Raw genomic sequence first — 70,447 nt, 5'->3', positions numbered from 1 at the left:
TCAAGTTTGTGTTTCCCGGGTGTCATTCAGCCCCTTCCACTGGGAGAAGGGGCTTCCTTGATGCAGTTATCCAAAACAGGATCAGCAGCCCAGGACCTTGCTTCATGCAAAGGAACACCCACCTCACCGGCAGGCAGGCAGCAGGCAACGTTTAGTTCCTAAAGCACCTGAAAAGGCCAGGATGTCCCCTGGAGTCCCTGGGCTGCTGAGCATTCCAGGCGATCCCTTTAACCCATTCCTGTGATGGTTAAGTAGCCAGAGATGTTTTCTAGGTTTTGCAGCTAGGCCCTACCTGGGGTACAGTTGGTTTTCTGCCTGATCGTCAGTCTCAGTCCTCAGGGGAGAGGTATGCTTTCTTTCTCCCCTCTTCCCTTCTTTTCTCTTTTCCTCCTGCCCTTCCCTCTGTGGTGAACAGGATCTTTTCCTTCCCTCCTGAACTTAGAATTGATCCAGCTTGACTTCCTCAGCTTTCTGTGGTTTCCTCCGCATCCATTAACTTGGAGGTCTGTTTGGATTTCAGCCAGGTCTAGTCCCTGCTGTGCTCTGGTCTCAAAGGGACATCGATGCTGTGAACAGTCTTTACTCTGGATCGCTGGAGATGGATTCAGCCCCCCCCCCTCTCTCTCTGTGTGTGTGTGTGTCAGAGACAGAGAGAGAGAGACTTGTGGATTGTGGCAAGGTTCTGTATAGAGAATTTGGTGTGCTCTTGCCCCTTAGAGCTGTAATAAATCTTTTCTAGAGGTGCACAGCCTGTGTGCTAGTTGGTTTTTGTCAACAGGACACAAACCTAGACTTTTTTGGGAGGAACCTTGACTAAGAAGATGCCTCCATCCTGATTGCCTGTGGGCAAGTCCATAGGGCATCTTCTTGACTAATGGTTGATGTGGGAGGGCCCAGCTGACAGGGGAGCCACCACCCCTGGGCAGGTGGTCCTAAGCTATAGAAGAAAGCCTGGAGCAAGGCATAAGGAGCAAGCCAGTGAGCAGCACTTTTCATGGCTTCTGCTTCAGGTTCCTACTTTGAGTTCCTGCCTTGACTTCCTTCAATGATGGACTGTGATCTGGAACTGAAGCTGAAATAAACACTTTCCTCCCCAAGTTGCTTTTGATTATGTTTTTTTATCATAGCAATAGAAATCCTTAGGATGGCCTACCTGACTACAGGAACCTTAAGATGGCACCCCGCATTATGTAGGTACATAAAACTGTATCCCCCAACCTAACATTATGTATGAAGATGGACTGTAGATTTCTAGAGGAAATTAAGAGTGAAACCGAGAGAGAAAGAAAGACATAGTTAGGAGAAGAAAGTGGGGAAAATTACATCATAGAGATATGAATGAACTTCCTAAGGTTTCAAAAGTTCAATTCCTATGGGAAAATGATCAATTAGTTTAATGAACTTGGATACATAAAATGAAAATATGTCCTACGAAGAACACTCACTGTGGCAACATTAATTGGCAGCAGGGAAGCAACAGGAGATAGTGTGAGACCTAAAGGCAACAAAGTATTAAGGTGACTCCAGAGCAGCGGTTCTCAACCTTCCTAATGCTGTTACCCCTGAGTACAGGTCCTCAGCTTATGCTGACCCCCAAACATAAAATTACTTTTGTTGCTTCTTCATAACTGTAATTTTGCTACTGTTATGGATTGTAATGTAAATATCTGTGTTTTCCAATGGTCTCAGGTGACTTCAGTGGAAGGGCCATTGGAACCCCAAAAGGTTAACGACCCACGAGTCAAGCACCACTACTTTAGACTACATACAAACTTCTTACAGAACAGTAAGAGAAAACCCTTAGTAACTGTGGTGGTTTGACTAAGAATGGCCGCCATCTTAGTCATCAAGGAGCGGCACCATTTGAAAAGGACGGGAGGTGTGGCCTTGTTGGAGTAGGTGCGGCCTTGATGGAGGGAGACTGTCACTGGGGGTGGGCTTTGAGGTTTCAAAAGCCCACACCAGGCCCAGTGTCTCTCTCTCTCAGCCTCAGTCCCACGCCTGCTGTACCTGCTGCCATGATCCCAGAAATGACAATAATGAACTAATCCTCTGAAACCGTGAGCAAACCCCCAGTTAAATGCTTTCTCTTGTAGAAGTTGTCCTGCTCATGGTGTCTTGCCGCAAGCCACAGGAAAACGTGATGGAACCCAGCTACTATCGCAAAAGCTACTACTTGGAAAAGTTAAGGACTTCTCCAAAGGTCAAGCCATGGCTTAAGAAGTCTTAGTGATATTTTAGCTTTTGTATATATATTAGTTGGTTCCTAAAATGATCTTCTTGTGTGCTTCTAAAAACTCCTAACAGTATATTTATCTAAAGCACCTATCAAGCATCCAAGGCCAACTGATCTCCCGAGTGTCTCTTCACAGCAATAGAATATTGACTAATTTAGTAACTTCAGTTGAAAAAAAAAAATGGTAAGGGGGTAGAGAGACGGATCAGTTATAGGTGGTTATAGTGCTTATTGATTTTGCAGGGGACTCAGGTTCAGCTCCTAAACATACATATGGTGGCTAACAACCATCTGTAACTCCAGTTTCAGAAGATCTGATACCCTCTCCTGACCTCTGCAGACTCCTGTACTTATGTGGTATACAGACATAAACTCAGGCACACACACATACACATAAAAAAAAAATGTGTTTTGTTTTTTTTTTAAAGAAAAGTGGGCAAACCACAAACAGGTAAATAGATGAGAAATCTAAGCTGCTAAGCCTAGGGAAAGACACTAAAGAATTAGAGAGACAGAAATAATACAGCATTTGCGTGTGTTGACTGGCCTCTGTTGGAAAGCTGGCTGACGCTAAGCTGTAAGGACTTAGTGTCTTGGACATCATGTGACGTCAGTCTTGCATCACTGAAGCCCCGACGGCTGTGGAGAGGATTAGGTGCATCCTTGTTGGAGTAGGTGAAAGGACCCTGGCTCTCCAGGGCGGAGCTCAGGCCTTCATGTGCCGCGCCTCTGCTGTAGCAATCCTCTCCACAGGAAATCCCCACAGAGATGTTCACGGCAACAAGTTTCTGTAGGGGGAGAAGTGATGGCAACCCGAACGTCTGCCAGCAGAGCGGAGTGGTATGTGGAGGTCAGACATTCTGAATGAGATGTTTACAGCGCGGCAGGATGTCAAAAACCGAGAAAGGATGAAAAAGGATGTATCACACAGGCACACAACCAATAATAATACACTTTTTGCCAACAAGAACACATGCAAACATCACTGTTTATTACCATAATGAAACAGCTACCTTTGGAGGAAGGAGAATGAAGGTCGGGCTATAGGTAAAGGAGAATACGTGAATGAATAAAGTAAGAAAATGGCTTTGTGCTAATAATTATATGCAAAAGACAGAAGAAGAAGAAGAAGAAGAAGAAGAAGAAGAAGAAGAAGAAGAAGAAGAAGAAGAGGAAGAGGAAGAGGAAGAGGAAGAGGAAGAGGAAGAGGAAGAGGAGGAGGAAGAGGAGGAGGAGGAGGAAGAGGAGAAGAAGAAGAAGAGGAAGAGGAAGAGGAGGAGGAGGAGGAGAAGACGATAATAATTATATGCAGAAGACAGAAGAAGAAGAAGAAGAAGAGGAGGAGGAGGAGGAGGAGGAGGAGAAGAAGAAGAAGAAGAAGAAGAGGAGGAGGAGGAGGAGGAGGAGCAGGAGGAGGAGGAGCAGGAGGAGGAGGAGGAGGAGGAGGAGAAGGAGGAGGAGGAGAAGAAGAAGAAGAAGAAGAAGAAGAAGAAGAAGAAGAAGAAGAAGAAGAAGAAGAAGAAGAAGAACTCAAACCTCTTCAGGTTCAGGCTATTGAAGACAATCACAAGACAAGGGAAGGGATGTGCACAAACTGTTAACAATGTTCCACATAAGCTCACAGCTGAGGGACACATAAGGCCAGGCAACGAGAGACTCTGGAAGTACAGTTAGGAGAGCCTGAGTTGGCTTGATGGGGAAGGCATTTGGCTACGTCAGCATGACCACTGAAGAACACACTTCTTCCCAGAGAGCTGTGGAAGGAGAAGCTCACTCCCAGAGCAGTCTGGGGACCTCTCAGTAGAGGTCTGTATCAGACCATGACAGTGGACTCCTAACACCATGCCAGAGAGGCCTGCTATGTGGACGGATAGTCAAGGAGGCAGGAAAGTGGGCTGGGTGGGCCTGGGTGGCCTGGCGATCACTAGTGGCTGCTTCTAGACCACTCTGTGTTGCACTGTGTTCTGCAGTGTGCTTGGGAAGCTCAACAGTGAATGAATAAAAAGAAGAAAAAAGGATCCAAGTTCAAGTAGGAAAGAGGTGGAGCACAGGGTTCGGGAGATCTGCCTTCTGCTTCCGGAAAATTAGAAATAGCTGTCCTTCCCAAGACAACTACAAAAGCTAGAGACAGCACACCCTCATTTTAGCCCTGAAAACTGGGGGTTTCTTTTTTAAAAGACACATAGGAGGAGGGCTGGGGTGAGTTGACAAGGGGAAGATGAAGAGACAAGGAACAGAAGGGACAAAAGCCGGTGACTGGATGAAGGTGACCAAACATCTTATGCACATGTAGGAAAGTGTCCTACTGAAGCCCATCATGTATAATGGACACATACTGAGAAGGATATTCTGTCTTGTTCTGTTCTGTTTTTTGAGACGGGGTCTCTCACAGAGCTCTGGAACTCACTATGTAGATCAGGCTGGCCTCAAGCTTACGGAGATCTGCTTGTCTCTGCCTCCTGAGTGCTGGGATTAAGGTGTGCAATGCCCAGCAACAATGACATTTTAAAAAGAGGAACAGGAGAATCGGGCAGAGAGGGGAACGTTACCGCGGTGTGATCATTCACAGCGGGGAGAAAGTTCACAGACCAAGCTGTGGTTCAGTTTCAGAGTGTCTGAGCCGTGTGAGAATAGACGCTCTTTGGAGGGGCTGCTAGAACCCAAGGGACAGATGTGTCTGCCATACAGCAAAGGGGACTCTTTGCCCTGGCCTGTGTCTGCACAGTGGGGTAGGGACTGACTCCAACGTTCTGCAGAACCTTCTCAAGCCCCATTCCAGGTAGTCTAGTGCCCTCAGCTGTTGGGAGAAGAAAATCCTCTTTCAAATTAGGTCTCAAAATAGTAATTCAAAATAAGCTGCTTGATGAGTCTTTATGCATGAGGTGCATAAATCATGTGAGAGAAACAAAAACAAAAACAAAAACTCAAACAAACAAACAGCCCCCCCCCAAAGAAAAACCCAAACAAGCAGAATGGACAGTATCGCATCCCGAGCATCTCAGCTGCTGTGCTTATCTGATACAGGCTAAGTAAAGTGATACTGACTGTGTCCATGGAGACAAAGGCTGAATTTACATTTTTATGTAAGGATATGGAAAATATGAAGGCAGCATTGGAGGTTTGTTTAAAAATGAGCTACCATCTGGCTCTGTTGGGCAATGGATAGTGAGTGCACTGGACTTCTAGTAAAAAAAAAAATGAGCTACCTACCTACCGGCAATCTTGTTGAAGAGAGGGAGGAAAGATTGTATGAGCCAGGGGGGTCAAGGTCATCATAAAGGAGCCCACAGAACCAACTAATCTGGGCTCATAGGAGTTCACAGCCTCTGGACTGACAGCTAGGGAGCCTGCATGGTACTGACCTAGGTCCTCTACATATGTGTAACAGTTGTGTAGCTTGGTCTGTTTGTGGGACTCCTAGCATTGGGATCAGGGCCTGTCCCTAACACTTGTACTGGCTTTTGGGGACCTATTTTCCATACTTGGTTGGCTCCCCCAGCCTTAATACAAAGGGAGGAGCTTAGTCCTACCTCAACATGATATGACATGCTTTGTTGAAACCTGCCCCTTTAGGAGGAGTGGATGGTGGGGGGAGGGGAGGAGCGGGAAGAGAGGAAGAGGAGAGGAAACTGAGGTCGGGATGTAAAATAAATTAAAAAATTTTAATTAAGCTGGGAGGTGGTGGCGCACGCCTTTAATCCCAGCACTCGGGAGGCAGAGCCAGGAGGATCTCTGTGAGTTCGAGGCCAGCCTGGGCTACAGAGCGAGTTCCAGGAAAAGGCGCAAAGCTACACAGAGAAACCTTGTCTCGAAAAACCAAAAAAAAAAAAAAAATTTTTTTAATTAATAAAAAAATGAACTACCTAGATATAGAACTATAAACAGTGCAGTAGCCAACTAAGAAGTCAATAGAAGGGTTAACAGTCAGCGAAAGGAACCATTCAGAACGCAGACCAGAGAGGCGTAAAGACCGCAAGTGCAGGATGTGAAGTTGATTGACAACTGTCACCCCATCAGTCGGCAGGGCTGACTCAGCGCCTGCGGATCTGCCCCCCGCAGTCTCCGGGGTGCGTGGGTGTGTGCGTGTGGAGGTGCTGGAAGAGTCCATGCGTCCGGGAGAAGAAAGGCTCCAGGGCCTTCTTCCCCGCACCCCAGTGGGCAGGTTCAGACCCGGGGGCTCCGCCCCATCTCTCGGTTCTGCGAAGCACACCTGTGCCCTCTAGCGGGAAGATTCGGAACTTCTCTGAGGTTCCGGACTGCGGCCGACAGACCAAGTCCCTGCTGTAGGGTCTGGGTGGTCCTCAACTTAGGGGATGCAGGGGGCATGCGGAGCGAGGCGGGGCTCACCCGGAGGAGTGGGCGTGCGTGGGTCAGCCTCGGCGGGGGATGCGGAGGTCCTCTGTCCTCTCCTCGGTCCTGTCCGTCTGTCTTCCCAGTCCCCTCCTTCCACACAGCCAGCTCCTAGGGACTTTTCATCCTCCTGGGCATGTGCGGGCCACAAAATTTCTAAGCAGTGACACCAGGAGCTTCACTTACTCTTCTGGAAATTCGCCTCTTCTAAGAAAGATGCGGAGTGCCCACAAAGATGTATGAGGAAATAATGGAAAGCGGAGTGTGGAGGGCACTGTAGTTAATATTTAAAACTGGTTCTAAGACCCGGACAGTTACTAAACCGGAAGGGTGGGGACCACGAGGTCAGATTCCCTTGTGTGTAGATGCGTGCCTCTCCTGCACGAGGCCCTGTGTTCCTCCCAAACTCTGGAAAACCTGCAAACAAAACCCACTTCCAAATCATCAGCCTCTGTCGGCCCTTCAAGATCCAGGAACAAAAGACAAAGTTGAGGCGTCGCAAGAGAGGAAGGGGAGGAAAATCCGATTTTAGAAACACACACACACACACACACACACACACACACACACACACACACACACCATAAATCATATTTTAAAGGTATAAATGTGCTTGAAGGCCTTCAGTGGCTTCTAGTCCTAGTGTAGAATTCTGCCTTCTCTCTCTGCCCACAGGCCCCTTTCCCACAGGGCCTCATCTAACTGCTGCCACAGCGGCTTTCTTGCTGTTCCTCAGTGCCTCCCACACACCTTCCTCTCTCTGGATGGCCGGATGTCATTGTCCTGCTGCCAGCCTTAGCCTGGGTATTTCCCCTTCAGAAGAGCCTTCCTGGCCAGCCCAGCTAGAGCTGGGCCTTTTGCCTGCTGCTCCTAATCTCCATTTGTTTATTTCCAGCTTAGTGCTTATTACGATCTTTAAATGCCTCACATATTTATTTGACTTTTATATTTGTCTTAGTAAGTTTTTTTTTAATTTGGGATGGGCTGTCACTGTGTACTCTAACCTGGTCTTGAACTCTTGATCCCCCTGCCTCAGCCTCCTGGGTGTTGGGGATATAGGTGCAACCATCTCTCCAGACTTTTTTGTTTTTCAGGTTCTTGTCGATAAACAGTCCCATCTTTTACAAGTGGAAGGTTTTTTTTTTTTTTCCTTCTCTTAATGCAACCGAGCTTTAAAAGAATGGTGACTAATGATGATCGTGGTATGCGTTCCTCACCGGTACTGGGTGTTTATAGAAATAATCTGAGAGCTTTGCAGTTTTAGTAAAATTTGTTCTTGACTTCTGGTGGACACTCTCTGTCACATCTCAGATTCCTTCCCTCGCTGAGCATGGTGGTACACACCTTAATTCCAGTACTTCAAGTGGAGGCGATAGGATCAGGCGTTCAAGGCCAACCTCAGCTGCTTAAAGAGTTTGAGGCCAGCCTGGGCTACATGAGACTGTCTCCTTAGATTATTTTACTTTTCCAATTTTTTCTAGCCTAACTGGTCTATTTAAATTCTCTGTCTTATTTGGTGTCAATTGTATATTTTTAGGAACAGTTTTCTCTAGATGTTCAATTTGGATGCCATGGAATTCTATGTCACACAGTCTTATAATTATTTCTTTCTTTTGTAACTGGCATTACACTGTTGTTCTGATTTCAAATATTGTTTGTATTTTATAACTTTCATTGTTTTCTTATGAGTTGCTTACTTATAATTATTAAAAACTAGCTTTGAGCTGGGCCTGGTGGTGCCAGCCTGTTCCCCCAGCCACTAGAAAGACTGAGCAGAGGACCCAAAGTGGACGTCTTTTCTGCTCTACAAGGCAAGCTTGAGGCCAGCCTGGACAACTTACTGAAGCCCACCTCAAAATTAAAAAATAAAAGTGAATAAACACTAAAAGAGGCTGGGATATAGCCTATATGTGCAAGGCTTTGGGTCAATCCCCACCAATGAAGGAAAAATAACCAACCCCATGATCCAGCAAGACTCATACATTTTCGGTGTACACCCTGAGACTGGAAACTCAGAGAGCTATTTGGATACCAGTGTTCATGGAGGCAAAGGTGGAGACAGTCCTCTCCCTGGTGTGAAGAGGAAACTCAGAGCCTCACGAGTGCTAGGTAAGTGCTTTGCCGCTAAGCTACATGGGGGACAAGCGTATGGGCTGGCTTAGTGACTTCACACACAGTACACGTGCTTGCCTGTGTCCCTCACCTGTGCACACCCCTCCCTGAGCAGCCCTGGACCCCACCTGCAAGCTGCTCGCACGTCTCTCTGAACAAAGGAATCTGTTTCTTCTCCCCTTGGCCACCATCAACTTAAACAGATTCTATCTAAATTGTACTCTCCTTATGCCCAGTAAGAGATCAGAAAGGCCAGTCTGTCCTGAACTGAACTTTCAGGGAGGGTTTCCTATTGATCTATATGCCTATGTATAATTTGGATGTGCACATGATTAAAAACAGATGCTTCTTGGGAAGGAACATAAACAGTAGAAAAATGATTATATGGCCTAATCTGTCAATCAAAGTAGAGAACCACTCAAACTGCTTCCCTTGGCAGCCAGCCCCTCTGTCCCCTGTCCTTTAGACCCCTACCAAGAGAAGTTGGGCAGTAACCTGGGGCCCTGGGGCCCTGGGGCCTCTTCACTCCTACGGCTGGCCGTCAATCTTGACAATCTATTCCTTTCTGTCCTATACTACTGCTTTGCTTTGGATGAAGTATTCTCGCTACTTTTCAACCTGTGTGTGCCTTTATTTTGTTTATTCAAGAACATGGAAACCCTTGGCCCAGACCCACAAGAACAATTAAAATCTGATCTATATTATGTATAGGTTTGCCTTCAAAATGTTGTGCTGAATGAAGTCAGCTGGACACAGTTGAACTATATATGTACAGGGTCTCACTCTGTAACTCTGGCTATCCTGGGACTCACTCTATAGATCAGACCTGCTTCTACCTCCCTAGTACTGGAATCAAGGAGTGTGCCACCACTCCCAGCTGAGGAACAAAGAATCTATGATAAATTTTCTGTGATTAGTGAAAACAAGGGTGGGGGGTTATGAAGAGCTGGGGAGAAAGAAATGGCAGTTAGTGTTTAATGGACATGAAATTTCAGTGGCTATGATGGAATTGCTATTTGTTTGCTTTTGAACAAGGCCTAACTAATACAGCCTTGGCTGGCCTTGAACTCATGATGTGGACTGCCTTCGCCTCCCAGCTGCTGTTATTGTGTCCACTGCCATGCTGGGTCTGTTTATTTTTTCAGGCAGAATCTCATTCTATAACCTAGCCTGGCCTCAGTTTACTGGGATTTCACATCCGCTGGGAAATTTGTTTTAGGGCAAAGCCACCTTGGAAAATGATGGGTGTCCAACAAACGGCCCAAGAGCTTTTATCCATTTGCAGAGAATCAAACTCCAGTAGATACAGGTCCAAATCCCAAACAAGAAGCATCGAGCCTTTAGAAGAAGATGTAAGGAACAAGAAATGGTATTTTAGGGGCTGGAGAGATGGCTCCGAGGTTAAGAGCACTGACTGCTCTTCCAAAGGTCCTGAGTTCAATTCCCAGCAACCACATGGTGGCTCACAACCATCTGTAATGAGATCTGGTGCCCTCTTCTGGCCTGCAGGCATACATGCTGTATACGTAATAAATAAATAAATCTTTAAAAAAAAAAAAAGAGAAAGAAATGGTATTTTAGGACTGGAAGTACAGTTTAGTGGTAGAGTATCTGTCTGATGTGTGTAAGACTCTGTGGCAGCAACACACACACATCACACCACACACACACCACACATACACTACACACATACCACACACAAACACACACCACAAACATACCACACACACACACACACACACACACACACACATACACCACACACATACTACACACAAACATACACCACACACACACCACATATATCACATACACATATACCACACACATACCACAAACAAACACACACACACACACACATGCACATATTCACACAGAGTATTTTGATCCAATTATTATAAAGAGAGAAAATCAGAATGTTAACACAACAACTTTCTGTGTTTCAAAAGACCCCATTTTTAGTCATAAAGGACCAGTGAGATGGCGCGGTGGGTAAAGGCACCTGCCGCCGAACGGTTGACCTGAGTTTGATCCTTGGGACCCACATGATAGAAGGAGAGAACCGAATCCCACAGATTGTCCTCTGACCTGAACTCCCGTGAACTGTGCCCACACATATGAATAAACAGATAAATAAATGTATTTAAGTTATGAAGTAAGCTGTAAGTGGGCATGGTGTGAATACACTGCAAAGAATGAGACAGGAAGACCATGAGAGCTCAGGACTAACCTGGGTGACGTGGCGGACCTTAAAAAAAGCCTCACAATGAACACATCAAAATAAAGACGACTTCTTAAATATCAATAGGAAGACATCCTGGCCGTGCATGCCACGAGCATACAAGGAGAGGCCGACCAGAAAGTCCGCAGGAAGTTGCTTTATAGCAAGGACAAAGGGAACTGTCTGAGGTTCCTCAGCTGGAGGAGGGCACAGCTGCATCTCTCGGCTTTTGTTCTGTGACATCTCACTCTGTAGTTGAGGCTGGCCTCAAATTCTTCATCCTGCCGAGGGGTGGGATCTCAGCAGGCATGGGCCACCAGGCCTGGCATGTCAAATGCAGTTAACTGACAATAGTGTACAACACTCTGCAATAAAAACGAGCTTTTCTTATTATAATCAACTTAGTAAGCAGGGCCATCAAGGCGCCTCAGAGGGTGGAGGCATTTGCTACCAAGTCTGGTGCCCTCATGGTGGAGGGAGAGTCACCTTTCTGACCTCCACACACATGCCTTGACATGTGCATGCCCCTCCTACAGGAAATAAATAAAACTTAGAAAAAAATAAGCAATAAGCAAAAAAATATGTAGCAAAACTATAATATCCTGGACCCTGTTCTAGGTTTCCCTGTTGACTCACTTATTGAATGACCTAAGCTAGATTTAACAACATGAATAAATCCCCCAAGCATCATGTTGGCCAAACAACAAACACAGAAAGGCTTCCCAGAAGTTGACCATGTGTGTGCAGCAGGACCACGCTTGTAAGTGCTGCTAAGACTCTACTCCACCCCGGCACGGTGGCTCAAAGCTTTGATCCCTCCCAGCAGAGGCAGGAAGGTGGCTGTGAGTTCCAGGCCAGCCAGGGCTTGTCTGAAAAAAAGAAAAATCAAACAACAAAACTGTATTCTCACTGGGTGTGGTGACGGCCGCCTATAATTCCAGTGTTGGAGAGGTGGAGGCAGGAGGAGCAGGGATCTGAGGTCATCACTAGCCCAAATACTCACCCTACATGTAGTTCAGGAATCCTCACTCAGGGTTCAGGCTAATGGGAAGGAGGGACCCCCCGCCTTAGCAGTGAAGAAGCCCTAGTGCTCAATGGTGGGTGGATTGTTCCACAGGCCTTAATATAGCTCTGAACTATGGCATAACACTTTCTCTTCCTTCCTTTTTTTTTTCCTAATGAAAAGCCTCCTACTCTGTTTACTTCCTTCCAGGCTTCTATTCTTATCTTACACGCCTGTGATCACTCCGTGTATACATATTTATATTCTATTTCTCTCATCCTTAAGATCACACATATAATTTAAGAGTCTTCAGTCTTCCTAACAGCAGCCTGTGCTGTCCCAGCGGGGGTCGGGGGAGGTGGGGGGTGGTCTGTAGTACTCATCCACACCTGCCTTGTTGATGTTGGTAATCCTCAAGTTTACCGTTCTCTCCCTTTTCCCCTGTGAAGGATAGCTGTCTGTACAAAAAGCTTTGGCCCAATGTTTAGGTTCATTTTGATACATTCATTTTGATACATTTCCATGAGTAGAATTATAGAATCAAAAGGCATAAGCATTTGAACTCATCCTCTATCGCATTACATTTTGTTAACAGCCGTTCTAATCACATAATCGCTGTTCCCCCATGGGAGGATTTATCCTTTTGGAGGAGGGGATGAGGGGGGAGCGGGGGGGGGGGGGGAGCGGGAGGAGGGATGAGAGGGGGATCTGTGGTTGGTATGCAAAATGAATAAAATAATTTTTAAATAAAATCCCTCAACTGCTTTGATCTTCAAGAGTGGAGGTTTATTGAAGGTGTATCCCCAAATGCACACCACTATCTGTATAGGAGAACCCTATTAGTGTTTCGGGGAGGGGGACCCACTGTCCGGTCCCAAAGGAGCCCCGGTGGGCTCTCAGACCTAGTGCCTACTCCTCTTCTCATAAGCAGCTACCCAGAGGTCACAGGGTCAGATGTATCAAGTTGGGGTGGGATGGGCTTTGGGGCCCTGGGCTGTTTCTCTTGCTGCCTGGTAACCGGAGTGCGTTGGCTTCCCCAAGCTGCACACAGGGTCCTTTCACCTTCCCCAGCCCTACCTCGGAACACGCAGCACGTACAGCGGGGAGGACCCACAGCATCCTTTCCCACAGAAGAACTGGAATTTGGGGGGCAGGTGTGAATTGAGGAAGTAGGGAAGGGAGGGCAGAGTGGGTGGCGGTGGGATGGGAAGGATGTGGAGGAGCAGAGGGGAGGAGGCAGAGGCTGAGGGATGGGGGTTGGGAGGCGCGGAGGGGGTGTTCTTGGGAATGTTCACCGCACCAGGCTGCGGCAGTGGAGGGACTGAGGAGGAACAGGATGCTGAGTGAGGGCGAGAGGAGGGCCCCCAGGCAGGGGCACGGCCCGGAGGGCGTTGCCATATGCCGTACTGAGGCACTGGAAGTGCACAGGCCCAGGTTCCCGCTGAGGAGGGAGTGAAGCGGACCTCAGGGGCAGCAGCACCAAGCAGGGGCTAGGGATGAGAGGGTCAGAAGACTTAGCAGACCCACCAGGGGCAGCCTCCAAACTGAGAAACAAAATGGTTAGGTGCTGTGACCTAGTCGTGTGTTGCCAGAAACTAAGCAGCCACTTCAGACAATGCTGCCTCCTTGGTACTGGATAACTAACTGGGGGGCGAGAGGGAGACTTCCTCCCACAGGAAGACCATTCCTCCCCGCTCTCAACATTCCCAGGGCGCCCATACCTCTTTGTCTAGGGTTGAGGCCCTTGGAGCGTTCCCCCTCCAATGTTAGCCTGCTCTTCCTATCCAGGTCTTGTTTAGGCAGCCATGTTGATAGTGTTCAGCCCTGAGATCACATACATATATGGAACATTATATGGACAGAGCAGGTTGTATTTATGTACTTAGTAATAATATACAAACACATAACCACACACAATGTAGCAAAAATTCAAGAAAAAGTGGCTATGGACCTGAGAGAGCGCAAGAGGGTACATGGGCCGGGTTGGAGGGAGGAGGGGAAACAATGTAATTACAATGTAGATAAAACTTATTATAGATAAGAATAATAAAACTAAAACCAACGCTGCAGGAGCACACACCGTCATGGGACAAGCCAGCCCTCTGGGTTCAGGTTGAGATGGGAGACTCCCTTGTTCCCAAAGCGAGCCTGGGCCACTGCCTCCGAACCACATCAGCCAGCAGCAGCGTAGGGAGTCATGAGGCGGTGTGTTCAGCTTATAAAGGGACATGGGAGGATTATATATGTGGCCTCACCATTTTAGTATTTTAAAATCGTGTATCTCATGCTGTTACCAAGTTCGGGAGACCACAGCTGTCCCTGCGCTCCATCCCCCCAAGGTGACCACACTGAATAAATCTCCTTTCTCTATTAATTTGGCCTTTCAAAATTGGCTTTCTGAGGAGAGGTGGCAGAACCCGGCTGTTAGAACATGGGCTGTGACTGTTGGTTAAACGGCACTGCTCGCTGCTCGTGGCTGGCCGACGCCCACGGAGGCCGTGCGGGCAGAGGAGAGTGATGATCGGAAGAATCACAAGCCATGGTTACCTTTTTAGAGCTTTATTGGGAGAGGGGGAGAGAGAAAGGGAGAGGGAGGGAAGGAGGGAGAGAGAGAGAGAGAGAGAGAGACAGAGAGAGACAGAGAGACAGAGAGGACAGAGGGATGGAGAGAGAGCGGAAAGAGAAGAAGGGGCGCATAGAGGGCCCGCCCACTTTTTAGGTTGGGACGCCATCGCAGGCTGGTGACCTAATTAAGGAAAGAATCCTTACATCCCAGACTTTTGCTTATTATAAAAAAAAGCAGGTAGGTGGGAATAGGGGCATTGTTTCTCTCAAAAACTGCTTCCAGCTGACAATTGGACATCGGTTGGCTCTTGGGGGAGTCTTCTGAGGTAGAAAGGCGTTGTGGGATGCTGTCTGTCATCCGTTTGCTCTGGAGACATGTATCCCTCTTGGCTGTGGCTGGGAACCTTCTGTCTGACAAGATGCTGGTGACACAGAAAAAAGCGTAGAGAGAAAAGAATCATTATTATTTTATGTTGGCATTTATCTGAGGTAGATCTGGCCTGTCCAGATGGATTTTGAAACATGTTAAGCTTTATCAGAGACAGATTATTTAAGGCACCTGTTTCCTTTACTAGTTTGGCATCCAGGAGACAGGTGACCAATTGTTAAAAGCATCTCACAGTAATAGATGTTTACATTAAAGTCTTTTTGTAGTGCCCAGATGCTTTTGAGTCTGGGGGTATAAATACCTTTAGCTGTTACAGTTTCTTACTTGATCTCTGGACTCTGGTTCTGTGGTGGTCCTGTATCATTGGCTGAACAGTGAGTTAGAACAGGGAACTTGGAAAAGCTTGTGGTGCGTGAGAATTTATTTTTTGGAATTAGGGACAAGGAAAAGATCAGGGCTCTGTCTGTATGCATGTGAAAAACATAGGCAGTAACTCTAAAGGTGCAATTAAATCTGGTGAGGTGGTAAGGCTGTCCTCTGTACCCAACAATAAAGGACAGGTGACATCCCAAAACTCTCAGGACTGAGTCAGTGGCTCTGGTGCCCAGAACAGAAACGGATCTATTCCCTGCTGCATTCTGGGTTCCCTGCTTGTCTGTAGCCAAGCCTAGGTCTGCTGGAGGTCTTAGCTTGATGTACCCATGCATCTTGGTGCCTGGGGGCAGTCAGCTGACTCGTTGTCTTTCTAGGTGGCACTTTTAACAAGGCTGTTGATGGCCTGACAGGGCATTCACTAGCCCGTGGCCTTTTTCTCACTTAAAACAGGGACCCAACAGCTTTTGGGAGTCAGCAAGTGCCAGCACTTGGCAATTTTGTTTTCGGGCTTTTATCTCTTTTCTGGCACACCTTAAATGCCACAGATGACTCTCTTGCCTGTGGGGTCTTGCTGTCCAGATGCTTAAGTTTTAGTCGGGGAGGTCTGCGGAACAAGAGATGGATTTTACTCCGTGTCCTGAATTTTTTTTCCTGATGATTGATGGCTTAAGGACAGCTTTTGGAAGGTCTGCCAGGAGGCAGACTATAAACCGATCCTTTTGGAAGATTTGTCTGAGCCTATGTTGATTTTTGGCTTAGGAGCCATCCTGACTACTGTAAACTTATTTGTTTGGATCTTAGCCGCTACCAGACCCGTCTGTGCTTCTCAAGGCAGTTTGAGAATGAGTGGGTGGAGTTAAGGTGAGTCAGGACTAGAGTTAGTAGAAGCCGCCCAAGCCCACCCATTTGAGCCCACCCACTGCCAGCAGAAATCAGACAGAAAAGGTTGCACGTGGCAGATGCAGAAGGCAGGAGGAGAAGGGTTTAGAGCTTTAGCAGAAAGCTTGGAGATAAAGTAACTTTTTTATTTGCCTGTTCGCTGGCAGAAGTTCCCACGACTCTGTTATGTGGCCCGATTTACTGGTACCCGTCCCTTTGTTCTATGGCTTTTGCCCATTTGCTGGCAGAAGTTCGGGCAAAGCTGTTATTTGGCCAGAGTTATTGGTACCCCGGCCCTATCCACCAATGTAGGTGGTAAATGTATCCGCCCCTTTGTCTCATGGCTGTAGCCGAGAGGAAAATAAAAAATTAAAATAACAAACCAGGATCAGACTACAATCTCGGGTGTCCCCGAGAGTGGAGAGAGATCTAAGAATCAGTTCAAGTCACTGATCCTCTTCATCAAGGGATCATGAGGGCTGTGGCTGCACTGCAGTTGGTCCACCGTTGGACCCTAGAAAGCATTTACCCCCTCCTCAGGAGCAAAAATGTGCCTGCCGTTGCCAGCACAGCCCAAGGACAACCCCCGGGGTGTCCGTCGCAAAGAATATAGCTCAGACTACAGCCATGAGAACAGCAGACTCACTGTGGTAACAGCAGCTGTGTGGAGGTCCAGCGGAGGTGGCAAGGGATGCACTTGCGGTCTCGCTGGATGGGGGAGGAGGCAGCAGGCGGCAGCGGTCACAGCAGGTCCTCGGTGCTCGGTGGTGTATCCAAGTCTGAACGGCACCAATGTTAGTTAAACGGCACTGCTCATGGCTGGCCGCCGGAGGAGAGTGCTGATCAGAAGACTCACAAGCCATGGTTACCTTTTTAGAGCTTTATTGGGAGAGAGGGGGGAGAGAGAGAGAGAGAGAGGACAGACTGACGGAGAGAGAGCAGAAAGAGAAGAAGGGGCGCACAGAGGGCCCACCTGCTTTTTAAGCTGGGATGCCGTCACAGGCTGATGATGTAATTAAGGACAGAATCCTTATAGTGACCCCAAGTTAGGTAACAATACAGACACACAAACAGGTACACACATACAGGAAATAAAGATGCCAAGAAACTCACAGTTACGTTTCTCTCTAGGAGATGAGATTGCAAGGCATGTTAATTCTTTTTCCTTCCCCCTCTTTTCAACAGATACATATTGTAGGAAAAAAAGTTTCTCTTGATCCATAGACGCAACTTTTAAATTTTTTTTAAAAAGATGATTTTATTTTATGTGTTTTTTTTTTTTTTTTTTTGGTTTTTCGAGACAGGGTTTCTCTGTGTAGCTTTGCGCCTTTCCTGGAACTCACTTGGTAGCCCAGGCTGGCCTCGAACTCACAGAGATCCGCCTGGCTCTGCCTCCCGAGTGCTGGGATTAAAGGTGTGCGCCACCACCGCCCGGCTTATTTTATGTGTTTTACCTGCAGGTATGTATGTGCACCACCTGACTGCCTGGGAATAGAGGTCAGAAGGCATCAGACACCCTGGAACTGGAGTTATGGATAGGTCTGACCTGTCACGGGGGTGCTGGGAACCAAGCCCTGACCCAAGAGCAATGGTGTTCTTGGTGACTATATCATCTCTCCAGCTTCAGATGTTACTTCCGCTACAGAGAGAGATCAGTTTCAGATCTCCCTCAGCTGGAGTTAACGGTCCTGCCTCTCTACCTGGCAGCAAGAAGATGGGTGTGGCTTATGTTTCTTACCTTTCCTTTGGTCTTCTGAGATAAGCTCACTCATTATCTCCAAACAAACCAAACTTCAGAGCCAAATAAACTTGCTCAAAGCCAACAGTTGGCGAGAGGCAGACCTCTGGGTTTCTGAACTGCGAACACGGAACAGTAGAGTCTAATTTTTTCTTTCTTTTTAATTTTATTTTTTTGGGGCTGAGGACTGAACTCAGGGCCTCACAGATGCTAACTAAGCACAAGTTTTATCACTGAGCAACACAACCCCCACCCCCATAGAAACAAACTTATCTATATTGAGACAGGATCTCACTCTGTGGTCCATGCTGGCCTCAAACTCTGGATCCTATGGTCTCAGCATTGTGGGTGCTGGGATCTCAGCTGTGTAACCCATGCTCTGCTTATGATCCTGTGTTTTGCTGCATCCCACAAGAATGCTGGTCTCGGCTTTAGCAGCCCATGCTCCTGTCTTCAGGGAGCTGCAGCTTTCATGGTCAGCCTGGGCTGGTTGAAGCTCCTCTGGTCCAATGCAGAGACACCAGAGAGGCTGTGATCTCACTTAGAGGACATGGAGCACGTAAGAAGTGGTAGCAGTGACCGGGGCAGTGGAAAGGGATGATGTCTTATACTCACCAAAAAGAAGTCTTGACAATATGAGTAAGAAATCTCAAGTGTGGCCAGGCCTGGGGAGATGGCTCATTGCGTAAAGCTCTCCTTGCTAAAGCAGGGGACCTGACCTGGATCTCCAGAATCTGTGAGAAAGCCAGAGGGCATCGGGGCACTTGTCATCCCAGTGCTGGGGAGGCAGAGGCAGGCAGATCTCAGGGCTCCTTGGCCTAATCCTGGCCTAATCATTAAGCCTCAAGTCAGCAAGAGATCATGTCCCCAAAACCAAGATCTGGGAGAATGCGTACCTAGAATGTGCAAGGCCCTGAATTCAATTCCCAGCACAGGAATGAAAAAAAAAAGTAGATGGTATTTGAGGAGCAAGGACACTCAAGGTTGTCCTCTGGCCACATCACACATGCACACACACACACACACACACACACACACACACACACACACAAATCAATCCACTGAGCAGTACTTCTACACAAAAAAGAAATTTGGTCTTTTAGTTTTGTCTCCCACTTTATAGAAGGTAAGTATTTAATTGTAGTCAAGGCTTTTGAATGGTGAAGAAGCCTGTGGACCTGTAAGAATCCATTCTAAAGAGATTGTTTCAATCGCAGAAAGCAGATGCATTCACAAGGCTGTCTGTTGCATTGTTTGCAAAGACTTACACAGGAGAAACATCCTGAATGTGTATCTGTACATTATTAGGACACATTTGCATATTTACACAATGGCATACTTCGCAGTCATTAGAAATTATGCCCAGCCTTAGTTAGGGTAGAGAAAGATTTCTCATTCAGGGCACCAAACCCAAAAGTCATTAAGGAAAAGCTGACAGATCTGACATCATAAATACTAAAAAAAAAAATCTTGTCCTTGAAGAACACCATAAACAAAGTAAAAATACGAGTGACAAACTGAGATAAAATATGCAAGAGGAACAACATTAAACTGTGTGCTTCTATTTCCTCTCTAAATCCCATTCTTTCAACTTCTGTCTTCCGAGGCTGAGCGCATTGCCCGGGAAAAGGAAGGGCAGGCACTGGGGAGGACTAACTTCAAGCTCCAGGGATGAGGAAGAGCCCACACGGACTTCCTTCATAGCTTCAGTCAGGCAAAGAATCTCAAAAGCCGGCCTTTCTGGGGAAAAAGAGATTATTTTTCTGGGAGCTGGCCCTCTGATAAATCAAGGCTGACCTGGGGTGGACTGGATCAAAGAAGTCTACCCAGGGGCATGTGCTAGCAGCAGGCTGTTAGGATGAATGTCCCTACCTCTGGAGACTTCGAGGAGAAGCCGGCAGAGAGGGGCGAAACCAGAAAGGCCCAAAGGCAGGCTGAAGGCAGAAACAAAACGGAGGAGATGGAATTGTGGGAAAAGAAACCTCCTCAGGTATCCACCCTGCAGCAGGAGGTAGTCTTCTGAGTCTTGTGGATTTCCAGCCTGTTCCTTTCAAAGATCTTTGGGGACCTAGAAATTACTTGAGGAGTCAATAAAATCTCAGATATTAGTGGGCCATATTTTTTTCTGGCAACTAAAATTTCCTTCAGGAGGTAGTAACATCCTGGTCCATGTGCTTCTTGTCTGTATACTGTGTTCTAACAGAGCCAGCCAGAGTCAAAGCTTTGGCAAATGCCGTTTCTTCCTTTCTGGGTTTGAAGTTTTTGTTGTTGTTGTTTGTGTTTTGTTTTGTTTGCTTTTGAGACAAAGTCTTGCTATGTAGTCCTTGCTGGCCTGGTACTCACTTTGTAGCCTGTGCTTGCTGGCCTTGAACTCACAACAATCTTCCTGCGTTGGCCTTCCCTGTGGGAATTATAGGCAAGCACCACCTCACCTGACCCTTGATTTGCTGGCTTTGATTCTGCCGGCTTCTCCTGGCAGGCAGTTCATCCAGTTAAATCCGGCTGATAGAATTTGTTGTCCTCAATCCTAGAGCCTTGTCCTCATTCCTAGAGCCTCGTCCTCACCACCGACTCTGGATTGGCTCTCCGTCCTCACCATCCTCACAGCCGACTCTGGATTGGCTCCCCGTCCTCACCACCGACTCTGGATTGGCTCTCCGTCCTCACCATCCTCACAGCCGACTCTGGATTGGCTCCCCGTCCTCACCGCCGACTCTGGATTGGCTCTCCGTCCTCACCATCCTCACAGCTGACTCTGGATTGGCTCCCCGTCCACACCACCGACTCTGGATTGGCTCCCCGTCCTCATCATCCTCACAGCCGACTCTGGATTGGCTCCCCGTCCTCACCACCGACTCTGGATTGGCTCCTCGTCCTCCACCATCCTCACCGCCTTCTCTGGATTGGCTCCCCGTCCTCACAGCCGACTCTGGATTGGCTCCCTGTCCTCACCACCGACTCTGGATTGGCTCCCCGTCCTCCACCATCCTCACCACCGACTCTGGATTGGCTCCTCGTCCTCACCATCCTCACCACCGACTCTGGATTGGCTCCCCGTCCTCCACCATTCTCACCGCCTTCTCTGGATTGGCTCCCCGTCCTCACAGCCGACTCTGGATTGGCTCCCTGTCCTCACCACCGACTCTGGATTGGCTCCCCGTCCTCCACCATCCTCACCACCGACTCTGGATTGGCTCCCCGTCCTCACCATCCTCACCGCCCACTCTGGATTGGCTCCCCGTCCTCCACCATCCTCACCGCCCACTCTGGATTGGCTCCCCGTCCTCCACCATCCTCACCGCCTTCTCTGGATTGGCTCCCCGTCCTCCACCATCCTCACCGCCTTCTCTGGATTGGCTCCCCGTCCTCACCATCCTCACCGCCTTCTCTGGATTGGCTCCCCGTCCTCCACCATCCTCACCGCCCACTCTGGATTGGCTCCTCGTTCTCACCGCTGAATCTGGATGGCTGAAACACGTGTCTCTCCAGCAGCAGCCTCTGGTTTTCCCATTCCGCGCTCAGCCCTGCTATAGACACATGGTGTCTCACACCTGCCCAGGGGATCCCTCAACCAAAGGCTGTAGGAGAACCCAGTGCAGCCTTGTAGCACTTAACCTCGCGCAGCTTCTCCTCTCTGTTACATTGAACTACAAGTTACAACCCGGTGTCCCTGAACTCCAGCTTCCTGTCTTTCCAGCCCCCCTAGAAGGCTATACTGTGATTGTCACCTCCCTGTGCTGTGAAGGAAGAGAGAGAGAGAAAGCCAGGGTCAAGGAGAACTCAACTCATGGGACTCCCCTCTCTCAGGGTCACCTCTGGTACTGTCTGTTGTTTGAAGCCTCAGTGCATCTCTTATGTTTTGCCTGTTTATACAGTTGTTCTTTCCGGTGGTGATGGGCATCTGGTATCCATTGCTCCATCAGAGCTGTAAGAATATGTTATTCCAAAATGCAAAGGGAAGATCCACCTCTGGCTCCATGAATTCTGTGGAGTCAAGTGGAAGGAGAGGGAAGAACCCATCCCTAAGCTGATCCTAGTTGTGTACTGAGAACCAAATACAAACGGAACATGTTAACAGTAGCTGGGTGAGCTGGAGAGATGGCTCGGGGGCTAAGAGCCCGGGTCGCTCTTCTAGAGGTCCGGAATTCAATTCCCAGGAACCACATGGTGTTTCCTAAGCATCTATAATGAGATCTGGTGCCCTCCTCTGGTCTGCATGTATACATGCAGGAAGAACACTATATACATAATAAATAAATCAGTCTTAAAATAAAAAGTAGCTGGGTGGTGCTCCATGTTAGAACACTCTGGAATGCACAAAACCCTGCTATTTTTTTTCATTTTGTGTGCTGGGTATGATGATCAATACCTCTAATTCCAGTACTTGAGAGGCTGAAGTCAGAAAACTGCCAGCTCAGGACCAACCTGGGCTACAAAGTGAGACCTTGTTTTTGTTTTGTTTTGTTTTTAATCTAGTATGCCTATATTCACATCAAAGAAGCAGAGATAATAAGGACATAGCATTTTAAAAAAGAGTCCATTTATAAAGATATACCTATGGGGCTGGAGAGATGGCTCAGTGGTTAAGAGCACTGGCTGCTATTCCAGAGGACCCAGGTTCAATTCCCAGCACCCACATGACAGCTCACAACTGTCTGTAACTCCAGTTCCAGGAGCTCTGACACCCTTACACCAATGTACATAAAATAAAATTATAAAAAATAAAGATATACCTAGGATATAAATACCCTAAATATGTATTAGCAAATATCAGTACCTCAAAATACATGAAGCGAAATGACAGAATTGAAGAGAGAAAAAAATCAATAAATCCGTAGTTAGAATTAGAGATTCTATTTAACATCTTTCTCTTAGTAACTGTTAGACAAAGATACCAGGAAAGGCGTGTATGTGAACATGACTCACTGGCATGTTCAATGCATGCAACCTAGCAAGCCATTTTCTTTTCAGGTGCATACTCACAGGACAGATCATGTGCTGGAGTATGCACTTCAATCTGTCCAAAGAATCCAATGACAGATCATGTGGTGGTTTAGATGAGAATGCCCCCATAGGCTCACATAGACGGATGCTTGGCCCCAAGCTGGTTGGGAAGAATTCCTCTTTTTGGGAAGGATTAGGTGATACAGCCTTGTTGGAGGAGGTGTGTCACTGAGGGTGGCCTTTGAGACTTCAAAAGACTCTCGCCATTCTCCATTAGCTCTCTCTGCCTCTGGGTTGTGTCTCAAGATGTGAGCTCTCAGGTACTGTTCCAGCACCATGCCTGCCTGCCTGCTCTCAAGCTCCCCACCACGATGGTCATGGACTCTGACCCTCTGAAATTGTAAGCCCCAAATAAACACTTTCTTCTGTAAGTTGCCTTGGTCATGGTGTTTTATCACAGTAACAGAAAAGTAACAATGACAGAGTTTGGTACCAGGGAGTAAACTATGCCAGGCCTGACCATGCTGGGTTTTGGAGTAATGTGGAAGATTTTGAAGCTTTGGGTAAAGAAAGCAGTTGAATGCTGTTAAGTGTAGCCTCATGGGCCCTCCTTGTAGGAGCTTGGAAGACAAGTAATGCTGAGAGCAATGTGGACTACTGCTCATTTCTAGAGGATTCAGAGGGGAACAATATTAGCAACTGAGCTAGAGACTTGTAATATTTGGCAAAAAAAAAAAAAAAAAAAAAAAAGTGACTGCTTTCTGCCTTTAACCTAAAAGTCTGCCTGAGGCTAAATTAGAAAAAATTGGAGGAAATTTTAAGACAGCCTAATATTGACTCTGTCCTGTAGTAATTAGTAATCACCCTATTCAAGTGTTTACAATTACTGAAAAGAGCAGGCATGGAAAAAATTACAGTTTGGGGAGAAAAAGAACAGTAAAAAAATGTAATGTTTCATCTTAGGCTGAAAGAGATAAGGAGAGGCCTGGTCTGAAATGGAATAAAGGGAGGGGAGCCCTCAGGGCAAGACCCCACACAGGTAAGAGTCTCATTTGTGAAGGAAGGCTTCAACTTTAACACAGTAAAATTAAAATTATATACAACAAAAACAGTTATCAAGTAAGAATTACAGTTATAATATCCAGTCCATTTGTATTTGGCAAATTTAGAGAAAATACTTTATTACCTATTTTACCTTTGTGAGTATGAAGTTTTATACATAATTTTTTTATCATAACTAAAGAAAACTCTAAATCTAACTATTTAGTCTTTAACTCCATCAAAGACCCCAGAAGGATGTAATATTACCTAATGACAGAGACTTTTGGCTACCTAGACAGTCATCCAAGGTTCCTCTGCAGCATTGGAGCATCCATCTTTGGCCTACAGGCCTAGAATATCTGAAAGACTTATCTGTGAAGCAGGAATTTTGAGGGACTGGTCCTGCCTTGTCTTAGCAAAGTCCAGCAGTCGCCTTCTTTTGTGTCCTGCTTGTCCAATTTGAACAGCACACTGTCAGCAATTGAGGCAAGGGAAGTTTCTTTGTTCAATGGCTAGCTTTTGCCACAAAGAAAGCAAACTCCATAAGGAGTTTCTTTGATGCCCATCATCTTCTCTGAAGTAAATTAGTGCTGCCAGGAGCAGACATGCCTCACTGCCATAAAAAGTTTTATGTTATTAGAACATTTTAAATGTCATATTCTGTAGGTCTTTGAAATGTTTGAATACCATCTATCTACCTAAATAAATCTGTTTAACCTTGGAAACATACCTAATATGACTACAAGTTTGATTATTATAGATGACTAACTACTAACCTCTATTTCTTAATTATATATTACATTTATAAATTAGTTGCATAAGCACAATACCCCAAGCAATAGCCCTCTAATGACCAATAACAACTTGCAACCAACCCCTCTAATTAATAACAAACATTCATAACCCATCTTTTAGGAATATGGGTGTTCTTTTCTCTAGTCTGCTTCTTGTTGTTTGGGGGAACTGACACCTTCAGGCAAAACTTGAGAAAAATCAGGATAATGGTTAAGTCCTGGTTGGAGTAGTCTGTGAGGATGGACCATCTCAGTCAGGAGTCTTGAGGCTGTTCTGGATGCAGAACTCTGAAGACACTACAACAGAGGTGCTCTGAGATGTTGAATCACCTGCCATCCATTTTCATTGGTATCTGGTCCCCTTGCTCTGAAAAACATAAACTTTTAAAGGTAGCATACATATCTGCACATATACAAGTATAGACTGTATGTTGTACACAAGTCCACCAAAGATGATTTTTGTTTTATGTTTCAGTAGATAAAATATACACTATGTATCTTGTAGTTTTTCTAGGTTTGTTTCTTTATGTCTGTAGCCAGGATTTTCAGAGTGTCTTCTCTGAAAAAACCTAATCACCTTTAACCTTGAACAAATCCACAGTCTTTTGTTTTCTGTGAGAACAAAAGCAAAATCTCTTCTCCAAAGTAACACATCTTTTGACCCCCATTTTGAAGTCGAGACATTTTAAAAATATGTGTGTTGATTTAATTCAGCAGCCTTCACAATCCAACGTCTCTCAGCAGCTGCCATTTGTTCACCAGCAATCAAAGAATTCAAAGACAACACAATAACGTACAGAGTCCAGACTCCCCCTGTATTTCCATCTTCACGTGGCTTTTTTATTTTATATTACTTCATTCCTTTTTTAAGGATTTTATTATTTTTAAACTATTCTTTTTTTTTCTGTGACTGTCTAAATCCGTTTTCCTCTCCTTCTCAAGCCTATGTACATTTTTAAACACATTATAACCTGTTTAGAGGTTTCTTTCATTTGGATCTGTTTTTATTAAATATCTGTAGTGTTCTCTGATCCCATGAGACAAATCTTCAGCTGCTGTCTCAGCTGCTGGCATGGCTCAGCTTAGCACATGGTGCTAGTGCATGGTGGCTGACCACTGGCTCCGTCCCCCAGCAGCTGCTGGGAGCCGCATCTCAGTACTGCAACTGGCATGAGACTGTGAGACTAGGAAGCCACATTTGGCTCTGTTTTTGTGTGTTTGGAACCTTTTCTTAAGCTTTCTCGGGTTTTATGTGGATATACATGTCCCCACATTGGGCGCCATTTGTAGGTAGACTTTTCTGTCCTGCCAGCTCGCTTGCAAATAACCACACAGAGACTTATTATTAATTATAAGCGCTCGGCTGATAATTTAGGCTTGTTGCTAACTAGCTTTTTTAACTTAAATTAACCCATATTTCTTATCTGTGCTCTACCAAATGGCAGTACCTTTTTTCAGCACAGCATGTTCATCTCCTGCTTCCTCAGCATCTGGCTGGCAACTCTGCCCACCTTCTTCCCAGTGTTCTCTCAGTCTGGCTCTCCTGCCTAACCTCTTTCTGCCTAGCTATTGGCCAGTTTATTAAACCAAGGAGAGCAAAACATCTTTACAGTGTACAAAAGGATTATTCCACAGCAGGGCAGAGCCGTCTAAGCCCTCTGACACCAGACATGGAGCTACAGGATCTGGAATTTTTCTTGCTGGGGTTGGTCTAGCTTTGACCAAGTATTTCCTCACTTAGCCCCTATTCCTCACTTTTGGAATGGTAATGTATGTTCTATGCCATTGTTCACTGGAAATATATAACTTGCTTTTTGCTTTTGATTTTATAGGGGTTACAGTTAAGAGATTACCTTGAGTCTCAGAAGAAACTTTGAACTTTTAAACAGGGTTGAGACAGTGAAAAGTCTTTTGAAGTTGGACAAAATGCATTTTACATCATGATATAGACATGAGCCTATGGAAACCAGGGGTAGAATGTGGTAGTTTGAATGAGAATTGCCCCTATAGGTTCTTATGTTTGAATATTTGGTCACCAATTAGTGGAACTGTTTGGGAAGGATTAGGGAGGTGTAGCCTTGTTGGAGGCAGTGTATCACTGAGAGTGAGTTTAAGGTTTCAAAAAATCCTAGCAATTCCCAGTTAGCTCTCTCTGTCTTATGGTTGTGTCTCAAGATGTGAGCTCTCAGCTACTGCTCCAGTGCCATCTCTGCCTGCTGCGATGCCCTCCACCATGATGGTCACAGACTTTAACCCTCTGCAACCGTAAGCCCCAAATAAACATTTGTCTTTATAAGTTGCCTTGGTCACGATGTCTTCTCACAGCAGTAGAAAAGTAACCAAGACAGATCGTAACAAACATTTGGAAAAAATGAGACATTCCTAAGCAAATTATGGGTCAGAAAAGAAATGACCAGAGACAACATTTAAAATGGAATGATAATGAAAACAGAAAACAGCAAAATGTATGAGCTGTACCTGGAGAGCACTTCACAGAAAGCACACAGCCACCAGGAAGAAAGGGTGTAAAGTCAGTGACATAGGGGTCACACATTAGGAAACAAGAAATGGGGTGTGGGGTAGGGCTGAGGGTGTTCACTGGTGAAGTGTTCGCCCAGCATGTGCAAAGCCGTGGGTTTGGCCCCCAGCACTGCACAGACTAAGTACGCTGGCCCATACCTGTCCAGTCACCTGAGTTCTCCGGAGATGGACTACAGAAGCACAAGGTCGTTCTTGCTGTATAGCAAGCTACCAGAGACTGAGAGAGAGAGGGAGGGAGAGAGAGAGAGAGAGAGAGAGAGAGAGAGAGAGAGAGAGAGAGAGAAGAGGGAGGAAAGACGGAAGGAAGGGGCTGAGGTTACAACTCAGAGGAATGATTGCTTGTTTTCCCAGAACCAGTAGAAGAAGAGACAGAATAATAAAGACACAAAGATCAGAGAAACAGACAGAAGCGGGAGCTGGGGCTGGGGAGACAGCTCAGTCAGTTGCTTTCTGAATAACAAAGACCTGGGTCTGTTCCCTTCAACCCAGGTGTGTTAGCTCGCTTTCCGTAGCTGTGATAAACACCACAACCAAAAGCAACTTGGGGAGGAAAGGGTTTATTTCGGCTTACAGTGTATAGTCCATTAGGAAGAGAAGTCAGGGCAGGAACCTGGGGGCAGGGGCTGAAGCAGAGGCTGTGGAGGAACACTGCTCACTGGCTTGCCTTCCATGGTTTGCTCAGCCTGCTTTCTTAAATAACCCAGAACCACCTGCCTTGAGGTGGTACTGCCCACAGTGAGCTGGACCCTCCCACATCAATCAAGAAAATGCCCACAGATTTATTAGGCAATCTGATGGGGGTGGGGTGGGGGGAGGTTCTCAGTTTCCCAGGGTTACACTAGGGTGTGTCTGGATGACAAAACACTAACCAGCGTGACTTCTTTTTCATAAAAAGAGAAGCTCCACATAACGTCATCTTTGGGTTACCAAGGGTACAAAGCACAGGTGAAATGGAATATACCCTCTCCACTGCCACTTTGTCATGACAAAGGGCACGTTAAGGCCAAGTGAGGGTCATTGAACCATGTCACCTCTGGGTTCTGGGAATACAATGCAAAGTACAGATATAAACGCTGTTGGGGGGACCTCCAATCTCACATGGGACCAAGTGCTCCAAGCTTAGGTAACCTCTCCATCACTTCCTCATCTCTCCACTGCAAGGGCAGCCATCCAGACTTTCTGCTGAGACTGCCCCCTCAGGGTGAGCACAAGGAGCTGGGGATGACACCGCCCCTCCCCCACCCCCCCTCAGGGACACCACAGGGAAGCACTAAAGGTCAAGAAAAAAGATTTAGAGAAATCTTTCTTGTCCTCCAGATGGTGCTCACCCCCGTATAATTGAACAGCCCAGAACTTGAAGAAGCGACTGGGCTTCCTGTGTTCCAGAATTTGGTCACATGGCCCCCCAGCTGAAAGAGCCGCTAGAAGCTACAGTTTAACCTCGAAGCTAACTGGGAAATTAAACTGTAACTGTTAACTAAGGATCGGAGTTCTGCCGGAGTGCAGTTACCCTTCAGCAGCTACCGGGAACTGGTTCCAAGATCCCTGCTGCCAACAGACACCAAGTCCTTAAATGCAAACTTCTTTCTATAAAATGATGTACAGCATTTGCATACAGCCTACACACATCCTCCCACAAACTTTAAAGTTCTCTCTCTCTTCCTGAGTTCTCCCCCATCCCCTCCCATATACTTTAAATCAGATTCTTTGCAGTACCTAACATAATACAAATGCTACCTCAACAATTCTTACCTTGTACTGTTGGGGAATAATGACAAGAAAAAGTCTGTATATGTTCAGAACTGACATAATTTTTGTTTCCACAACGATTTTTAAAGACTTATTTTTATTTTATGTGTATGAGTACATATATGTATGTCTACCATATTTGTGCCTAGTGCCCAGGGAGTCTAAAGAGGGTATCAGATCCCCTAGAACTAGCATTACAGATGGTGCAGGTGCTGGGAATGGAACCTGGGTCCTCTGGAAGAGCAGCCAGCGCTCTTAACCAATGAGCCATCTCTCCAGCCACCCACAAATATGTTTGATCCAAAGTTGGCTGAGCCCATGGATGCTAGAGTTCAGTGAATCTTATATAATCTACTTTGTATTAAACACTATCTTTTGGCAACTGTTATAATAACTTTACATTTAATCCTAGCAATTTAAAAATAAAGATTTTAAAGATTTATTTTCAAGATTTTTAAAGATTTATTTTATTTTCAATTATGTTCATGTGTGTGTCCAGAAGAGGGCACTGGATTCTCTGGAGTTAGAGTTACAGGTGATTGTGAGCCACCTAATGTGGGTGCTGAGAATCGAACCTGGGTCCTCTGCAAAAGTAACAATCTTTCTCTCCAGCCTGAATTCCTGCATTTTGAAAGCTAATTTGAAAGTTAGATAGAGAGTAGCTGGGCAGTAGTGATGCATTTAATCTTGGTACTTGTGAGGCAGAGGCAGGCAGATCTCTGAGTTTGAGGCCAGCCTGATCTACAGATCTGGTTTTAGGACTACACAGAGAAACTCTGTCTCGAAAAACAAAAACAACAAAAAAAGTTGGATAGAGAGCAATGGGTTTCTCTATGGCGCTTTCAAACATATGTCATACTTGGTTCTTATTCACCCCTCCCCCAGTGCCACCCTCCTCCCTCCCAGAAACTCCTTCAGGTAAATAAGTTTGTCCCCCATTTCCCAATGAGGAAAATGAGGCAGAGAGAAATTGAGTTGCTTCTGGTACAGTGCCTGGACCCGGGTTTGAATTCTAGAGCCAGAGTTTACAACTAGTCAATGAGGCACCACTTAAGGATCTCATAATATGCCGGGCAGTGGCGGTGGCAGCGGTGGCGCACGCCTTTAATCCCAGCACTCGGAAGGCAGAGCCAGGCGGACCTCTGTGAGTTCAAGGCCAGCCTGAGCTACAGAGTTCCAGGACAGGCTCCAAAGCTACACAGGAAAACCCTGTCTCAAAAAAAACAAAAACAGGGGTTGGAGAGATGGCTCAGAGGTTAAGAGCACTGGCTGCTCTTCCAGAGGTCCTGAGTTCAATTCCCAGCAACCACATGATGGCTCACAACCATCTGTAATGAGATCTGGTGCCCTCTTCTGGCCTGCAGGTATACATGCAGGCAGAACACTATAGACAGAATAAATAAACTTTCAAGGCCCAGGGAACTCAGAAAGGTACAAGATTCTCAAGGTTTTAAAAGCGATCAGATGCTGGGAGAAGAGCCACTCTGCCAGCCAGTTTGGGAGGAAGATCCCGGGATGCTGCGTGAGCCTTTGATGGCACAGCTTCCTGTGTGACCCCACACTCCTCTGAGGAACCCAGTCAACTCCTTGGTTTGCCAAGCTAGATTGGGTGGATGTGTTTCTTGGTCTGTGGTCGGTGCCCTATTTGGAATATTTACTCCCAATGTCCCCAGGAAAAGTCAGACAATAAATGCCCACTTTGGAGATCTTAAATTTCCCTGCATAGTAAGTGTTGGCTCTTTAAAATTAACTTTTCATTTTTTTTCTTGATTTTCTCAAGTTTGCTGAATGAGCTGAAGGCATCTGCTTCTCTCTGAATTACAATGCCGCATACAAATGACCTCATTATTGACAAAACATTCATTGTTGAAGGTTAAATGTTTGGCTCAGCTCTCTCAGTCTGAAAGTTATTCTGTATAAAATATTAATCTGCTTTTGTTTATTTTTGAACCCCAAAGATACTTGAGTAGATAGACACAGCTTCCTTGTCTTATGTAACAGAGAAAATGAAAAATTTTTTTATTGCCAGAGCATCTCTCGGTTTATCTGGTCCAACTCCTCTACCGACGGAAAAAGAGGGCTCTAAAAACAGCTGGACAAAAATAGAAATTTTATAAACTGAATCACATTTTTTACTTAGCAGGCAAGCTTGCTCTCAGAGTCCATAGAAATGCTTCTGGAAGTGGAAATGTAACTTGTAAGCAATCAGCAGCCATTACAGCCTTCCCTGCAGGAAGGGACCAAACTGCTCGCTGACAGACAAATAGCTCAGCTTTTGAAGTGATCTGCTGGGAAATCACAGCTTGCCTGGACACTTACTGTCAAGCCCTGCGCTCAGCATGATGCAGCACACTCTCTTTTCATCCTTGCAGCAAACTGTGTCCTGGTTGTAAAAGTGAGGCTCCTGAGCTTGGGGGGCCAGTGGAGGCTGCCTCGTTGTCAGCTGCTTGTTTTGAAGCAGGGTCTCATATGGTCCAGCCTGGCCTTCAAGTCCTGATCAACCTGCTTCCTCCTCACTTGTACTAGAATCGCAGGGATGTGCTGCCATGCCCAGCATCAAGTACGATGTTTTAACCAGCAAAACAGCTCACGTAATGTGATTAATCTCGTTTGTAGCTTAGATTCTTTGACTAGGAGTAGAGTGTGGGATTCCACGTGGGTAGCGATTCTAATACCCTGAAATTCTTAATTAAAGGAATAGGATAGAGAATTAACTGGGGTAACTATTAGGTTGATAGACAGATATTGGCAACCTTAGTGATCACTGAGAATAACCCATCCTTCTGAATCAGCTTTGGACCCCACCTCTCATTGGAAACCCTAGAAAGGGAAGCTTCCCAATTGCCCCTCCTTAAGATTTAAGATACAATGTGACAATGTTGAGATGTGAGGGCTTTGTGGAGTCCTGCTGAAGGAAAGCTACTTCAGGTTGGGGTGATGGCTCAGCGGGAGAAGGCATTGGCTGTGCAAGCCTGATGACTAATAATATCATCAGAAACCATCCAGGGAGCCCACATAAAAAACTCCGTGTTGTGGCAGACATCTGCAATCCTAGCACTCCTGCCCGGATGGAAGGTGGAATCTCCCGAAGTGGAGAACCAGCTAGGGTGGCATCAACTCCTCAGAGGCAGAAACAGGAGAGACCCTGCCTCAACAGAGTGGAAGGTGCCAACATTCCTGACTTCACACACATGCTATGCCACGCACACAGTACATTAACTTTAAAACTTTTTTTTTTTTTTAAGGAAAGCTACTTCCTCCTGGTCAAAAGAATAGAATTTGAGTTCTCCCTCTGACTCTAGGTGGAGACATGACATTCTAAATTGGCCCAAACAGTTCATAGTACTGTCTGCTCCCAGCTGGACCTGTCAATCATGTGACCAATAGACCATCCCTCAGAAAAGTTGAATCACCAGATGTAAGGGGGTGGGAGGCGTAGTCATCCCCTTGATGAGGTAATACAGTTAGTTATACACCCAGGAGATCTCCCTCTGGGTGGTTGCTTGCAGATCTTCATCCTGTCTCAACTTCCCTGCTCCTGAAAGAAATGCCAAGTAGGCTTCCTTCCCTTCCCCTCACTAAGATGGAGATGACACCAGAAAGGCCGAGGCTCTCTCACCATAGATCCATCGGGGCCAAGACTGAGTCCAATTAAGCCATTCAATGTGCAGGGTCCTGGGAGCCCCACCCTCGGGCCCCTGTGTGACTAGAAACAAAATGAACTATGAAATCTCTGAGTCCGGCTCCCAGTGAGAGAAGGATGGTGACATCCACTTCTCAGGATGTCCCCTGGGGAGTGCTGTGAAGATCTTTAGATCTTTCCATAGCATAATGCTATTTTAAGGGGGACAAAAAAAAGAGAGAGAGACCCTTAATCACAGGCTCTGCTGTCTGTCTGTCTGAAAGCTGTCCTACCATCTTGGAATCTTGTAGGCTGAGCTTTTAGAGGGCCTGGTAGGAAAGGAGCTGGTTTGGGTTGACAGAGCTGGGAGGCTGACAGGAAGGGTCGCAGAGGCTGCCTTCCTGGGGACTCAGTCACCTCAGAAGGGAAAGGCGTAACATAATATCCTTTTAAGAAAAACAAAAGAAAGAGAACCTCAATCACACAGCTCTGCCCACATGGATGAAGTCTTGCTGTGGGATGATCCTTCTGTGTGCTGTGAATGTGTATTACTCTCATTGGTTAATAATGAAGCTGCTTGGCCTATAGCAAGGCAGGATAAAGTTAGGCGGGACAATCAAACTGAGGACTGGGATGAAGAAGGGTGGAGTCGGGAGAGACTCAAGCCAGCTGCCCAAGAAGCAAGATGTTAGAGGACTGGTAAAGCCACAGGCCACATGGCAATACATAGATTAACAGAAATGGGTTAATTTAAATGTAAGAGCTAGTTATAATAAGCCTGAGCTATTAGCCAAGCATTTTAAAATTAACATAAACGTCTGTGTGTTTATTTGGGACTGGGCGGTCGGGACAGAAAAGCTCTGCCTCCATTGCTCAACCATTCTAGGCAGACTTCAGGAGTCTCCAGCATTGCTGATAGATGCACACTGGTGAGTGACTCGACACCCCATTTCACCCACATCCCTAGCTGGTTGGCCATTCAAGAGAAGGAAGTACCGAATGTACCAAGATGGGGCTTGGTAAGATGCAGTCAAGCTGCTGATTTCATGAGTAGCCTCCATCACTGCACTGTGGCCATGATACCATCCTGCTGGCACCTGGGTATCCAAAAGGCTGGCTGATGTCACTGCCCAGGTCATTTTGTCTGGCTGGTAGTTCAGCGCCTCTCCGTAGTTACTATCCTAAAGGGTGCTTCCCTGTGATGTGAAGATTTTTACACTTTGTCCAGGTCCCAGGTACTGTTGCACAGCCTTGACCCAGGAGGTGCATATACTTAAACCTCAGGACACTGTTCTTTCTGCACAATGCGGGTGATGAACTGTTTCATCTGAAACTTTGTGTTTAGTGGAGGGTTGCCTTGGTTTCTCCAGGCTGCTCCTGAGCAAGGCTGACATGGTTTCCACTGGGCAAGCACACACAGACCTGCGCCTTCTGTGAACAAAGCTCAGGCCCTTCTTCCTCTTCCAGCTGACTGGACAGGAGCTCATCCAGCCACTGGCATCAGTTGAGGCTAGGGTACTGGGAGGATGGATGGCACAGGCATTATGCAGCTTGCCTGACTTCAGATCCGCCTATGTTTGGTCAAATGTACCATTCTGAGCTTACAGTGGACTATTGATGGGCCCGATGGACCTTATATCTTGATAGATCTCACCAGTCCCCCTTCCAGTGGACAGTTTCGGCTGGATGGTCACTTGGTGCCAGGTCGAAATTTTCACTTTGTTCTACTGTATTACATTTGTATATTACTCAGTGAGGGCAGGGGGCATGTGCGTGCTGTAGCATACATGTGGAGGGCAGAAAGCAAACTGTTGATCAGTTTTCTTCTCCTATCACATGGCTCCTGGGGACTGAACCCAGCACCTGCTGAGTCATCTCGTTGGCGCCCATCTTTTATGCCCATCTTTGATTTTTGACGCATCACCCTCTTCCACAGATGGCTTGCTTGCTGGCAGGGGAGTCTCACCGTGAGTCTCCTGGAGCTTGCCACAAGCTCTCCAGGCGTCTCTGCCCACCACTGATCACTTCACTGCTCTAGGGTCTGCTACGTCTAGGCTCAGCTAACAGGGCTGCCTGGAGATCCTAAGCGACGGGCAGCCTGAGCAGCGAAATTCTTGTGAATGCAGACAGAGCAAGAGGAAAACAGAAAATGGAGCGGCTCCCTGCGGGATTCTCACATCTTTTTATTTTATGTCTTAAATCTTTTTTTTTTTTTTTTTTTTTTTTTTTTTTTTTTGGTGTTTTGCCTGCATGTATGTCTGTATGAGGGTGTTGAATCTTCTGGAACTGGAGTTACAGACAGTTGTGATCTGCCACGTGGGTGCTGGGAATTGAACCTTGGTCCTCTGGAAGAGCAGCCAGTGCTCTTAACCACTGAGCCATCTCTCCAGCTCCCCAGCGGCTTAATCTTTTTTATTAATTTATTAATTAATTTATTTTGAATTTCATCATTGTTGTCTTGATGGTTGTCTTGCTTTGATTCAGGGTCTCCTGGTTGGCCTAGAACTCACCAGACTGGTTTTAAGCATGTAGTGACCCTCAGGTCTCTGCCTCTCCACGGTTGGGATTACAGGCCTGGACTACCACACCTGGCTTATTTTGAATCTTTTGTTTCCATATCTGCCTAATAGCAAGTTTCTTCAAGGCGTAATTGGAATTCCAGCTCCACTACCTACTGCTATTTGAGCCTAGAAAAACCACTTTCCACCCCTGGGTCTTCTTGTCCTCCTCTAGAAAGCTGGGTCGGTAAATAGTCCACAAGTGCGGTGGTGGTGGTGGTGGTGGTGGTGGTGAGCAGGCCCGGCAGAGTCTGCGCCTGCTTTGCACTCCCCAGCACCGTGCTCATTCTGACGCCCTAACAAAAGCTCCAGGACCCCAGCCTCAGCACCTAGTAAATCAGCTGACGTGCCAGTGGGTGTGGAGGAGTGCACGTAGCCCTCGGGGAGCATATGGTTAGCATGTGTGCATTTTAATGGGGGCTCTTTTACGGTGATCCTAATGCTCCATGGATGGTCTGGGGCCCTGAGAGTTGCTCTCTCAAGTTGTAAACGCACCGCTACTGGTTCCACATTCTCCTCCAGGTCTGTTCTGTGGGGTGTTGGGAAGGCGGCATATGCACAGGGTGTGCGCGTGCTGGTTAATGGAGCAAGCTTGATTGGACTTGGAATCGCCTAGGAGACACATTTTGAGGTGTGTGAGAGTGTTTCTAGGGAGGTTTAACTGAGGAGGGAGGAATGCTTACCCTGAATGTGGGTAGCACCATCAGATGGACTGCGGTCCCAGACCAAATATAAAGGGGAAAGGAGGAAGCATCCCCCTCTGCTTCCTGACTGCAGATGTGAGGCAGACCGGGTGCCTCACACCCCCACTACCATACCACTACCATACCACTCACACCCCCACTACCTCCCCTGCCATCACTGACTGCACTACTCAGATAGCGAGCCAAAATGAAGCCTCTCCCCGCTTAAAACGCTTCTTGTCCGGACAACTACGGAAAAAACAAGCAAGCAAGCAAACAAACAAACAAAAAAACCCAGAATATACTGTATATTGTTCACTCAATACGTGCATGAACGCATGCCATTTATATGGTGCATATGTGTTGTAATTCCCCGGAAGCAGGAAAGAGCCTGAGGCGCTGCTTCTCTGGACTCTCAGCCCACCTTTCAACTTACCAGTGGGCCATACCCGTGCCCTGACCCTTGCATGTCCGCACTTAGCCTATGGCTTTGTGCTAAGTGGGTGCTCAATACCGCAGTACTCCTGCTCACTGAAGGTGGGGCCGCAGGGGCTGGGAGAAGAAAAAGAAAGCCGAGCCGGAGAGCCGGAGGAATGCTTTTCTCCGGGCAGTGTTGTAGCGCCCTCTAGTGAATTTCTCGAGGCACTGGTGGTGGCTCTGGGTCCTTGAGACCCGGGGATCCAAGCACTTCTACCTATTTGCAGTCGGTCACTGGCTAGCCCCTAGTGGGACTAGTACACCTGAGTGAGCCTGCCGGGAGCTAGGTGGAGGGCTGATGTGAGGGGAGCGGACTTTTTCCCGCAAGGATGGGGGTGTGGACCCCTGCCTGGCACCTGACTGTCCAGGAAGCTCTGAAAGTTGCCATGTCCATGGTCAGATACCAGAGCTCCCTCGGGTGAGAACAGTTTTGGTGATTTTTATAAGATTCCTAAATGGGCCGGGTGTGGTTGCACACGCCTTTAATCCTAGCACTTACTTCTCTTTGCAGAAGAAATGCTTCAACAGTGTCTGTGTAGAAAGAGAAGGACGACATAAATGTTTACACGGTCAGATATTTTTAGAAGCTGTTTGTTGAAAAATGCAGTAAAATATGAAGCAAAAGAGTAGGAACTGGGGGGAGGGGGGAGATGGCTCAAAGGTTAAGAGCTCATAGGCTCTTGTGGAAGATCAAAGTGCAGTTCTCATATCAGGCGGCTCACAACTCCCTACAACTCCAGCTCTCTTCAGGACTCCATAGGCACCTGCCCTCATGCACACGTACCCACCACAACCTCAGCAAGGATGGGGGTGTGGACCCCTGCCTGGCACCTGACTGTCCAGGAAGCTCTGAAAGTTGCCATGTCCATGGTCAGATACCAGAGCTCCCTCGGGTGAGAACAGTTTTGGTGATTTTTATAAGATTCCTAAATGGGCCGGGTGTGGTTGCACACGCCTTTAATCCTAGCACTTACTCAGGAGGCAGAGGTAGGGGGATCTCTGTGAGTTCGAGGCCAACCTTATCTACATAGTGAGGTCCAGGATAGTCAGAGCTACACAGTGAGACCCTATCTCAGGAAACAAACAAACAAACAAAAAAAGATGCCCAAATGGAACATGACTAAGGGTATGAACACCTGGTTTAGTTTGGAAGTGTGTTATTTCTGAGATCCCTGGGTTAGAATTCCACTTCCGTCTCTCGACAGCTGAGTGACCATGAATGGCATCTATCTGTCTGGTCCTGTAAATGGACAAAGGTAGTAGACACCGGAGGTGAAGGGAAGGGAGAGAAGGGGGCATTCTGAGCTCTGCACTACCAGGAAATACCAGAGAGAAATAGGGCTGTCTTTGTGAATTTGTAAATGGCACATGCCACCAGCTCACCCCAAGCCTGCCTGTGAGACATGGACCCAACCCGCCAAGTCCTATTTTCACGTCCGGCGCCCCTGCTGTCAGGGTTTATTACAGAAGGAGCCAAGATCACACTTTCGGTAGGAAACAAAGAAAATCCCTGGTTAGCCATGCAAGTGCCATGGCCACTCTTGAGGTGAGTACTATGAGAACCCCATTAACAGAGAAGGAAATTGTCAAGTGAACATGTCTAAGGCCACTTGAAACCAAGTACAGGGCTGGAGTCGGAAAGCAGATCTGTTGCCTGAAAAGCCCAAGACGAGCCCTGTACACATGCCACCAGCTAAAACAGAAAATACTCCAGACAACCCAAGTTGCTGTACACTTCCTGTTGGTCGCCATGCGTTTCCTGTCTCCCCACAGCCACTGTGCTCCAACCTAGTTTGTTACTACGGACATGTTTAATGTTGCTGCTGCGTCCTAGCATGCTTCTGGACCTTTTTTATAGAGAGTGCTGCCCAGCAGAAATCCTCCAGGAGCGTGCCCTTTTCTCTAAACTGTTCTTGACACAAGTTGACCGGTGTGTTGTCACTGTCTGTTGTTACCTTTATTTTGTGGCTGCTCTGGGCACCTGCTCAACTTCTCAGCTACACCTCCAGCTTGCTGATGGTTTTCTGAAGCCATGACCCTGGTAAGGGCCTGCAGGCTGCTGGCAGGTCTTCGCTTACAGATAATGCTGCCAGGTAGCACGTATCCACCCAGGCATGCTCTCTGGGCTGCAGATACTGTGGCTCCTTGAGTCTGTCACGCAGTTCACTCTCATGCCAGCAACATGCCAGTTTCTGTTTGCTCCGTGCCCTCTCAGTAGTGACAGAAAGTGTAGACAAGCCCTATTCTTCACACTACTTAATAGCCCTTTGTGGTTACAAAACAAAACAAAACAACCTGGAGGACAGTGGCACAGAGAAGCATGCGTGGGCTGTCTTCAGGTGACCACAGCCTAAGCAAGGTCTCGATGGAGGTTACCAAGGCAAACTGCGCCGCTGTTAACAGTGCGTCCTGCACAAAGCGTGACGTAGGGGATAAAAGGGGAGGGGGCGGATTTGGAAAGACTTGTTGGCCGACTCAACCAACGATCTGCTTCTAGGCATCATCTCTTTGTCTTGAACTTTTATCTGACCAATGAGTAAGGAGTCTGAGCTGGGTTTGCCTCGGGTGTTTGCAGTTCAAGCCAGTTGGTCCGGTATAATGATTACTAGCACCTCCTTTGACGCCTCAAGTGTTCAGGCTCGAAAGATAATGTATATAAGTTGTCCGCTAGAAAGGGGGCAATTCAGTTCCATTCCCCGTCCAGTCATGCTTCCCTGGGGTCCATGTTGATCTGATGGTGTGGCATGGAGCCCAGGGGATGCAGGCACAGGACACAGAAGCTAGAGGCTTCTGATCCTTCACCACAGCCCAGGAGCCCATCCTTGAAAATGCCTGCCTCCATCACAGTGGAGTTCCAGCCATGATTTTAGATAGCACCACCACCCCTCCACCCAGGGTTCCACCCCTAATCTGTGTCTCCTCAAGTCAAAACTCACTCCAGGCCCCCAAACAGAGCTCCTTGCCAATTCCCTCAAGAGCAATTCCTGGACGCACTATGCAAGAGATTGCCAAGATCTTGTGACACCTGGAATAAAAAAAAAAGATCCTTAAGGGAAGTGACCAACCTGGAGATGGCTGGCCTTCCTCTGACACACTCCTTTCTACACACCCACCCATACTCACATGCCCCATCCATCCGGTTCAAGACAATCAGGCTATTTGATCAACCTGAAGAGGAAAGCCAGGGTGGACTTCCAGCATCAAAACTTCCAGAGGGAATAACATGACACACTGGGAGATGTGTGGGAGTCTGTTCAGGGTGTCAGCATTCAGTGGCTCCCATCCAAGGTAGTGTGCTCATGGAACAAAGACTTGTCCTTAGAAATGAATCCACAAAAGATTCCCAGAGAGGCAGCCTTGGAAACCTAGGCTCTTGTTTTGTTTTGTTCTTTGAAACAGGGTTTCTCTGTGTAGTTTTGGTGCCTGTCCTGGATCTCACTCTGCAGACCAGGCTGACAATGAACTCAGAGAGATCCACCTGGCTCTGCCTCCCGAGTGCTGGGATTAAAGGCGTGCCACCACCACCGCTGCCGCCGCCACCCAGCCAAAACCTAGGCTCTTACTTTGAAGGGTAGGTCCACTAAGAATTTCTCCCAAGACTACTCTGTGTGTCATCAGCTCCCAGAAATCTTCAACCTTTGGCGATCAGACCTCTCCTGACATTGTCTCAGGTAATAGCTGTACCATTTGTTTTTAAGGCTCTTTCAGAGAGAGGGGGCGGGAGCACACACATAAAGAATATATGTATACATATGCATATGCATGTATGTTCTATAACAGCGTAATTACCCTCTCAGGAACAGTGACACCGCTTTACTGTTTTTGAGATTCTCCCTCATGTCCTAGTAGCTCGATAATTTTTTTAACGTATATAGTTGGGTCAGTCTTCTAACAGTGGTGGTTTAGGCCCAGAAACAGGCTGGACAGGGAACCCAAACAATACTGTTGTCTCTTTTTGCCGTCTTCATTTCTTCTGTTTCATTTTCTGTAATTACAAATGGGTTTCTCTTGTGTTTGGAGAAGGTGGCCAGCTCCTAATTAAAGCCCTTCAGTTCTGGGGAGGGAGGCAACTCAATGGTCTTTCCCCTGTGCCCCTCCGTTACCCTCACGGCTGTGGAGTAGGGTAAATAACTAGCTGTTCCCTACTGGGACACAATGGTGGAATGGGCTAACTTTGGTTGGGCTGTGCTGCCTATGATTGTGTAGTTGTGTAGCTGATGACGGACAGGCCACTAAGGACAGCTGAGAGAAGGAGAGGTGGCTGGGGACAGATGGAAACAGTAGCCATGGTACTTACAGCTAGTGGTCCATAGGTGCTATGATTATCTGCATCCTCCAGAATAGGAAACTGGGGCTTGGGGTGGGGGTAGCATGACTTAAGATCCCATCAATAGTGAGTGAGGACATGTAAGTCCAGTTTGCTTGATTGCGGATCCCACATCCTTTCTGAGGAGCTTGAGGGGATTGTTGACACAGGATCTTGCTATGCAGCCAAGGCTGGCCCAGGACTCACTGTCCAGTCTTCACAGGTCTCAGACTCAAGGCAATCCTGCTGCCCTAGCCTCCCAGGTACTGGGGCTACAGGCCTATGTCACCACTCCTGGCTGAGCCCACATCACTGTATTTACTGTCCACCCAACAAGAGGTAGGTGTCTTGTCGGGACAATTCATTTGATGGTGGTGGTGGTTTGAATGAGAAATGATCCCCCACAGTCTTAGGCATTTGAATACTTGGTCTACAGTTGGTGCTCCTGTTTGGGAAGGTTTAGCTGGAGGAAGTATGTCATGGGGGTAGACTCAGAGAAATAAGCCCCACCCACTGCCAGTTCTCTTTCTGCTTCGTGCTAAGGGTTCAAGATGTGAGCTTTCAGCTTCCTGTTCCTGCTACCACGCCCCTCCACCATGAAGGTCCTTATCCCTCCGGAACCACAAGCCTAGATAAACTCTTTCTTCTCTAAGTTGCCTCGATCGTGGCATCTTCTCACAGCAACCAAAGGTGACCGATCAAGTCTCAAACACCAACTTAACAGTAGCTAAGCATGTAGGAACCGGCTAAAAGGCAATCGCAATCCAACACAAAGAAAAGGGCTGAACTACACCAATATGTAGTATCATATCGCTATGGTGGCAGGACACAGATAGTCAGATGCCAGGCAAGGAAGAAAAGGATGTGTGGAGCTTGTCTCTGTCCTGCTTGAGAACGAATAGGAAGGACGAAGGGGCTCCGCACCATCCGTTTGGGGCGCTGTATTAGAGTTGTGTCTCACCATGCCACAGGATCCTGGAGAAGAGAATGCGAGGTGGGGGTATGGTGGAGATGGTTATCATTTGCACCCGCTTGGTCTGAGGTACCTGAAGGATGCCCAAATGGAGATGCCCAGGAACCGGGGGGGGGGGGGGTGTGCGGTCAGGAGCATGGGAAAGAGCCGTGTGGGTAGCTGTTTTCCCCGAGGGTACTGTGTGGTATGAAACTCAAAGGACTGGGGACAGAGCCTGGGGACCACAGTTGGGGCCCAGGGAGTTCAGAACACTTCCAGCCTTGGGATCCTGGAACAGCCTTTCATTCATGCTTGTGCGTCAGGGTGACTCGCTCCTCTTCCTGTCCTACCTACTCTTGCCACCTGCCTTGCCCACGTCAGTCATTCCTGACGGTTCAGCATCCACAGGATGTCCTCAGTGTCACCTCGCCTGGCCGCCCTTTGGAAAACTCCCCTTGTTTTCCAGCACAGCAGTCATTATTGTATTCTAATAGGTTGATGGTGTCAGCAGCTACATGAAAACAGACCACACCACCCTTGCTCATGGCGGTACCCCCACAGAAGGAGGAAAGGGGCTTCTTCCAGCCTCTTCCCTCACTCCACCTTCTCCAAGCATATTAGTGTACTTGCTCACCTTTTGGGGGCTCAGAGGGGAACTGAGTCACCATCTATTAAAACTCTCTCCCATGGCTGCTGCCCTGTCTCATCAGCCCCACTGCGTCAGTTCTTGGGAACATAATCTACACATTGTGTTCAGGGAAAGCACGTTCTAGCATTCCCTGTGCTTTGTCTTGATGCTCCTTGGAGGGCTAGTCTGTCAGCCAGCTAAGAAGTTAGTTAGTCTGTTACCTAACCAGGGGCAGAGTTGGATGGTCCGACAGTGGCCACTAGGTGGCCCTCAGATCTAATTAAGGTCTGCCTGCATGTGGGGAGGTCACAGTACCCCTAACGCTACAGTCTACACCCCCCTTCAACTAATTAATTAAAATTTCAGGTAGTGCCTTATTCTAGTCCAGATTGCCCTAGAACTTACTCTGTAGTCTGGGCTAGCCTTAAGCTCACAATGGTCCTCTTACCTCAGCCTCCTGGAATGCTGGGATTACAGGCATGAGCCACCACACCTAGGTCTTCTTACTTATTTGATAAAAAGGAATAAAAGTTTAAAACGTTAGCCGGGCGGTGGTGGCGCACGCCTTTAATCCCAGCACTCGGGAGGCAGAGTCAGGCGGATCTCTGTGAGTTCGAGGCCAGCCTGGGCTACCAAGTGAGTTCCAGGAAAGGCGCAAAGCTACACAGAGAAACCCTGTCTCGAAAAACCAAAAAAAAAAAAAAAAAAAAAAAAAAAAAAGTTTAAAACGTTAGAACACTCAGCACAAGTGGGAAGAGTGTGTAGCGTTAATTAATAGCAGCCAGTGTAAATAAACAGTAAGTGGCACTATCTAAGTTCTCTAGCTACCACAGGCTTTAATCTCTCCTGTAATCCTTACATCTGTGTCCCGAAGTGGGGGTCACTGTCTTATACATGGGAAATGGAGAATTAAGGAGATGAAAGGGCCTGGTCATCAGAGGCAGGGCCAAGTTCCCCACCTACCTATCTCTGAACCTTCCATTTCCTGCCAGCTGGTGGCTGAGGGACAGCGGGGTTCAGTGAACGGCAGCTGTAGTCCCCCCACAGGCCTGGGGAGAGGCAGGTGAGCAGGAAAAGGCTGTCCAGCTTAGCCTTAGAGTGGCAGCTGGGTGGGCGGGAGGGGGTGTGGGGGACGAAGAGAAGCATCTCACTTCTGCTGTGCGAACTGGACCCAGTGGAGGACCCATGTCATTTTTGTCTGTGCCGGGAAAGAAGCCCCAACTGGAATTAACCAGACTAGTTAGTGCTTGAGCAGGTGCCGGAGAATGGGGCCCATGGGGAGAAGGAGCAGGCACTCCAGATGAGCGCTCCCCACCTGAGGCTGGTGCAGAGGGCCTGAGCTTCCAGAGACATGGGGCGGCGAGGCTGGCACAGGCTTGCAGCATCACCCTACCCACCACCACTAGGCGACTTCCTTTCGCAAGAAGCTGGACCAGGAGACCTGGAAAGAAGTCTCATTAGCCCTGACAGCCCTGAGGGAACATTTGTAAGGAGTCAGGGACTCCTCACTCCTACAGCAGCACTGAGAGGAGACAGGGAGAGGAAACACAAACTGAAAATCCTTTTATAAGCATTATTTTACAAAGCCACGGGCCAACATAGGCCTCTGCTTGAGGCCTTGAAACCTGTGTGTCATGGTTTCCTGGGTCCCTCCTCTGAGCAGCACATCCTTAATTCAGGGGACACACTGCTGACTGCTACCACCTTCTGAGCCACACCTCCCACCTTACAACTTGTATTTCGACGATCAGTACTTGTCTTTTGATTTTTATTTTGTATGCACGAGTGTGTGTGTGTGTGTGTGTGTGTGTGTGTGTGTGTGTGTGTGTGTGCATGGGTAGACCAGATGTCAACATTATCTCCCCTTGGATTTTTTAGATAGATTCTCTCACTGAACCTAGAGTTCACCAGTTGGCTAGACTGGCTGGCCAGCAACTCCCAGGGATTCTCCTGTCTCCACTCCTCATTGCTGGGATCCTGGGCACTTGCCTTGGCACAGAGCATTTTACCTGGGTGCTGGGGATCCGAACTCAGGTCTCCATTCTTGCGCGGCAGGCACTTTACTGGGGCCATCTTCCCAGCCATAAACCCATTGTTCTCCCCCTGCTCTGCCCACAACGTTAGAACGAGTGGGCAGCTTTAGAAATGCACCCATGCTCAGACCCTGCCTCAGAGCGGAACCTCTGTGGATGAGCGTTCTTCCTTTTGGAAGTTGCCAGGTGACCCCAGTGTGCTTCTGGGTCTGAGTGCCATGCTTCACAGCCCATGCCCTTGCTCTCCTTCCTGACCACATCCTCTGCTTCCCCAGCCTCATTCGGGTTTCTGCACACTGCCTCCTTCCTGAGGAGGCTTCCATGGACCTTACCTGGAGCTGTCTTTGACAACTGGATCCTGTGCCACGTCTATGCCTCTTTCCTGTGGTGTCCTAAACCTATCCTGTAAGGCCAACACTCCTCCTGGCTCCCCTCACATAAACTCCTTTGTTCACAGTTGCATTTCTGTGCCGGGCTTGTGATAACTGGTCAATAAACTGATTGCACGTTAAACAGCACGTTGCAATCTGTCTTCCTAAAGTCTCCCCCTGGCCCCTGTTATTCCATCCTTCCTAATGAAACACAAAAGCCCAAGTCTTCTCCAGTTCTTGACTTTCTCTGATGGCTATGGGTGTTGGTCCTTAATTAGTACCTTGGAGTCAGTCCCTCTGGGTTCTCCCTGCTCTCCTGAACAAGGATCTGCCTTTCTGTTCCTTCAAACATCAATGTTTCTTCAAATAGCTCCTAGAAAGAAAAAAAAAACCATGGACCTCTCTGCACAAAGAGACCACTTGCAAACACACTGCACAGGCTGGCCAGCTCAAAGGCTCCCAAAGTGCTCCGCTCTAGGGACGACGTCTAAAGATCCTCTATCCAAGAGCACAGGGAGGTTTTGCCAATACTCCACCGTTTCCTCCCTTCCCTTCCCTCAAGGGAAGCCCACACTGAGCTCTTGCTCTAGAAGGGAACACCGCAGAATAACTTCAAGAGGACGGTGAGGGTCAGCCAGGCTGAGTGGGAAGGAGAGAAAGGCGAGAAGCTGCCAAGAGTCACTAACAGGCCTTGGAATAGCCAAAAGCTTCTCAGTGGCCCAAGCGGTCCAGGGCAATTCCCAAAAGCGACTGCCTGCGAGGGAGAGCCTGCTCCTGTCACCTCCCGTGAATGGATGTCTAGGGCCAAGTGCTCAGAGCCTTCAGGGAAGCCAGGCTGTTTGCCTCTCAGGGCTTGGAGACTGTGCTTGGATATAAGGAACTGCAGCCTCCTCATCATATCCACGTTATCAAGGAAGAGTTGATCGACTGGCCCCTGACGTGCAGCTCAGTTAAGTGCCAGATGCGGTCGGTCGACTAGTGGCCCCATTGACTTCCTTTCTCTGAGGTCCGTTTCCTTATCTGACACTAAGGGGATTTTTGAACTAGATACCAAAGGTCCCTTCAGCCTTTCCTTTGGGGGGCTGGTAATAAAACAGGAAAGCAGAAAAGTCCAGGAGTGGGTGTGACTCAAGAGGATAACTGGACCTGAGCCCGCCTGCCCTCTTGGATATGCTTGTCAGCACAGTAATATCCAGCTTGGGATCCCAGGAATAAGGGAGAGGTGAAAAGGTTATCTCCACATCTTGTGTGAGACATTTGATGGATACCAGCGAGGCTCGAAGAGCCTTCAAAAGACTCACACAAGGCTGTGTAAGTAGCAAGTAGGAATAGCAGATGGTTATAACTCTGTGTGCCAGTTCTCTGCAGGCTGGCAATGGCTGGATGGAACATCACATGGATAAAAGAGTCTAGGATTGATTAATAATGTCTGCCTCCAGTTCAGGACAAGGAAGTGGCTAAAAGTCCCTGGTGCTTGCATACATACTTATTCGTTTAGTAAGCTGTTAGTGAGTACGCACTTCATACAGAACACTGGTCTTTATATTGGAGATGAGTGGCAAATAAGAAAAGTCCTTACCCAACGGGAGATTCATGTTCTATCAGAGGAGACGATATATGTGTAAACTGATGGTTAATAATGTAATCTTAGCCAGTATCAGTCATGCCATGGCTAGACAGTGATGGTGTGAAGAGGAAGGAGGGAAACGGCCCAGACAGGTGACATTTAAGCTGATATCCAAACACTAAGATGGAAGAACCCCAGTGAAGAGTGGAGGAAGAGCACCAGGCAGAGGGAACGGTCCTGATGTGGGACTTCCAAACGCCAGGGAGAGCAGAGTCGCCTGTTCAGAGGGCAGGTAGCAGTCAGTAGAAGAGGATGGATGGGCACATATGGGTGGCCACATCTCCACTAGCCTCCTCACAGGCCTCTCCAAGTTCAGCTAGTACATACAGAACAAAACCCTCCATCCCGCCCCCATCATGATGTCCTCTCCACTCCTCTTCCTGTACTAGGCCCGCTCATCTTCAAGTCCTTTCTTTCTCTTCTCTCTAAAGAAGGTTCCTCTCTACCTTACTGTTTGGGCCACTATGGCACAACCCTGGCCACTAGTGTCTCCACTGGTCCCCTTGCCTCCACCCTCGTCTACAACAGAAAGCCTCTAAAGCATTTATCAAAAGGGTTCGGCCTCCGCTTCCTGCCCCAAGTTCTCTTTCTCTGTTTTGTCCTTACACATGCGCTAGCTCAAGTCAGGGTCAGAAGCTTTATCTCCTGAAAAGAAACCCAGAGTTGTTAACCGCCTCACACATTCCTTGATTGTCTCAGAACCCACGGTGCTTGCAGAGAGGATTTGGGAGCTAGACATTCATTATCAGGGGGTCCACTTATTTTGGTTCCTCAGATCTTCACTCACTCCTGTTCACGTGGATACTGGGGCTCAGGTGGTCCAGCATCTTATAGACGCCACAGCTGTATGGGCCTGCCAGTTTGGACCTGGATCCTTCTGAGCGTCAAGCTTCCTCCTAAAATCAAACAGGTGAACAATGATGTGGTCAAAGAAATGTTTTTACCATAGCCTCGCTGTTTTCCCTCCATTTCAAAGTCCAAGGCCAGAGCCTATTCCCTGGGTTCCTTGGTGTCTCGGCTGGGAAGATGAGGAAGTTTGGGCCTTCTACGCATTTGGCTTTCAGTGCCCCCATCTCCTGTCCCCTTTGTCGCCACCGGCTATTGTAGCCAGAACTTCGGTGCTGTCCAGTCTGTCAACATCTAGGTCAGGAAGCATTCCCGTGGGAACCATGGTGCCAACATCCGGTGGGGACAGGCCCCCGTTACCGCCACCACTGCCTCTGCTATCAGACCCAGGAACAAAGGAGCTTGGTGCCTGCCGCCTGGTGGGCTGTTTGTCCAGGGCGAGGCCTCGTCTGGCACAGATGCTGAGTAAACAGGAGTGCCAACCTCGCTACTCTGCCTTTCAATAAGCAAGTCTTTAATTGGGACGTGCTGCCCCTAGGCCACCTGCTGAAAAGTCACCCTGGCCAACACCAACCAGCTCTCCAGGACAGAGAGGGCTGTAGAGCGAGCAGTCCCTCTCTCCACCTCGGGATCTCCAGCCCCACAATTGAGAGCTGGATAAGATGGTTTCCAAGATCCCTTCTGTGGACTAGAGCTTTGCTACAGGTTTCTGGAAGCTTTTAGAACTTAAGAATGGATCAGGCATTTAGTGCCCACCCCAAGCCCAGCTCCACACACACCCCACACCTCAATCCCTACCCAGGGAGACAAATCTCTTTCAAAGCAATATCCTCAGGCTCTGGATTCAGGACCTCAGCCACCTTGCTGGGGTTTTCCTGAGCTGGAGTCTTGGGGTGCTTTGTGGTCAGGGGAACAAGTCTGTTCATCATGTCTCTGAGGCCATCTTGAACCTAACTCTCTCGTTCTTTGGCCCAGAAACCAGAGGGTAGGTAAGGAAGGCTCTGAGGCACCGTGGAGTGATGGTTACCCACTTAGGATAGCGAGAGGATGCCTGGTGGTCATGACTTCAGAATTCAGTGCCTATCAGAACCACCCGTTTGTTACAGTACAGAATTTTGGGCTCCACGTTGCAGAAATTCTGAGTCCTTATGTCAGAGGTGGGGAAGGACAGCTCGAGGTTCTGTTTTGAACACACGTTGGTGCTCTTGAGTTCTTTGATGAAGTGAATCGGGTGTCTATGCAGCCCTGAGTTCAGCTCCTACCTCTTGTTAGCTGTATGACTTGGGGCAAGCTGCCAAGTCTTGTTACACATCAGTTTGTCTCTGTCTTTTCTATTTTCTTTCTTCAGTTTTGTCTGTGAAATGAGGCTCTAAAAACACCTACCTTGAATAAGTGTGAGCTATTGGTTAGGGTGTTTATTGCACCTTGTAAATGCTCTAAGAAATGAACCGGCGGAAGTCCATTGGCGGAAGTCCATTGCGGGAACCTGGAGGTCCCCTTTGATGTTCCTGACTACTGCACCTCTCTCAACCACCTAGTCACAAAGTCTGCCAAACTCTACCCCCTAAATACACTTCAAACTTGTCCTTGTTGGCTCCTCCTCAGAGCTATCACCCTAGTCTAAGCCACCATCCTGACCACAACAAAGCCCATTCACTCGCCACCCTTGTTCCTGCCTGCTCATCCTTCTCAGGTCAGCCGTGCCAATCAGATAGGGCAAGGCCCCCTGTTTCAAACTAGCTCTGAGGAAGGCTATATCAGGAGTCCAAAAAATATTCTCCGGGCCCCTCCACACCTACTTCACAGCCTCTTTCCACCTCTCATCTCTGACTCCACACCCAAGCTATTCTGAACTTTGAGATTCTTCAATTCTAGGTCTTAATACAAAGTGTGTGTTCTCTGCCTGGAAATAACGCTTATTACTTATCTTTCATATTGTCACTCGGGTGCTGTTTCCTTAGACCTAATGCTAGCTTCGAAAATCTAGGTTCTTTCTCTGCAGGAATGCTTGTTACCCCTCGCTGTGAGCTTTAAACCTAGCTCCACCGCTCACATGGCTCCAGGATAACACAAACTTCTCTGCCCTAGCCATTCTTTGACACATTGTGGGTGTCCAAAAGTATTTATTGAACAAATTATCACATCTGAGTGCACGAATAAATAAACCCTTGAGAAGCCCTGGGAGCAGGCTCTGCGGGTGTAGGTAAACTCCACCCCCAGCTCTTTCCCTACTCGCTAAGGCCTATGCTGGGGGTCTGGACGTGCCTGGGAGAAAAATAGCCGCTTGACAGAGTCCCAGGAGTCTGCTAGCCACAGGGGGGCGCCCCCAGCTCGTTCTATCTGGTTATCACCTCCTAGGACTCGAGCTGGTTACTAATCGCCAATGGAAGAAAAGGGGCGGGATGATCCCGCTGATGGACAGTGTGGCTCCGCCCAATCTAATTCATCTTTTCCTTAGCTCCTCCTGCTCCAGGCCCCAAGACACCGAGGGTGGGCTCGGTGGAAGAGCGGCCAACTGAACTCCAGCGGAGTGCTCTCGCAGCAGAACCAACTGGCTGGGCGGTCTGTGAGTGGGCGGTCGGCCTCTGGGGGCGTGGCCGGAGTGTTGACGGGCAGGCCGGTAGCCCCGCCCCTCTCGCCCAGAGCGGCCGCTCCAACGCGAGGACCAGCAGAAGTGAGTACGTGAGCGGCGCAGCCAGATCCCGGCTCCTACCTCGGACGGCGCGCGCACCCGGAGCCCGGGATCCGAGCTCGGCCCGCCGTGGACTGTACCCCGAGAACCGCGACCACCTGCGCCCTCTGCCTCCCGAGTCCTCCGGCGTCGAGTCACGCAGCGCCCCGGATCCTCCTGGACCGGTCCGTCCAGATTCCCGCGGGACCGACCTGCCGGCATCTCCCCGGAGCGCCGGGTTGGGCGACACCTCGGTTACGGAGCCGCCCGTCTGCTTTGCGCCCCCTCCCTGCCGGGATCTCTTGGACTGTGCGCGAGCCTTCTCCTCGGGCGCCCCCAGCCCCGCCGGCGCGGCCCGGCTCGGCCCCCCGAGCGCCCCGGGCTATGGCCCGAGCCCGCCCGCCGCCGGGGCTTCTGCCGCTGCTCGCTCGGCTGCTGCTGCCGCTGCTGCTGTCCGCCGGCTGCTGGGCGCTGGAAGGTGAGCGGCGTCGGGGTCCCGCGCGCTATCGGGGAGCCCCGCCGTGTGGGGACCACGGGCTGAGCACCCGTCCAAGGAGGCTCCGGGCTCCAGCCGGCTCCGCAGCCTTGGTGGAGGGAACTGCTGGCAGCTGGGCTCAGCACCGACACCCGAAAGCCGCAGTTCGGCCGTGGGTTTTTGTGGGAATAGCCTACACTCCCAGCAGAGAAACGAGACCCTCGGGGTTTCGCACCTCTGGAAGGCGAGGAAATGTGGGCGACCCAGCAGACAAGGCGGGGGCTGCGGGACTGGGCGCTCGGGCGGGGTGAAGCGGGACTCCCCGGGCTGGGGGGCTCCGCTGGTTGGGAGCCCGTTGGAGTTAACTGTGAGCGTGTGTGCACCCGGCTTTGTCAGGGGATAGCTGTGGGGGTGGAGAGGCAGGGGGCCTGTCATTGTTTATGATTTCTCGAGTGCCAGCAACACATGAGGTGTGTGTCTGTTGTACACCTTCTCGGACCCACCCCACCCCCACTTCTAGCAAGACCCTCGGAGGGCTTGGGTTTCCTTTGAACCTCACAAACGAGGGTTTGCCCCGGGTAGCTCCTGAGCCGAGTGGCTGCTAGTCATCTGCGGCGGGAAAAGGTCAGCCTTGTCTGTGGGTTCTGTGAAACCTACTGCTAAGACTGCTGCCGCTGCCGCTGCTGAGAAAAGACTGAACTTGAACAAACAAACAGCCCGAGTGTTACTGGCCCAGACGAGAGAGCTCACACTTACGCCACTTGACATGAACCCACAGGGAACACCGGCACAGGTCACTAACACAGTCTAGAGGCACACACAGTCCCCTGGTGTTACAAAAATTGTGAACCCTTTAAGTGAGGAGTGAAAACCCTCCTTAATGTGTAAGGGGGGGGGCACAGCATTTGAGGGAAATTGGTATGTAGGCAGTACTTAATGTCTGGTGTCTTGGACAACCTAGACACTTTTTTAGTTGAGGAACAAAAACATGAACCCTATGTAATATGGTTCCTTCCTTAAATTCACAGCGTAAACTTAAAGGTTGGAAGAAAAAAATAGCTAAAACAGTTCATAGAGGTTTCTGGTGTTTTGGAATTTCCTCCAGTGGGAAATTGTCCCTCTTATTTTGGAGCCCACAACGCTGACAGATTTATCCACCTGGGTGGACACATGCAAATTTAGACGGCTACACCGAGGTTGCACCCACACTTACACACACTCACCCACATGTGTGTGATAGGATCTCAGGCGTGAGAAACCAGTGTGAGGCTATGTTGTTGACTGCCTTAAGGGTGTGAGCCAGGGAGCCTATCGAGTTCCCAGGTCTACGCCGGTCTAAACTCAGGAGAGGCACCTGCACTCTGGGACATGTACTTAGCAGAGCTGTATGTGTGTGTGTCACCTGTCCTACGGCCCCTTTTGTGGAGTGTGGTAGGTAGTGGTGCAGAGCGTGGGGTGTGGGCGGGAGTGTGGTTTGGGGAAGATGAGCAAAGGCTACCTGAGGAGGCCCTTCCCTTCCTCCTTTTCATCCCTCACAATCCTGGTCTCCAGGTCTTCTGGGCCAAGGAGTGACTGAGAGGCCCTTGTGATGAGCTGTGAATGGGAGTCAGAGCTAATGTCAGGCTGAGGGACGCTAGGCCAGCGAGGGTGCCCCTGGAAAGTGGCGGGGGGCCTACGAGTGTGGCTTTCACCCTTGACTTCATTTTTGCAACACCTCAGACCCTGTGTGAGAGAGAAGAAAAGAGACAGAGGTGCTGAGCAGAGCCAACCCTTAACCTCTACCTGCTTTTCCATGCCTGCTCTCACATGGAAATGGTACCGACCAGATTGAATTGTTACTATGTGTAAAGGGCTTAGCACAGTTGTTGCTATTCAAGGATTAGCTGTTGTTATTACCATTACTACCCCAGGGTCTGCTCTTAGGGGAGCAGTGTCCTTACCCTGCTGAAAGGGAGGAATCATGAGGGAGGAAAGCTGGACTGGAAAGCTGGGGTGGGTCTCCCTGCAGGAAAGAGACAGAGAGCAGAGTCCTGCCTAAACCCTCGCTGTCTTCTAGGACTTGGAGTATGTGATGGGTGGACTTCCAGGGCCTGGAGGCTGTGTCCCTCGAGCAGGGCCTACTGCTGATGATCCATCACCAGCCCCAAACTTCTCAGGTGGCTTGCCCTGGTGTTTTGGCTCTCGGCAACAGTATCAGTGCACATAGACTCGGGGTCTCTGAGCTGTGAGCTGCCCATGGTGTACCCACAAGTTGCATGCCGCCTGACGCCCGGTTCCTGTTCGTTCTCTGCACACTTGGAGTTTACCGAGATCCCAGGATCTCATCTTAGTTTTCGATTTGGGTGGAATCGGGATGTTACCAGCTAGCCCTTTGACCACCTCACACTGGCACACAGGCATGTGTGCACGCATGCACACACATATACACAGAAAATTGCCCTGGGATCTAGGAGGTCGCCTACCACTCACTTTGCCTTTAAGGACTTTTCTCTGGTTCCCTGTAGCCCAGATCGTTCTTCCAGTCGGGGCCATGAATAAGTGGGAAAGGGGTGTTCAGGGGGGTGAAACAAGCTAAGAATGGGATCTTGGATGAGGCATGGTGTCCGAGCCACAGGTCAGTTGTATGTATTTGAGAAAGTCCCAGCTGGGAGTAAGCCTTTCTGCAAAAAGAGAAAGAGTTCCAGCTTGTAGGGGGTGGGGTGGGGACATCCCACTTAGCCATGCTGGTTAAGTCCTCACTGCAGAGGAGCCTGGCCCTGGGGGAGAAGCACCAGCAAGCCTCGTCCTCTGAGGTTAGCCGTGTGACCCTGAGAATGTGGGAACTGCCAGGGGTCACAGCCCAGGATTATCATGGATTGCTCACTACCTCTCTCTGTTGTCTCTGGTATTCCTCCACCCACCCACCCCCGGCCCCCACCCTCAATTCTTGTTTGTCACCAGAGCTTCTGATCTGAGGAGAGACAGCAGCAGGCATCCAGGAGAGCCAATTTGTTTCTGGCCGCCCTCCTCTCAAGCCAGGGCTGCCACCGCTGCCGCTTTGGCCCAGGCAGCTGAGAGCTAAAGCCTAGGTTGTTGTGGGCAAGGCCTCCGCCACTAGCCTTCCACTAATCAAACAGCAGAAGAGGCTGAATCACCAGGCCTGCATAGTTTGAAAATTGTAGACTGCCTGTTGTGCTGAGTCAAACTGGTTTGTCAGGCTTGGGCAGGGGGGGGGTGGGGGGTGGCAGCTGGGTACCTGATGGGGTGGGAGTGGCCCCTTGGCCCAAGGGCTATCTTAAGGCCAAGTCTCCCATGGCCTTCTGCCTCAGCTCCTGGTCAGGCCACTGGACCAGCATCCTGGGAAGAGATGGAGGCCTCGTGCCAGGGCCAGCTGTCTATGGTCCAGCCTGGCTGGCAGGGCCAGGGTGGGAACACTGAGGCCCTTGGGCTCCCTGCCCTGTGCTACCCCCCTCCCTCTCAGGTTTATTTAATTATAAATCCCCATGATCTGAGGGAAAGAATGAAAAACAAAGTGTGTTCTCTGCTAGGAGATGTTCCCCTCCCCACCAGCCCTGATGTGGGGACCAAAGGGCTGTGTCTAAGGATGGGTCAGTGGCCCTGGGGAAGCCAGGCAACTCAAAACAAAGCAAAGAATGGAACAAAACAGCACAAACCCCGACTACAACTACCTGCGTCTGTGCACACACACACATCCCTCAGATCTTAGGGCAGGATTCCCCCAAACCCCTTTCCTCTCAGGCCCTCCCGGCCACTGCATGCACACAGACAGACACATGACTGGAATAAGAAACAGGAAACCGTGATTCCCTGCTTGGGAGCAAGGTAGGGACTCTGGGGACAAGGACAGCTGAGCTGAGGTAGTTTTCTCTGAGCTGCCACAGACAAGACTTCAGGGCACTCCTTTCTGCCTGGACCCTGTCCTCCTGTGCCCACCCCACCCCCTGCTTCCCGAGCCTTGAAATATGACCTTCCCTACCACCTCGGAGTCCTCAGTCTGGGCTTAGGCCAAAGGCTCCTTGGTTCTGTCTCCTTTCTTGTTTACTGTTTCCTGGGCTCTCTGTGGCACTTCGGTTCCAGGGTGGAATATTCTGAGTGACTCGGAACCTGGAGGTGCTGTGGAGTCTGGCAGCTCCATAAAGCTGAGTGGGCCCTGCCCTTCACCAGGGCAGGCAACAAGGCTCTCTCTCGGCCTGTGTTCTTGCACTAGTGTGGTCAAATGAGACCCTCAGAGGCAGGCCAGGGCGTCCTGAATGTGGTGCCAGCTCTCCAACTTCAGTACGACAGCTCCCGAGCCAAACTCCTGAATGCTGCTTCCCTGGAGGCTTAGTGCTGCTTCCCTGGAGGCTTAGTACTCCCCCACACACTGCCATTTTGCTGCCAGGGAAGTGGCTTGCTGCTTACTTAGACAGGGGCTATACCTGGGAGGCCGCACCCAGCCACACCTAGAATCCTCTCAATGCCCCTGCCCCACCCCCTACCTTGTGACCTGACTGACTGACAGCTCCTGCTTTAGTGAGGACAACAGGAAGCAGAGCTGGGGTTGCCCAGCCTCTGTGAGAGGCAGGGTGAGAGGTAGCGCCTTCTCCCAGCTCTTCCTTCACTCTGCTGCAGACACCCAGAGAAGAGCATGCTTGCAGTGTGTGTCTGCTGTGTGTCCAGCCTCCAAGTTGTTGCACTAACTTCGGTGATTAGTGCTTGTTTTGAGACGGGGTTTCTCTGTGTAGCCCTGACTGTCCTGGAATTCCCTCTGTAGACCAGGCTGGCCTCCAGCTCTTAGGGACCTGTCTTCCTGCCTCTGCCTCCCAAGTGCTGGGATTAAGAGTGTGTGCCACCACCTCCCGGCTCATGATTGATTCTTGTATCGAATTTCCATGCTCCTTCATGGGGCGGTAGTGTGTTTTCCATGTGACTGTGTAAGAGCGTGTTACAAGTCTGTGCAGGGAAACCAGTACTTGTGTTGGTACTTTATATGCAGGACTGCGTGTGCCTTGTAGCTGTGGAGTTGGGTGTGTGACGAGGATGTACTGTTGGATTGGGCGTGCCTGTCCTTAGAAAGGCTGTGGTTGAGAGTGGTTGGTCTAGAGCAAGCTGATGCTGTGTGTAAGAAAGATTTGCTGTCTGTGGATATCTAAGGAGACTAATCTGTTTGTGCCATGAGCATCTGTGTGTCTGAAAAAGACAGACTAGCTGTGGGGTGTGTGTGTGTGTGTGTGTGTGTGTGTGTGTGTGTGTGTGTGTGTGTTGGCGGGTGGCTGTGGCTCTGTGTGTGGTTGTCCACCATATGTGTTGACTTGCCCTTCTTTGGGCCCAGTAGTGGGAAACGAGTCGAGCCACTGAGAACTGGGTACTGCTGGGCAAACGGTTGTGTGTGTCCACAGGTGAGAGCCACAGAGTTGCTGCCACCGCTACTTGCTATGGCCGTGGCCTTGTGGAAAATTGAAAGGGTGTTGCAGCAAAGCCCCCGTGGCAGACCCTCAGCGTCCCAGTGACTTTTAAGGGCAATATGAGCCCCGTGTCTAGGGGTGGCCCTCCCGACTTATCTCCCTCCACAGCCACCTGGTGGGGGGTGGGCACCGTGTGGAAGCTGCAGCCAGGAGTATCTGGAGGTTGCTCACGTTGCTCTTTTGTTCTTAGCCCCTGTGTCTTCTCAGCTGAGAAAAGGTCTCCCTCCCGGTACCTTGGGCAGATGGGTGCTATAATCCTCAGTCAGTCCTTTTGAGGCCGGGGCACTGATACTTAGTCTGCCCTAGACCTCCCTCCGATGCTTGGGGCAGACTGCAAGGAACAAGCCCCTCCTCTCCCCAGAGAAGTAGGGAAACCAGAGCGGCCCGCCTCCTCCCCACCGGGGTGACCGGAGCCCGAGCCCTTCCTCAGGCACACAGGCCTGGAAACCCAAGTCCTCTCCTCATTAATGGGAAAAATGTGCCGAGATTGAGCGATGGCCAAAGGCTGATCCCCTCCCTCCCGCTCCAGAAATTAAACAGAAATGAAGAGCCTCCCTCTCTCCCTCCTCCTGCGCCCGCCCCCAACCCTCCCCTCTCTCCTCCCTCTCCCCTCCTCCCGGAGCCAGCGCAGGGCTTGTTTTAAACTGTGGAGGAATCTGGCTGGAGGGGGAGGGGGCTGAATATTTGGGTTTAAACAGTTCCAGATGGGTTTGGCACAGGCTGAGCAGAAGGAAGTGAGGGAGAGGGAGGAGGGAGGCAGCGCGCGGGAGCAGTGGGAGCCCTTGCCTGCTCCGGCGGGCGGGCGGGCGGGCGGGCGGGCGGGCGGGCGGCGGCGGGCAGACAAGCAGGCGGACTGGCCGGCTGCTTGGCTGGGGGAGGGGGTGTGCTTGGCTCGGCGCGGATCGACTGCTCCCAGGGACAAGAGTATTCCAGGCTGCCGGCTGGGGAAGAGGCCGCTTGGCACTCTCCTTCTCTGTGGATGTCTCTTCGGGCCTCCTTGTCTCTTCATCTTACTGTCTGTTGTAGTCCGCTGCCCGGCATCCCTGCTGTCTGGGCCCAGCCTGCCAGAGTCCCTTCAGCCTGGCCCAGCTAAGCCCCTGCTCTGCCTTCCTATCTCTGGGCCCCTGCTTTCGCCCGTCTCTGCTTCCCCCCATCTCTGCTTCCCCGAAGGGCCACCTGCCAGATGTGTGTCTGTTGGTCTGTCTGCCGCGGGAAGCTGGGACAGCTTGCCATGTCAAGACCACCAGCTGTGTACACACACACACACACACACACACACACACACACACACACACACCCGAGCCTGGCTCCCTGCAATGAGCGCCTGCTGCACTCTGCCCCGTGCTGCCCATCCACTGGGTTCTCTGCCGGCTTTTGCAGGAACATGTGGGGTCCAGATCCTCTAGGAACCCTCAGCTACCCCACCAAGGATGTGGCATGACAGCCTCTTGAAGTTCTGGGCCAGCCCTGCCCATCAAGCCCAAAGTTGAGGTTGCCTTGGCTCTCAGGCTACAGGGAAGAAGTTGGGGGTCGTGGTCGGATCCCTTCCCTTCCTGTTGTCATGCTAAGTCTGATCTTGGAGTCACGCTGTCTTCAGTTGTCCAGCCAAAGCTCAGAACTGGGCTTTAGGGGTGCAAGTTCTTGTCTGGAACATTCAGGTGTGCCTACCATGACTGAGCAAGCCAACCTGACAAGAAACGCTGAGTTCAGAGCAGAGAGGCCCTGACACACGGTGGAAGGCACCTCACCTGACTTGGAGATCCAAGAAAGGTTTCCTGGAGGCAGAAGTTTGGCTGAGACACACAGCTGTTTTCCAAGCTTTGTTAGTTAGTTAGTTAGTTGTTATTTAGTTAGTTAGTTTTTGAGACAGAGTCTCACCATGTACCCTAGACTAAGCTGAAACTCCCCATTCTCCTAGCCTCAACCCCTTGGTGCCGGGATTACAAGCATGTGCCTCCTCTACGCCTGGCTCTCTGGTCCCTTCAGAGGGGTTTGCTACTGAATCAGCTGGACCTAGACCTGAGCCATCTTCAGCCCCTTGCCCCAGGTCCTAACAGTTTTACCAGAATATACCGACTCTATTTCGGCATCAGTCTTCCGTAGAGGGCCGTGAGCCGTGGTTTCTTCGTGGATTTCTTGAAGCTTTGAACTAAGTTCTGGGCATCAGTGGTCCTTTTACCTCAAAGAGCATCTTTGCTTCAGCCCCCACAGGTGGCTGAGTGGGAGGCTGGGAGCAGGCCCCAGCCTGCCAGGGCTCTTCCCTTCCCCAGGGCAGTGTGTGAGGCCGGGCCTTTGTGCTGGGAATGGAGTCAGGGGAGGCCCAGGCTGCAGGGTCTGAAGCCCACAGCCCTTTGTTCCCGGATAAAGGCCCTGCTGGCCCCTTTGTGTGGAGATTAGCCGAGCCTGAGGTGTGTGAGCCAGCCTTTGCTCCAGCCTCGTTAACCCAGGCCCAGGGTCAGAGGCAGACAGCTACCCCTAGCCAGCCAGACTGACACCTTTGGAGTTGTGACACCTACCTCTGGGAATGACTTCAGGATCTCCTCTGGAGAAAGAGAATGGTCTTCGGAGATTTGGGAGAGGTTGTTCCTGATGGGAACTGGTTTCTGACATCCTTTCCTGGGTGGCTTCCTCATTCTGACCAGGTTGGCCTCTGACCTTTTCCTTCTGCTGTTTCCCCAGAGACCCTCATGGACACGAAATGGGTGACATCTGAGCTGGCATGGACGTCTCACCCAGAAAGTGGGGTAAGACTTGCCCACCTTCTCTCCTGAGTATTGGTGCCGTTACACCTCCTCCCTCCCGGGTCTGACTGTGGGCTGCCTCTGTCCTCACCTCCTGTGGTATTCCCATTCCCTTCCGTGTGCCACCTCCACGGCCTCACCCTCTTAGTGTGTGGATGTCTGTGTGTCTCATTCTTCTGTCTGTTGTTCCATCTTTGTCCTATCACCCTGACCTGGTGGTCCTTCCACATCCATCCAGATCGTCCCCCTCCTTCCTGGGTCCCCGAAAGAGTGCTGGCTCAGGATGCAGGGGGGCAGGGGGCAAAGCCGAGTGTGGTGGCACGTGCCCTCAAGCACAGAGGCAGGTGGATGTCTGAGTTCTAGGACAGCATGGTTTACATAGTGAATTCCAGGACAGCCAGGACTACGTAGTGAGAACCTATCTTTAAAAAGAAGAGCCGGGCGGGCAGTGGTGGCGCATGCCTTTAATCCCAGCACTTGGGAGGCAGAGGCAGGTGGATCTCTGTGAGTTCCAGGCCAGCCTGGTCTACAGAGCCAGTTCCAGGACAGGCTCCAAAGCTACAAAGAAACTCTGTTTAAAAAAATAATAATAAAAAAAAAAAAACAACCAAAAAACAAAAAACCCCCAAAAAAAGAACCAGGAAGCCTCTACCACACTGTGTATAATTGACCTTTCTGGGCCTCTATTTCTTGATTGTTAAATTCCTACCATTCTGATATCTCTCAGCTGTTGGAATTAACATCCCGAGGTGGCCTTTGTGGCTAGGCTGAGCCCTGGGGCCCTAGGTACAGGCTCTGCAGTCAACAGGCCAACTGTGATTTGGGTTGGTCTGTCTCTGCTATAAGCCTTGGATTTCTTGTGGAATTACTGTGACGATGAAATGTGTTGGTGGTGTTGACAGCCAGGGTTCACCAAGTGCTTTCTCTCTGGCAGCCAAGATGTTGCCCTGTTTAGTTCCTCCCAACCTCATTTAATTCCGGTCAGCCCACTGTACAGGTGATGAAACTGAGGCCATCAGATCACACACACATAGGAGTCACCTCAGGCTTCCCAAGGTTTCAGCCCTGTTCTGGGTGCGCTTCATGTAGTTCTGTATTCCTTAGGTATGCTAATTATCTCTTGGTTTCAGACCAAGAAACTGAGGCACAGAAAGGTTAAGGGGCCCAGAAAGCTGGGTTTTGAACCTGTGTTTGCGTGCTCAGCCACCCACCACCGAAGCGCCTCTGTGAGGTAAATAAATGCAGCAGCCCCCCGACGCTCGGCAAATGGCTCACTCCCTTTTTCACTTGGTCCACACTCAGTGGGAAGAAGTGAGCGGTTACGATGAAGCCATGAACCCCATCCGAACGTATCAGGTGTGTAACGTGCGGGAGTCCAGTCAGAACAACTGGCTTCGCACCGGTTTCATCTGGCGGCGGGAAGTGCAGCGGGTCTACGTGGAGCTCAAATTCACCGTGCGAGACTGCAACAGCATCCCCAACATCCCTGGCTCCTGCAAGGAGACCTTCAACCTTTTCTACTACGAGGCTGACAGCGATGTGGCGTCGGCCTCCTCCCCCTTCTGGATGGAGAACCCCTATGTCAAAGTGGACACCATCGCACCGGACGAGAGCTTCTCGCGGCTGGACGCCGGTCGGGTCAACACCAAGGTGCGCAGCTTCGGGCCGCTTTCCAAGGCTGGCTTCTACTTGGCCTTCCAGGACCAGGGCGCCTGCATGTCACTCATCTCGGTGCGTGCCTTCTACAAGAAGTGCGCGTCCACCACCGCAGGCTTCGCACTCTTCCCCGAGACCCTCACGGGGGCGGAGCCCACGTCGCTGGTCATTGCCCCCGGCACCTGCATCCCTAATGCCGTGGAGGTCTCGGTGCCGCTCAAACTCTACTGCAATGGCGACGGAGAGTGGATGGTGCCCGTCGGGGCCTGCACCTGCGCCACTGGCCACGAGCCGGCTGCCAAGGAGTCCCAGTGCCGCGGTAAGTGGGGCCTGACCACAGCCAGGCTTCCTATCTGACCAGACACGGTCTCAGGTGAGACTGGAGGACAGCAGGAGAGGGAGGAGCTGCGTGTTGTGAAATAAAGGTCCCCCTGCAAAGAGGGGCACGGGAAAGAAAAGGAGACTTGAGGAAGAGGAGAAGTTGGGGATGCACTCCGTGATGGAGCGCTTGCCTGGCGTGGACAAGGCTCTACCTGCAGCCCCCAGCACGGGGGCGGGGCGGGGGGGGATAATGGGGGGGGGCAAGAAAGATGGAGGCTGTAAATGGAAAGAGTAGAGACCTTGTCAATGCTTGCCGACTGAGGCCCTGGAACCTGGACAGACCTTGGAGGCTGCCAGGGTGCCCTCTTGGTCCTGTCCCCAATGTGTACTTGATGTGCAAGTTCTAGAGGGGGCTCTGCTGTGGGTATCCCTTTGCATGTTTCTTGAGAGGCAGTGTGGATGGCACAGTAGTTGGAGGCCAAGCCCCTCTAGTCCCCAGGTCTCACTTTAACTACTTGGGTGAGCCTGTGCAAGTTAGTGAACCATGCTAACCTTGGCTTCCTCATGCCAAAGGGGGCAGTAGTAGAGACTGTTCCTGAGATTGTAAATGGGGATGAACAAGTGATGCCCTGCCCGAGGTGACATGAGTGTCACCATCTGATGGGGGCCACTGGTCCCAGGAGGGTGGAGACAATTGGAGGACAGGGATTGTTCAAGTCCCTGTTTACAAGCCAGGCGGAGGCTTGCTGAGTCTCACCAGACCTTGTGATGTCCTGGCTTCCAGCTGTAAAGTCCCCCTGATGAGCCTGTGGAGTGATTCCAGTTTTCTCCCTATTTTGCCAACAAGAACATGGAGTCTCAGGGTGGTTCTGCAGTGCTGACCTTCCAGCCAGGGAACGTGGGAGCTGGCATTAAATCCCCACCAAGAGCTGAAGTAGGGCAAGGGGTGAGGGTCTTGTCTCTTCTCTCTGCCCTCTTCTCCATGGGACTTGTGATGGTGCCTCCCAGAATGGGAAATGGCTCTTATCGTAGTCCTCTGTGTGAGGAGGGGGCTGGGCCATCAACCTGGCCTGCCCCGTGAGGCCCCTGTTTGGGGTTGCCCCACGGGCCCCCTCTGCTTCTCTTTAGGAACCTGCTGGAAACTTCCTCTTCCCAAGTGTAGAAAGCGGGTGGGGGTGATGAGCCCTGACAGCCTGAAGAAGGACTAACACTCTGCAGGTCCTTGGCAGGAAGTGCAGGCTGGTTCCCATAGCAACCAGGCTGGCCTGGCCTCTGCCCCCTCCCCCACTGGTTCAAAGAGCTAGGATGGAATATCACCTTCATGAGGGGAGATCAAACCCTAAAGAAGAGAACAGCCCCAGCTACAGGCTGGAAAAGCTTAGTGACCCCCTTCCAGAGGTCATCACGTGGATGGACTGACAGGTCACTTTAGCGTGGCCAGGATAGTCTCCAGTTATGCCCACTGTCCTATCAATCAACCCTTTCACTCTATAAATATTCTGATTTTCAATAATAAATATTATGGCCACCCTACACATGGGGGATGTGCAGAGCCCGTACCACAGGGGCTGAATTTGGTTGGCAGGAGAGATGGGAAGGGATGTTCAGTCACTGGGCTCTGGACTGGCTTGGGACAGGTCCCCTGGGAGGCTCTGAGCCTTTGAACTCCAGGTGACCCCAGCTTTCTTTCTGTTTTCTTATCCATCTTTCCTTCTTTTCTCACTCCTGCCCAGCCCTCACCCTGCCCTGCTCCTTGGTGGGTGGGGCAGAGGTTTGCCCTGAGCTGTCTGCGGAGGAGGCCCTACCTCCTGGCTATGGCAGTATCCTTGAGGGTTCTCAAGAATTACTGTCTCCCAGAGTGTTGTTAGGGAAGGCTGGGGCATCTTAGCAGGGTACAGGGCCATCTCAGCAGGGTACAGGGTGGTGGTCTCTTCCCACCCCCTCCTCTTCCTCTTCTCTCTGCCCTGCCTCCACAAGCCAGACTGTCCAGGTGATGGGCTGACGTCTTCTAAGGCACACGGTGGGGGGAGTGGGAGTGGAGAGGAATCTGCTGACGTGGCATTTCTGTGGGGCGAAAGGGCCCTTTGTAGCCTAGCTGGAGTTGGGCAATACAGGCATTGCCCCCATGGTCTGGGAGTTGGAGGGGCTAAGCCACAGATTGGGAAAGGCCAGGTTCTCTCAGAGGGAAGGCTTGATGTCTGCAGAGAAGGGAGATAATATGTGTTGTCCTCTTTTCTCTTGCAGCCTGTCCCCCTGGGAGTTACAAGGCAAAGCAAGGAGAGGGACCCTGCCTCCCCTGTCCCCCCAACAGCCGAACCACCTCGCCAGCTGCCAGCATCTGCACCTGCCATAATAACTTCTATCGTGCGGACTCGGACTCGGCGGACAGCGCCTGTACCAGTGCGTGAGCTCCTCTGCTCTCCTTCTGCAGGGCTGTCCTCCCAGGGCCGGCCTAGAGATAACCCGAAGGCAGTGAGATAACCCCTCCTTCTAGATGCTGAGGGGGTTAGATGATGCGCTCCAGATGTCACTGAGGAGGTGATCGCTCTTGAACTCGAACCCGGCTCAGGGCTGGTCCCAACTACCTGCATTTTAACAAGGCCCCACCAGCTGCTAGCAGGCGACGGCTAGGGGCCTGCCAGCTCATCACTCCTCAGTCTGGTGCACTCTCGGCCCAGCTGTAGTAAGAGACCGCACAGCCTAAGGACGCGCTGGTGTCTGCCTTTCTCCTCTTTGTATACAGACACTGTTCCAGGTGCAGTGGGCATAAAAGAACATGAGATATCACCAAGGACCTTAACATCAAATTGTAGAAACAGATAATGACCAAGTAATGTGCTAAGTGCTGGGCCTAGGAATGATGTTACGGGGTTCAGCTTGGGAAAGCAATGGTAGAATTAAGTGCCCAAGGCAGAGTGGGCAGAAATGTGGTCCTGGGCCTCCAACTCATTTCCCCTTTTATGTCCCCAAAGCTGTGCCGTCTCCTCCCCGGGGTGTGATCTCCAATGTGAATGAGACCTCGCTGATCCTCGAGTGGAGTGAGCCCCGGGACCTCGGTGGACGGGACGACCTCCTCTATAACGTTATCTGCAAGAAGTGCCATGGGAGCTCGGGCACTGGGGGGCCCGCGACCTGTTCACGCTGTGATGACAACGTGGAGTTTGAGCCTCGGCAGCTGGGCCTGACCGAGCGCCGGGTCCACATCAGCCACCTGCTGGCCCACACCCGCTACACCTTTGAGGTTCAGGCCGTCAATGGCGTCTCCGGCAAAAGCCCTCTGCCACCCCGTTATGCGGCTGTGAATATCACCACCAACCAGGCCGGTGAGAAGGGGACAAAAGAGGGGGACCTGGGTCATCTCGCCCTAGACACAGAGGCTCTGTGGGAACTGATGTTTAGGAAGGCTGCCTGGGCCCAGGGGTCCTTAGTGTCCTTTTCTCTTCGCCAGCCCCATCTGAAGTACCTACACTCCACTTGCACAGCAGCTCGGGGAGCAGCCTGACCCTGTCCTGGGCACCCCCAGAGCGGCCTAATGGGGTCATTTTGGACTATGAGATGAAGTACTTTGAGAAGGTAAGAATCTCAAGGGGCCAGAGGAGGCTTGGGGTGAAACCAGGACAAGACTGCACCCAGATAGCGTCCGTGGCCTTTGGGATCCGAGCCTCTGCACCGGGCAGGGCAAACCTGACGATGGATGAGGGTCAGGTGGCTCTAAGACCCACCTGAAGATGCCTCCCTCCATTCTCATGGCATTGCAGAGTAAAGGCATCGCCTCCACGGTCACCAGCCAGAAGAACTCCGTACAGCTGGACGGGCTGCAGCCTGACGCCCGCTATGTCGTTCAGGTCCGGGCTCGCACAGTGGCGGGCTATGGACAGTATAGCCGCCCGGCTGAGTTTGAGACCACGAGTGAAAGAGGTATGCCCCTATCCCCCTGCGTGCCAACCCCTGCCGCAGCTCATCCTTCCCATCCCTTCACTCACTGCTCACCCTTGATCTCCAGGCTCAGGTGCCCAGCAGCTTCAAGAGCAGCTTCCCCTTATTGTGGGCTCCACGGTAGCCGGGTTCGTCTTCATGGTGGTTGTCGTGGTCATCGCCCTCGTCTGCCTCAGGTACTGGCAGGCCCTGGCTGCCCCACAGACTGACTCAGGCTCCCTTTACTTTAGCAGTATAGAGCTCCCTGGCTGCACTCATAAACTGTCCGTGCCCTCCCTTCACAGCCGCGGCCATCCTGGGCCCAGGCTTTCCTTGCCAGAGAAGGCCTATTCCAACCCACCTGTCTTCTGTGCTGTTCCCTGCCTCCAGAGACTTCAGCCCCTACCCAGAGACCTGGGATATGACCACCAACCAGGGATTCCCACTCCCGTACCCTTGCCTTGTCTGTGGGCTCCAGGGTCCCCTGAACAGAGAGAGCCATAGCCCTTGGCCTTAGGCCTTCTCCACTCTGCCCCTGCAGGAAGCAGCGCCATGGCCCTGACGCAGAGTACACGGAGAAGCTGCAGCAGTACAGTGAGTGTCTGTTGCTCTGTCCCCAGGGTTCAGCTCCTGTAGGCTTAGAGGCGAATCTCCCCTCCAACTCCCTTCCTCTGACTGGCTGGTTCTAGTAGGGTGCCATTTCCTGACCCCTCCCTCATTCTAGGTCCCCTGAGCTTGCTAGCCCCAGAGTCTGAGGTGTAACTGCTGTCCCAAAGACAGTATGTCCTGTGGGAACAAGCTGTCTCGTGCACAGGAAGCAATTAGGTGTTAATTCCTGTGGCAAAGGATAGTAAGAGTTCAAAGCAGAAGGCTTCCTGGAGGAAGTGGCAGGATGAACAGGGTCTACGTGGGGGGGGGGGGGAGGGCATTCCTGGCTCAAGGAGCCTCTGGAAGGAAGTGAAGGGTGTTCAGTGCCCGGCTGTGTGCCCGGCTGTGGGGGTAGTGAGAAGACTGGACTGACAGCTGTGTGGATGCCAGGCTGAGAAATGTGGCCAGCCCTTTGGAGGGTCCTAAACAGCAGGCAGAGTTTGGACTTGACTCCACCGCAGGTAATTGGGAAGGCTGTCAGTTGAGGAGGAAGACAGTGAAGGTATTGTTCCAGGAGGAGGCAGGGCAGCCGGGTGGGAAAAAGTGCAGCGGCAGAGGGCCCAGCTGGGAGGTTATTGCAGTAGTGTTGAAGGCCTGGACAAGGCTGGGCAGTGGGGAGGAGTGAGGGGAAGGATGACCTGGAGAGAAGTTTGAACGCGATGAGAGATGAGGGAGAAAGACAAGAAGAGGAATCCTGGGCGTCTAGCTCATGTGGTTCCTCAGCATTCTCGTGGGGGAGGGGTGGGGGAGGGGCAGGATGCGGGGCCTGGCTCCGGGGCTGGGGCGGGCCCAGCAGGGAGGCTGTCAAGGCTGCACCCAACAGGGCTGGCCCGTGCCTGTGAATTCCCTGCCTGTGGCGCCAAGTCCATGCTCCTGTGCCCACCTCTTTCCCCTGTAGTTGCTCCTGGGATGAAAGTTTACATTGACCCCTTCACCTATGAGGATCCCAATGAGGCTGTGCGAGAATTCGCCAAGGAGATCGATGTGTCCTGTGTCAAGATCGAGGAGGTGATTGGAGCTGGTGAGTAACCTGGAAACAGCGGTGGGTCGTGCGAGGCGGAGGAGATGGGTGAACCGCTGGGAAGATCCCAGAAATGCATGTGACCCGCGGTGCCTGTGCTCTGTCTGCAGGGGAGTTTGGGGAAGTGTGCCGGGGTCGGCTGAAACTGCCTGGCCGTCGGGAGGTGTTTGTGGCCATCAAGACGCTGAAGGTGGGGTACACTGAGAGGCAGCGGCGCGACTTCCTAAGCGAAGCTTCCATCATGGGTCAGTTTGACCATCCCAATATAATCCGTCTAGAGGGTGTGGTCACCAAAAGCCGTCCAGTTATGATCCTCACTGAGTTCATGGAGAACTGTGCCTTGGACTCCTTCCTTCGGGTAAGAGCCGCCTCAGTCCTCTTTCCCCAGACAGCCAGGCCAGGCCAGTTATGCCCACCGTCAAGTCAGAGACCCGACTCAAAGTCCACACATATTTAGAGGTAGCATGGTCTAGGAAAACAGCGGGCCTTCAAATGCCAACTCTGCTCTTAACTGCCTGTGTGATCTCAATCCCGCAAATACTCACCTTTCCTAATCTCAGCTGCCTTAGTTATAAAATGAGGTTGGTAATGCATACGAGATTCTCAGAGGGACCGCGGGGACGTTGTAGACAGGCTGCATGACACGTAGTAGGTCGGCTAACAGCTCTCCCTGTTTCGCACATTCTGGACACAACGGCAAAGCATGTTCTCAGAGGGCTTAGAGGAAAACAGGCGGGCAGACCAGGGGCCTGTGGCGGGGAGGCAGCAGGCCCCTTCTGAGCCTGCCTCTCGCCTCCAGCTCAATGATGGGCAGTTCACAGTCATCCAGCTGGTGGGCATGCTGCGGGGCATTGCTGCTGGCATGAAGTACTTGTCCGAGATGAACTATGTGCACCGTGACCTCGCTGCCCGCAACATCCTCGTCAACAGCAACTTGGTCTGCAAAGTGTCTGACTTTGGCCTCTCCCGCTTCCTGGAGGATGACCCCTCAGACCCCACCTACACCAGCTCCCTGGTACAGGAAGCAACTGGGAGGGACTGGAGGGAGGGGAGGGCTGGCCAGGCAGGGGCTCATGGCTGGGGGTCAGCTTTGAGTTCCAAGGTGAAGGGCATATCCCTCCATCGTCAGGGAGGGAAGATACCTATCCGCTGGACCGCCCCAGAGGCCATCGCCTACCGGAAGTTCACCTCTGCCAGCGATGTCTGGAGCTATGGAATTGTCATGTGGGAGGTCATGAGCTACGGAGAACGACCCTACTGGGACATGAGTAACCAGGATGTGAGTAGAGCTGAGGGGGAGTGGTGGGTTGGTGGGAGTTGGCAGGGTGTGGAGGGGTGCTCATTCCCGATTCCTTACCGTTATCCAGGTCATCAATGCTGTAGAGCAGGACTATCGGTTGCCACCCCCCATGGACTGCCCCACTGCCCTGCACCAGCTCATGCTGGACTGTTGGGTGCGGGACCGGAACCTCAGACCCAAGTTCTCCCAAATCGTCAACACACTAGACAAGCTTATCCGCAATGCTGCCAGCCTCAAGGTCATCGCCAGTGCCCCGTCTGGGTCAGTGTCCCAACAGCGCCTACAGACTGGCAACCCTAACCCTGCTCCCTAGCTGCCTGGCTGTACCAGGTCACTCTTTTTTTGTCCACAGCCTGTCACAGCCCCTCCTGGACCGCACAGTCCCGGATTACACTACCTTCACCACGGTGGGGGACTGGCTAGATGCGATCAAGATGGGAAGGTATAAGGAAAGCTTTGTCAGTGCGGGGTTCTCATCCTTTGACCTGGTGGCCCAAATGACTGCAGAGTAAGTGTGCCCCCGAGGGGCCGGGACTGGGCAGGAGCTCTGGCCGAGCCCAGGGTAGCAGGCCGCAGGGAAGGGACTGACTGCTGTGTTTGTATATCTAGAGATCTGCTAAGGATTGGGGTCACTTTGGCGGGCCACCAGAAGAAGATCCTCAGCAGCATCCAGGACATGAGACTGCAGATGAGCCAGACGCTGCCTGTGCAGGTCTGACACTCAGCTCCGACCGGGGGGGAGGGAGTGTCCCCCCACCCAGGACTGCACAAGGATTCTGACCAGCCCGCTGGACTTTTGGATGTCTGGCCTTTGGCTGTGGCCCAGAAGATGGAAGTTTTGGAGAGGACCCTTGCTGTGACTTCTCCAGGCCTGTGCTCCCTCCCAGGAAGTGTGCCCCAAACCTCTTCATATTGAAGATGGATTAGAAGAGGGGGTGTTGACCCCTCCCCAGATGCCTCGGGGCCCAGGCCTTCCTGCTCTCCAGTGGGGAATCTTCACAACTCAGATTTGGCTGTGCTTCAGTAGTGGAGGTCCTGGTAGGGTTGGGTGGGGGTAAGCCTGGGTTACTCAGGCCCCAGCCCTGGCAGGGGTCTGCCCCCACCAGGTAAGCAGAGAGTATTCCCTCCCCCGGGAAGTGGAGGAGGGGACTCTGGGAACGGGGAAGTATGGAGCCCCATCCTGAAGCCAGCTGGTACCTCCAGTTTGCACAGGGACTTGTTGGGGGCTGAGGGCCCTGGCCTACCCCTGCCCTTGGTGCTGTTGTAAAAGGGCAGGCAGGAGCAGGCTGAGGAGCAGCCCTCACCTCCCAGAGACTGACTCACAGAGCCAGAGATGTGTGTGTGTACATGTGTGTGTGTGTGTGTGCGCGAGCGTGCGTGTGTGTGAGTGAGGGGGGTATGTATGTGTGTGTTGTGCACATGCTTGCCTGCACAGAGAGCATGAGTGTGTACAAGCTTGGCCCTGTGCCCTATAGTGGGGTCAGCTGGGCAGACAGCGAAATAAAGGCAATAAGATGACTCTTGCCCCTTCTCATTCCTCCTCCCAAAGTAGGACTCCTTGATTCCTCCTGTTAATAATCCCTGGCTGCTAGACCTCCACAACTTCCTGGAGTCTCTTTTGTAGTTCAGCCCCATCACTTTGAGCATCCAACAGACTTCTCAGAAGTGGCGCGTTTACCCGAGGCAAACTGAGTTCTTTGCTTCTATGGCAGACAGCCTCTTGAGTCTCCATGGTGTTCTGCAGAGTCCCTGAGGGAGAGCAAAGGGGTCAGTTCCCTGGGTCCCCTGACCAAGTATAAGAGGAGTCATTTACAGACAGAAAACCAGGGACGGCTCCTCTTCACTAAGCACTTAGTGTGTCCACGTCTTATTTCAGCTCAGTAACCCAGGCAGGAGGAGAGGGAGATGTTCAGTAACTTGACCAGTCCCCAGCCAGTAGTAGAGGCAGAGGCTGGGATTCCCACAGCATGCCTGCACACTGGAAAGGCTTGGGAGATATCTAACAAGGGCCAGGAAGAGGTCAAGAAAGCCTCTGGAATCAGGAAAACTTGGGGGGGAGGGGTGCCAGGACTTGGCAACGAGTAAGGGGCGTGGTTTCTGGTGATGGAATGGGTTTGGATAAGTAAGTGTATGTGCCCAGCCTCAGTTTCCCCCAGTAATGGTGGGAGAGGGTGTGAGTGCAGGGGAGGACATCCACACAAAGAAATCCAGGTCCCTTCGGCAACAAGTAGAAGGGAGTAGGATATAATAGATGCAATCCTCCTGCAGTAAACTTAGGCGCTTCCTAGAACAGGTTTCTGAGGTATCTGCAAATCCTAACTTAAGAGTTTCCCTCACAGGGAGGGGCCAGGGAGGCCTGGAAGCATGGGCACACACATGTGGTTCAAGTGTGGAGACCTCAGACTCAGGGATCATTGCCTCCAGGCATGGCAAGGGTTCCTGGCGGAAATCTAGGTGGGAGCAGGGGAGCTGCAGGCCTGGAAGGTGTTGGCTGAGGTTTTAAAAGGCGGATGATATGGGGCTTGGAGGCTTGCTGGCTCCTCCTGGGTCCCTTCACCCCTGCTGGCAGTACAGGTTCTCAAGACTGCCCCTGGGCCCCACACTGTTGGCATTCTGTACCCAGAGACCAGCGGTGGATCCTCGGCTTGGGGGGGACACACCCACAACATGGGGCCTCAGCAGCCCCTGGGCTCCGGGGAGGGGGATGGGCAGGGGCACCCCAGTCATCTTCCCAAGCTGTCAAGGGTACAAGGTGTTACAGGGCTACAGGAGAAGGGTTGTGGGCCTGGGTGGCTTCCACACACTTGGAGCAGCATTCCCTTGCTGAGGGCTCACAGGTCCTGTGTCCACTTCCTGCTCTTCTCCAGGGGCTCTGGATCAGTGAGGGGTCTGTGGCCCATGTCTCCTGGGGTAAAGTTTCCACTGTCCCACCCCACAGTGCTGACTGGGGGGCTCCACCCACAGAGGGAGGCCAGGATCTCTAGGGCCAACCTGAGCCTAAGCCCAGGGGTATGTAAGTGCTGTGCTGGCGGGGTCCAGCCCAGTGTGCTGGGCGTTTCTCTCACCAGTGTGCAGAGGTCTTCCCCCTGCACCCAACCTTGCCACGGCAGGGGACACAAACAGGTACTCAAACCCATTCCATCGCGCACACAACCACTGTATCACCCATTCTCACTCCCGCAGTCTGTCCACCCTCCTCCCCACCCCCAGCCCCCG

The 70,447-nt window shown here is 50.4% G+C and overlaps 1 protein-coding gene across 2 annotated transcripts; it reads left to right on the top strand.

Moving 5' to 3' along the window:
* The first annotated feature begins 50,079 nt into the window (after positions 1 to 50,079).
* On the top strand, positions 50,080 to 68,749 carry Ephb3 (EPH receptor B3). Of its 2 annotated transcripts, XM_052740103.1 has the most exons (17): positions 50,080 to 50,188; positions 58,309 to 58,373; positions 59,673 to 60,345; positions 62,592 to 62,747; positions 63,320 to 63,670; positions 63,796 to 63,920; positions 64,106 to 64,265; positions 64,351 to 64,459; positions 64,804 to 64,856; positions 65,809 to 65,931; positions 66,042 to 66,289; positions 66,731 to 66,946; positions 67,061 to 67,210; positions 67,299 to 67,492; positions 67,584 to 67,739; positions 67,841 to 67,943; positions 68,119 to 68,749. In XM_052740103.1, the coding sequence occupies exons 1-17, from the start codon at positions 50,095 to 50,097 to the stop codon at positions 68,287 to 68,289; spliced, it is 3,147 nt and encodes a 1,048-aa protein (XP_052596063.1). In that variant the 5' UTR covers positions 50,080 to 50,094; the 3' UTR covers positions 68,290 to 68,749. The 2 variants fall into 2 exon arrangements, with proteins under 2 accessions (XP_052596063.1, XP_052596062.1); XM_052740102.1 differs by having other exon boundaries at positions 67,841 to 68,749.
* The last annotated feature ends 1,698 nt before the right edge of the window (positions 68,750 to 70,447 follow it).

This window comes from Peromyscus californicus, unplaced genomic scaffold (genome assembly GCF_007827085.1).
Source record: "Peromyscus californicus insignis strain IS unplaced genomic scaffold, ASM782708v3 Scaffold_16__1_contigs__length_79575227, whole genome shotgun sequence".
In the NCBI taxonomy this organism is placed as follows: domain Eukaryota; kingdom Metazoa; phylum Chordata; class Mammalia; order Rodentia; family Cricetidae; genus Peromyscus; species Peromyscus californicus.
This window is presented reverse-complemented; position numbering and strand designations above follow the sequence as displayed.

What these genes read in the sequence shown, in the direction of transcription:
- Ephb3 (XM_052740103.1), top strand. Translation starts at nt 50,095, where the DNA reads ATGGCCCGAGCCCGCCCGCCGCCGGGGCTTCTGCCGCTGCTCGCTCGG. An exon ending in CGTCTCACCCAGAAAGTGGG is followed by an intron (nt 58,374 to 59,672) that starts GTAAGACTTGCC and finishes GTCCACACTCAG; the next exon opens with TGGGAAGAAGTGAGCGGTTA. An exon ending in GGAGAAGCTGCAGCAGTACA is followed by an intron (nt 64,857 to 65,808) that starts GTGAGTGTCTGT and finishes TTTCCCCTGTAG; the next exon opens with TTGCTCCTGGGATGAAAGTT.